This window comes from Zophobas morio, unplaced genomic scaffold (assembly GCF_036711695.1).
Source record: "Zophobas morio isolate AGI-343-1 ecotype UQ-CSIRO unplaced genomic scaffold, CSIRO_AGI_Zmor_V1 ptg000012l, whole genome shotgun sequence".
Taxonomy (NCBI): Eukaryota; Metazoa; Arthropoda; class Insecta; order Coleoptera; family Tenebrionidae; genus Zophobas; species Zophobas morio.
This window is the reverse complement of record NW_026972117.1, coordinates 2,613,026-2,685,114: the sequence shown is the minus strand read 5'-3', so window position 1 is coordinate 2,685,114 and position 72,089 is coordinate 2,613,026. Positions and strand designations below refer to the sequence as shown.

The window sequence follows — 72,089 nt, the reverse complement described above, 5'->3', positions numbered from 1 at the left end:
TTTGGATAAATCGCGAAAATAACAAAATAGTCGGTACTTACGCTAAATCCTCTGAAATTTCCATAGTTGTGGGCGACCTATAACAGATAAATTAAAATATTTCAGCAAAACGAAAACTACAAGTTGTTTTAAAAAACTAGACAAATCATCGCCGCCACTGTCCTTGACAATTTCGCCAAAAAAAAGAACAACACAGCAGAAATAAATGGGAATGAATTGGAATAATCTCGCCGTGATTATGTTATTATTTCCATTAGCGGGTCCGAATGCACCATGTTTCGGTAAAAGTGAAACATAAACCGAAAGAAACTAATAAAATTTAATCGCGTCGGCACGTCATCGCGGTTATTAAATGGCTACAACTTAAACAAAAATCGTACAAATCATGCTAATTGACGGGTTTTATGTGAGCGGTGACGCAGGGGTTGTGCGAGATTTATTACCACAACAACAGTATATTTTTACTTCTCGAGCGTAAGCTAGGGAAGTATTGTAATCGGGTCCAGTGGGCTACTGCGTCTGTTATGTTTTCTAGACGTTTCGTGGCCCCTAGAGTTCGAAATTTTTCCTGGTTATCTACTCCAACAATGAAATGGCGTCATCTCCAAATTTTACAATAGTAAATATTGTTTAAATGTTATAAAATAACTTAACGGATTCATAAACCTCTTGTGTTGTTTTTACGATCCAGATTTTTGGAATAAATCAAAATTGTATAACAGTTCACTTTTTCGGTTTCTAAAATGTTTGGATTTTTCGATTTCTCTATTTTTTAGTTTTCCGATATTTCACCTTGTTGGTTTCGAGATTTTTCAACTTCGATTTCTCAATCTTTCGATATTCCTGTTTTAGAATTTTTCAGTTTTTTTCACTTTTCAATTTCTCAATTTTCAATTTTTCGATATTTTATTCTTGAATTTTTCGATTTTTTCGGTTTTAGATTTTTCAATTTTTCGATTCTCCATTTTTTTTTTATTTTCTCTCTCTCTCGATTTATCGATTTATTATAAATTTTCAATTCTTCCATTATTCGGTTTTAGATTTTTCAGTTTTTCGATTTCTCAGTTTTGGAAATTTTCGGTTTTTTGATTCTTTAATTTTTCATTTTTTCGTATTATTAATTTTGCAATATCCCAGTTTAGGGGTTTTTCAATATTTCGATTCTCCAATTTTTCGATTGTCCATTTTCGATTTATTTATTTTCTCTCTCTCGATTTATCGATTTCTTATAAATTTTCAATTCTTCAGTTTTTCGGTTTTTGATTTATCAGTTTTTCGATTTCTGAGTTCTTTTTGATTTCTCAGTTTAGAAAATTTTCGGATTTTTGATTCTTCAATTTTTCTTTAATTTTTCATTTTTTCGTTTTATTAATTTTGCAATATCCTAGTTTAGGGATTTTTCAATATTTCGATTCTTCAATTTTTCGATTTTTTTATTTTCTCTCTCTCGATTTATCGATTTCTTATAAATTTTCAATTCTTCAGTTTTTCGGTTTTTGATTTTTCAGTTTTTCGATTTCTGAGTTCTTTTTGATTTCTCAGTTTTGGAATTTTTCGGTTTTTTGATTCTTCAAATTTTCTTTAATTTTTCATTTTTTCGTATTATTAATTTTGCAATATCTCAGTTTAGGAGTTTTTCATTCTTCAACTTTTCGATTATTCAGTTTTCCGACATTTTAAATTTTAGGTTTTTAATTTTTTTGATATTTCGATTTAATATTTCGTTTTTTCGATTTATGGACTTTTCAGTTTTTCAATTTTTCGATAATTAAAAGTTTTTATTTCCCAATTTTTCGTTTTGTCGTTTTTAAAATTTTCTGGTTTTTCAATTTTTCGATTTCTCGATTTTTATTTTCGATTTTTTAACTTTCCGCTGTTTCGGTTTAGGGATTTTCCATATTTCGATTTTTCCACTTTTCAATTTTTCGATTGCTCGATATTTTACTTTTTCAAATTTTCGACATTTCAATTTTTAGGTTTTTCGGTTTTTTGATTCACTTCAATTTCTCGATTTTCAATTTTTTGATATTTCACTTTTGGGATTTTTCAATTTTTTGGATTCTTCAATTTCTCGAATTTTCAAATTTCGATTCTCCAATTTTTTTGTACAATTTTTCGATTTTTCAGCTTTTTGGTTTTTCAATTTCTGGATTTTTCGATGGTTTGAGATGTCTTCATTATTTCTTTGATTTTTCAATTTTCGGATTTATTAATTTTTCAAAATTTCAGTTTGGGGATTTTTCAAAATTTCGATTCCTCAACTTTTCGATTATTCGCTTTGATTTCTCGATTTTTTAAATAATCAATTTTGCGATATTTTAAATTTTCGAATTTTTAAATTTTTGATTTCTCGATTTTTCAGTATTTCGATTTATCTATTAAAGTTCTCAATCTTTCAATTTTTAATTTTTCCGCTTTTCGGTGTTTCAATTTTTCGCTTTTTCAATGTCTCGTTTTTTTTTTAATTTTGCAGTTTTCCAATTTTTAAATTCTTATTAATTATTGATTTTTTAAATTTTCGATTTCTCAACACTCCAGTTTTTCGATTTTTTAAAATGTTCAACTTTTCGTTTTTTCGATTTCTCAAGTTTTTGGGTTCTCAATTTTTCAATATTTCAATTTTGAGAATTTTCAAGTTTTTGTTATTTAACTTTTTCGATTTTTTAATTTTTAGAATTTTCGGTTTGTCGATTTCTTAATTTATCGATTTTCAATTTTTTTAATTTTTAAATTTTAGATTTTATTAATTTTTGATATTTCGATTTAATGTTTCGTTTTTTCGATTTATCGATTTTTCGGTTTTTCAATAATTAAAATTTTTTATTTCCCAATTTTTCACTTTCTCGATTTTAAAATTATCCAGTTTTTCGATTTTTCGATTTCTTGATCTTTATTTTTTCAATTTTGTAACTTTCCGCTGTTTCGGTTTAAGGATTTTTCCATATTTCGATTTTTCCACTTTTCAATTTTTCATTTCGATTTTTCGTCTTCTCAATGTTTTACTTTTTCGAATTTTCGATATTTCAATTTTGAAGTTTTTCGGTTTTTTGATGCACTTCAATTTCTCGATTTTCAATTTTTTGATAATTCAGTTTTGGGATTTTTCAATTTCTCGCATTTTCAAAATTTTGATTCCCCAATTTTTTTATTCAATTTTTCGATTTTTCAGGTTTTTGATTTTTCAATTTCTCAAATTGTCGATGTTTCAGGTTTAAGATGTTTCAGTATTTTGATTCTACATTATTTCTTTTCGATGTTTCAATTTTCCAATTTTCAGATGTGTCGATTTTGGAAATTTTTAATTTTTCGGTTTTTTAGTTTTTCACTTTCCCCATTTTTAAATTTTAATTATGTAGTTAAAGCTTGATTTTTCATTTTTCGACTTGTCGATTTTTAAATTTTTTATAAGTTCAATTTTTCGATTTTTCAAATTTTCGATTTCTCGACACCTCAGTTTTTCGATATTCAAAATTTTCAACTTTTCGTTTTTTCGATTTCGTAGGTTTTTGGTTTCTCAAGTTTTCAAAATTTCAATTTTGAGAATTTTCGGTTTGTCGATTTCTTAATTTTGATTTTTCAATTTTTTAAATTTATAAATTTTAGATTTCGCTATTTTTTGATGTTTCGATTAATAGATGAATAGATCCTTCGTTTTTCTAATTTTTTGATAATTAAATTGTTTTATTTTCCAATTTTTCAATTTCTCGGTTATAAAATTTTCCGGTTTTTCGATTTTTCGCTTTTTTTTTAACTTTCTGATATGTCGGTTTAGGGATTTTTGCATATTTTCAATTTTTCGCTTCGATTTTTCGACTGCTCAGTATCTTACTTTTTTGAATTTTCGATTTTTCGGCTTTTCAATTTGTCGATTTTTCAATTTTTTGGATTCTTCAATTTCTGGGATTCCCAAAATTTCGATTTCTCGATTTTTTATTTGTCAATTTCTCACATTTCCGATACATAATCCAATTTCTCGATTCTTCAGTTTTTCGATTCCCCGATTTTTCAATTTTTCAGGTGTTTGGTTTTTCAATGCTTGGACTTCTCAATTTTTCGAAGTTTAAGGTTTGAGAAGTTTGAGTATTTTGATTCTTCAATATTTTTTTTTTGATTTTTCAATTTTTGGATTTATTAATTTTTCAATACATATTTCACTTTACGATTTTTCAATATTTCGATTCTTCAATTTTTCGATTGTTCACTTTGATTTCTCGATTTTAAAAATGTCCAATTTTTAGATGTTTTGATTTTGGAATTTTTCTGTTCTTCAGCTATTCGAATTTTTTGAATTTTCGATTTTCCGGTTTCCCGTTTTTTTTTATTTTTCACTTTTCCGATTTTTTAATTTTAATTAATTAAATCTTGATTCTTGATTTTTCGATTTTTACATTTTTTATAATTTCGATTTCTCGATTATTCAAGTTTTTGGTTTCTGAATTTTTCAATATTTCAAGAGAATTTCGATATTCGAGTTTTTCGATTTTTACTTCCCGACGTGTCATGACCTCTAAAGTACGAAAAAGTGGCTTCCCGTTTCCGTTTGTCTGTCTGTCTGGTGTCTGTATCAATTTTTATTAGATCTCCGAAACCACTGGACCGATTGTTGTCATATTTTGCATGTATATTAGGAATATCATATACATGGTTAAACGCTAACTAAAATTTGGCTAATTATCCCCACCACCAAGTGGATGACGTCATCTCCAAAATTTATAATAAAAATTTTTTTAAATTTTATAAAATAAGATACTCCTGCATTTGTAGTGTGCGAATCCGTGTCGAATTTTCACCATAGACATCCACAATTTTTGGAAAAAATTCAAAACTGAATAACAATATTTTGCAATATAACTTTGAAATGAAGTCCAATTTATTTCATCGATTAAAACTGAAAAACTGTATAATTTTTCAAAGAACCGAGATTTGATGGGCGGCACTTCAGGAGCGCGAGAAGTTCTCTCAAAATAACCTCCGACAATTTTTTAGTGTACTTACTGCGAAGGAAATAAATCCAGAAGTTCTTCTGGTTGTTGGAGCACAAGAATTCTCCGAAATTTTGAAAACACCACAGCGAAATCCGCCAATTAAATGTAATAGCTGTAAGGGAACGAACTTTGTCGTTAATTAAATTATTAAAATGTACTTCAACTCGTGACCTTATTTGGACGAAATAATTGGCAAAAACAAGAAATCTGTTCACCAAAATAAATAAATAAACAATTGCGTCAATTAAGAAGGAAGACAGTTTCAAGCAATGTCAGCTCGTGTAGTACTTTTTGTCTTTCCACTCCATAAAATCAGTGACCTTTCTGACATGTGGTGATTGATAAGTTTATAATTTGGTGTTACTTTAATTTAAGAGATAATAACAAAGTACGACAAGAATTTAGCTCTGTTTCGTGGACTAATAACCGGATTAAAGTTTATTGTTTATTATTTTCAGCACTAATAAATTTCTCGTGTTTTTTGCATTTTTTGCGCTATTACAATTTATTAGTGTTTACAAAATTTCAAATTAATAATACTAATCAATAATTATAGGAAAAAAACTAATGTTTCTCGTAGCGTATAGTAAAATGGATCAGCTCCCATTACACTAGTAGTGAATTCTTTTGATGAAACCGACTCTCTATTGCTACATAAAAACTGCTCCCACTATTTATAATTACGTTATAAATTATTAATTTTATCCATATCAACATCCATAATTTTAAGCTAAATTATTACCTCCGATGTAGTTAATATTAACCAGAAAAAACGATAGTTCAGTGACCGTCAATCAAGTGGTCCTTAATTATCTCACCTATAGCATAATCTTAATCTCCAACAATACCCACTTGACCTAGTTTTTTTTTTTCTTTGGATAGCAACAGGAGCAAAAATTAGGTGGTTTCTGATTGGTGGAAATATTTTGGGTAGACGCATAATCGTTACTTTCGACTTAACTAAATCACCGATTTGACTTTTAAGTCAGAACTAATGGCTTAAACACACAAATTAATCCTTATTTGCATAGCCGTAGGGATTATTACCTCTGTGAACCTTCAGGAATTTAATTAACTGCGTTTGGAAGTCGTTGGGTTAACTACCCTGCGGAGAGGATAATGGCAAAGCAAATATGAGTCATATAGGGGCATAAAAGCAAGAAACAAGGCAGTTATGGTTGAATAAATATTTTAATGTTTTTGTTTACGTTCGCAAGGGTTACAAAAACGAGATAAAAATCGGGAGGTTTCCATAAAATGTTTGTTTTCTTGATAATGGTCAAGTTATGCTCATTACAGAAGTCGAGTGTATGAATTTAAATTTTGTTCGCTTATTTTTACAGTGGAAGGTAGAAGATTTTAGAAAATTGCAAAGGATAATAATTTAAAATGGCTATTGGAAGCCACCTGCTAAGGATTACAAGGGTACATATCTGATTTATGGTACCTTTTGTTCTTTTCAATGAAGCATTGGGAGAGAAAGTCGGGGCTGTAAATTATCTGTACCATAATCCCAAGTGGTATGTTTATTGGTGATTTTCAATATTATAAAGCAATGGTCATTGGCGGACTCTACTTTACCTCCAAGAAGTGAAGTTTTATGTGATTAATTTTTAGAAATAGAGGACCCTTTAAGTGGGAACTTTCTGATTGAAAGAAACAAACACAAATGTTAACAATTTAAGGATCTAGGAAATGTAACAAAATTTTTAAAATCAAACTGCAAAAAATAAAGAAAATTCAAACGAAACGAAAATAACAACTGTAACAAACTTGATAAATCGAAAAACCAACAAATTGAAACATCAAAAAAACTGAAAAATGGAAATATCAAAAATCGAAAACTCAAAAAATCAGAAATTTTTTAAACTCGGAAATTGATAAAAACGGGTAATCGAAATCCGAAAAGTCGAAAAAACGAAAGATCGAGCAGTCGAAACATCGAAAAATTGAAAAATCTTGAAATTGAAAAATTCCACTGAAAAATCGAAAACTTGAAAAATTGAAATGATAAAAAAATTAAAAATTTGCAATCGAAACATCAAACTATTAAAAAATTTAATAATCCCGAAAAAGAAATGTCGCAAAATTGAAAAATCGACGCAATCTACTCCCCTGTAATATTGTAATTCAAGTGGTTTGAATGTGATGAATAACATGTTTTTTTTTCATGGATTTTTTGATTTTCCCATTTCTCGATTTTTCAATTCGTTAAATTCTCTATTTTCCAATTTTTCAATTCATTAGGTTTTCGATTTTTCAATTTTTCGATTTACAGATTAATTTAAATTTTAATTATTTCAGTTTTTGAATTATTAAGTTTTCGATTTTGGGCTTTTTCTATTTCTCGATTTTCACCTTTTCGATTTCTCAATCTTTTCATGTTTCGATTACTCGATGTCTCAATTTCGGAAATGTTAAAATTATGAATTGAAATTTGAAAAATTGAAAACTTGAAAGATCGAGAAATTGAACAATAGAAACATTAAAAATTTTAAAACTCGGGAAATCGAAACAGCGCAAAATCGAAAAATTGAAAAAACTGATAATCGAAATCCGAAAAATCGAAAAAACGAAAGATCGAGCAATCGAAACATCAAATCATAATAAAAAATTGAAAAATTGAAAAAAACTTGAATAATCGAGAAATCAAGGTGTTGAGAAATTGAAAAATTAAAATATGTGTTAAAAAATGTAAAAATCGGCAATCGAAACATCAAAAAATTGAAAAATTGAACAATCCCAAAAATGAAATGTCGCAAAATTGAAAAATCGAAGCACCAAAAAAAATTGGAAAATTTAAAAACGGATAAACCGAGAAATCGAAAAATTGAAAAGTCAAAAAATAAAAAAAAAAATAAAAATTCGAGTAATTTAAAAACCGAAAAGTTAAAAAGTCGAAAATTTAGGAACCAATATATTAAAACATGAAGAAATTAAAGTGTAAAAATTCTAAAATATTAAAATATGGAAAAATTTTAAAATCCAGAAACTGAAAATTTTCCAGAATTGAAATGTTGAAAAATTAAAAAATCGAAGAATTCAACAATAGAAATATTAAAAAAATTAAAACTTGGAAAATCGAAAAAGCCCAAAATGAAAAATTAAATCCACTAATATATTATAATACTGTATTTCAAGTGGTTTGAATGTGATGTATAACATAATTTTTTTTTCATCGATTTTTTTATTTTCCCATTTCTCGATTCATTAGGTTTTCGGGAATTTTTCAATTTTTTGGATTCCTCAATTTCTCGATTTTTCAACTTTTCGACTTCTCGATCTTTTCATGTTTCGATTTCTCGATGTCTCAATTTCGGAAATATTAAAATATGGAAAAATATGAAACTCGAGAAACCGAAAATTTTCCAAAATTGAAATTTGAAAAATTAAAAAATCGAGAACGTGAAAGATCGAGAAACTGAACAATAGAAACATTCGGGAAATCGAAACAGCCCAAAATCGAAAAATTGAAAACTCCATAAATCAAAAATTTTAAAAATTCTGAAACTGAAAAAACTGATAATCGAAATCTAAAAAGTCGAAAAAATGAAAGATCGAGTAATCGAAACATCAAAAAATCGGAAAATCTGAAATTTACATAATCAAAAAATTGAAAAATTCCGTTGAGAAATCGAAAACTTGAAAAATGTGGAAATCGAAAAATTGAATAATTCCAAACATGAAATATCGCAAAATTGAAAAGTCAAAGCATGAAAAAATCGAAATGTCGAAAAATTGGAGAAATCGGAAAGCCCAAAATCGAAAAATTGAGAACTCGGAAAATAAAAAAATTTAAAATTCGAGAAATTTAAAAACCGAAAGATTGAGGAATCGAAACATTATAACATCAAGAAATTTAAAATTGAAAAAATGAAAAAATTAAAATATGGAAAAAATTTAAAATTCAGGAACTGAAAATTTTCCAAAATTGAAATGTTGAAAAATTGAGAAATCGAAAACTGAAATATGTACGAGAAAAACTAAAAAATCGGCAATCGAAACATCGAAAAATTGAATATACCCAAAAATGAAATGTCGCAAAATTGAAAAATCGAAGCATCAAAAGATCGAAATGTCGAAAAGTCGAGAAGTTGAAAAATCGAGAAATCGAAAAAGCCCAAAATTGAAAAATCGAAGAATTAAAAATTGGACAATTTTTAAAAAATCGATAAACCGAGAAATGGAAAAATTGAAAACTAAAATTTGAGAAATTTAGAAGCCTAAAAGTTGAAAAATCGAAAAATTAAACTATAAAAATTTTAAAATCCAGAGACTAAAAATTTTACAAAATAAAAATGATGAAACATTGAAAAATCAAAAACTTGAAAGATCGAGAAATCGAATAGAAATATTAAAAAAATTAAAACTCGGGAAATCAAACCAAAAAATCTTTAAACTGGAAAATCGAAAAACTGAAAAGTCGAAAAATCGAAAAACCGAGAAAAAAAGTTCGATAATCCGAAAAATTGAAAAATCGGGAAAATGGACAACCGAAAAATCGAAACATCTAAATCTTGATAAATCTGAAAATCGCAAAATGAAAAATCGAAAAATTTGAAAACCCAAAAATCGATAAATCAAAAATTTTAAAAATTGAAAAACTACAAAAATTCAAAAATCGCAAATTCTATAAAACGGCAAAATATGAAAACCCAAAAATCGGTAAATCAAAAATTCGAAAAATCTCAAATTTAAAAAAACGAAAAATTGAAACATCGAGAATACGAGAAATCGGAAAACCGAAAAATTGAATTGAACTAAGTATTGCAAAATCTCAAAACAGATTTCGAAAAACTGAGAAATCGGAAGTTGAAAAATCGAAAAGCCGAAAAATTGATAAATTGTCTGTCTAATAAAAATTGACACAGACGACGAGCAAATGGACAGACAGACGGAAATGGGTGATCAATTTTTTCGTACTCTAGAGGTCATGAAACGTTGAGAAAACATGAAAGTATATAGACTCGAATACTATACCTCTTTAGCTTACGTCCGGAAAGTAAAAATAAAAAAAAACATTTAAAAGTCAAAATTTACGAAATCCATAAACACATTAGTGTGATGTGAAACAATGTTTTCGAAATCTGTTTGCCTTCTACAGTCTTATATTCTTCATTGATTGTATTTTTGGAATTCTTAAATTCCTTGATTAATTTTACCGTATTGAAATGTTATTATTTTTGAGTTACATTATATGTGTTAGAATGGAAATATTGGGAGAAGAATATTCCAAGGGAACGTCTTAATAAACCCACTTGACTTGTACCTAATAAAACTTTACAGCCCCTTTAACGGGCAGTTGGGGCTGTAAAGTTTTACAAGGTACAAGTCAAGTGTCCGGACGAGTCTACTTGCGAATTTAGGGGGAAGAAACCGTACAGGTTTTATCGTCAGTGGCTTTCGTCATTCTTCCTATAGTGTTTTCACTCTAGAACGAATCGTAGTCTAGTTTTTTTTGCACTCATATTGCACTACATTCGACGAAAATTTTAATAAAAAATTAAATTAAAAAAATATGTATTTTAAGCTTCAACACTAACATTCTTGGCATGACCTGGATTTAAATTTTTTATTAATTTATTTTTGCATAATTGTTATTTAATTTTTCTAAATAATTTTAATGTTGATCTGTCCTGACCGAAGCTGGATTTTAAGTTTTTATCTACTGGATTCTGACATGAATTGGGAAATAATCTAAATGGGACGAAAAAATTCCAAAATCTCCAAATAAATAAATCCGCTTCCGGCGCCAATTCCTGAATGTAAATAAGCAATCCACTAAACAAAGTTCATTATGTATCCATCGATAAAATCGCGCAAAACTCCAAGTTTAATAACCACTTAATACATCCGCTTATCGTCAAAATCAACTGCTCTAATACAGTACATGGCGTGATACTAAATCAACTCTACATTACAGACACCTTTCTAATTAAATATAATGACTGATACGCTGGTATGTGACACGATCAAGATACTAATCAAATTATACCGCACGAGATGTAAACCGTCGATTAAGATCGAGCACACAGCAATATCCATCTTGAATTATTGTCGGATATAAAAAGTTCTAACGCAAAAACTTGGTTCATTGATACCGGCTTTATTTTGGACAGCATCGAGTGATCTTGCTCAAGGTCAGTAACCAAACATAAATTATATTTTCAAATGAAAACGTAAAATTAGATTAGTGCCAACTGCCAAAAAGCAAATTCTGTCGAATCACTTTCTTGTGAAAAAAATCAAATCGGTGCATCGGAAATGCCAAAAATAAACTGACGCCGATTACCACACAGTGACTCAATCGGCGTGGAAAAATTTCATAAAATGCATCTATTTATTTGGGGAAATTTACGTCGAGCCTTACTACCGGAATCCGATAAGAAACTACTTTGACTATCAGCGTTACAATATTTATCTTCGTTGACCCGAACCATCTCCGTCCGATAAACGAGATCTAATATCCTCCGATTACGACGATTGCGGTAATATTTACTCGTAAGTATAGTAAGAGTAGTAAGCAAACTTACTTTTTTTTAATATTGGCACTACTAGGGCTCGCGAAAACACCAAGTACTGGACTAAAATTATCCGAGCTTGCACTTTCTGCACTGTATGGCAAAACTGCACTGAGCATTGACGCTGGTCAAGAGAAGAGATATTACCTGATGGATGTCCAAAGGGCACTTTTCGGGGGTTTGGTGGCGGGGGGAGGGTTGCCGACTGTGTCGGGTTGTTTGTACCCAAAATATATTTACAGTTAAGTGTTTGAAAAAGGTCAGGTACAGACTTCTCGCTTGGTTGATTATAAGGGTCGGATTTTCCGAGAAATGGTAAAATCGCTGAAACAGGACATTGATTGTTTGGGTCGTGCCCAGAAATATGCTAATTGGGTTTTAAGCCTTTTAGCTGGAACCGTTCAGGGAATAAGCTTAATGTTTAGAAATTTTGGTTCGGAGAAAAATATGTTGTTTTGTTTATTTAACTGCGGAAAATGTAATTCCAGTGGTGGTTGGTGAGATGAAAATTTAAATCCACTAATTCAAGTGGTTTGAATGTGATGAACAACACAAGTTTTTTTAGATTTTGTATTTTAAAAAATTTATATTGGTTTGGCTTTAAGAGTGTGTTTTTATTAGACAGATAATATCTGAAATTACCGGACCGATTGTTGCCAATTTTGTATGTACATATGTAATATTGTAATAATTTACAATAGTAAATGTTATTTAAATTTTATAAAATCACGTACTTGTGGTTTTTGAATTCGTGTTATGAGTACGAAAAACTAGGTCTCCCGTTTCTCCCTTTTTGTCTATCGGCTGTCGATTTTTATTAGACAGATAATCTTTAAAATATAATAATCGAAATCATCAAATTTTGTATGTATATATGTTGGGAATATCATGTAAATGGTAAAACACTAACCAAAATTTGTCTGATCATACTCACCAACAATGGAATGACGGCATCTCCAAGTTTTATGAAAGCGTGTTGTATCTAGGCATCCCTATTTTTGGAAAAAAATCAAACAATTTTTCGAATTTTTTCGATCTTTCGGCTTTTTGATTTTTCGGTTTCTCGATTTTTCAAGTGTCGATTTCTCAATTTTTCGGTATTTCAATTTTGAGATTTTTCAATTTTTTTATTAAATTTTTTGATTTTGTAATTTTCAGTTTTCGGGTGCCTAAGTTGTCGAATTTTTTATTTTTCGATATCTCGAGTTCTCGATTTTTCGACGTTCGATTTTTCGATTTATCAATTGTTTAATTTTGCTATTTTCCAATTTTTCGATTCATCAGGTTTTTGAATTTCGAATTTTTCGCATTCTCAAATTTTCGAATTTTCAACTTTTGCATTCATTGATTATCTGATTTCCCCATTTCTCCATTTCTCGATTTATCAAGGTTCGATTTCTCGATTTTTCAGTTTTTCAATTCGTTAATTTTTCTGTTTTCCAATTTTCCAATTTTTCGATTCATGAGATTTTTGATTTTTTATTTTTTTTCTTGCCTAAAGGTTTTGAATTTTCGAGTTTTCGATATCTCGATTTTTCGACTTTTCCGATTCAGTTTTTTTTTGATTTTTCCATTTCTTGATTTCTCGACTTTTCGATGTTCGATTTCTTGACTCTCCGATTTCTCGATTTCTAAAGTATTTTAAATTTTTCTAATTTTTAAATTTTCGATTTTCCAACTTTCGATTTCTCAATTTTTCCACCTTTCGATTTCTCAATTTTTTCACATTTCAATTTTGTGGTTGTTCAATTTTTCGATTATTTCAATTTCTCATTTTTTGGGTTCCTAGGTTTTCGAATTTTCGATTTTTCGATATCTCGATTTTTCAGTTTTGCTATTTTTCGATTTTTCAATTCATCAGGTTTTGGATTTTTTTTCTCGATGTCTAAGTTTTTCGATTTCTCGGTTTCTGATTTTTAGTTTTTTCGGCGTTTCGAGTTTCGATTTTTCAATTTTTCGATTTCCCAATTTTCTATAATCAGTTTAGGGATTTTTCAATTTCTTGACTTTTCCTTTTTTTTATTTCAGTTTTTCAGTTATTCAGTTTTTGATTTCTTAAATTAAAACTTTCGTTTCCAAATTTTTCGATATTTAAGTTTTAGGATTTTTTAGTTATTTTATTTTTCAATTTTTCGATATTTAAATTTTTTTATTTTTCCATTTTACAATTGTTGGCGTTTCTAAGTTTTCGATTTTTAGATTTCTGGATCACTTAATTTTTAGACTTTTGGATTTATCGTTTTTTTGATTTTTCGGTGTTCGATTTCCCGACTTCTCGTTTTCTCTATTTTTCAGTACATTTTTCAATTCTTCAATTTTTAAATTTTAGAATTTTCAATTTTTTGATGTTTTAATGTCTCGATCGTTTGATTCTTCGACTTCTCGGTTTTAGATAATTCACTTTTTTAATTTTTGAAATTTTTGATTTTTCAGTTTTCCGGCTTTTAAATTTTGAAAATTTTCAGTTTTTTAAGTTCCCAATCGGTGTTTCGAATTTTCGATTGTTCAATTATCCAATTTTTCGTTTTATAGATTATTTCTTATTATTTTTTAATAATTATGTACTAATTTTTCGTTTTTTGTCTATTTTAATTTATTGATTTTTCGATTACTCGATTACTCGATTTCTCCATGTTCCAATTTCTCAATTTCTCATTGTTTCAATTTTTCGATTTCTCTGTTTTTCGCTTTTTCGGTGTTTCGAGTTTCAATTTTTCAGTTTCCCAATTTTTAGCGAATCAGTTTAGAGATTTTTCAGTTTCTTGAATTTTTTGTTTTGATTTTTTTTCGATTACTCGATTTCAAGATGTTTCATTTTTTCTATTTCTCAATGTTTCAATTTGTCGGTTTTTCGATTTTCCAATTTTTTGATCTTTCGATTTTTCGACTTTTCTTTTCATGGATTTTTTTTATTTTTCCATTTCTTGATTTCTCGACTTTTCCATGTTCGATTTTTTGACTCCCGATTTCTCGATTTTTAAATTTTTCAGTCCTTCAAGTTTTCGATTTCTAAGGTATTTAAGATTTTTCTATTTTTAAATTTTCGATTTTTCAATTTATCAGTTCTTTAATTTTGCTATTTTAGAATTTTTCGATTCATCAGGTTTTTGAGTTTTCAATTTTTCGCGTTTCTAAGTTTTCGAATGTTCGACTTTTCGATTCATCCATTTTTTTGATTCTCTCATTTTTCGATTTCCCGATTTTTCGACGTTCAATTTCTCGAATTTTCAGTTTTTCAATTCGTTAATTTTTCTTTTTCGATTTTTCAATTTTTCGATTCATCAGATTTTTGATTTTTCGATTTTCGCGTTCCTAAGTTATGGAATTTTCGAATTTTCTACATAGCGATTTTTTCACTTTTCGATTAATCGATTTTTTGATTTTTCGGTTTCTCGATTTCTCGATCTTTTCATGTTTGGATTTCTCGATGTCTCAATTTTTCGATTTTTCGCTTTTTCAGCGTTTTGAGTTTTGATTTTTCAATTTTTTGATTTCCCAATTTTTGGCGAATTAGTTAGGGATTTTTCAATTTCTTGTATTTTCGTTTTTTTCAGTTTTTCGGTTTTTCAATTTTTTTATTTCTTAAATTTTACATTTTTCGACTTCGTTTTTTCGATTTCTCGATTTTTCAACTTTTGGATATTTAAGTTTTAGGATTTTTCAGTTATTTTATTCTTCAATTTTTCAATATTTAAATTTCTAAAGTTTTCCATTTTCCAGTTGTTGGCGTTTCTAAGTTTTCGATTTTTCGATTTCTGAATCAATTGGTTTTTAGACTTTTCGATTTATCGTTTTTTTGATTTCTCGGTGTTCGATTTCCCGACTTCTCGTTTTCTCAATTTTTTAGTACATTTTTCAATTCTTCAATTTTTCGATTTTTCAGATTTCAATTTTTTCAGATTTCAATTTTTTTATATTTTAATGTCATGATCTTTTGATTTTTCGACTTCTCGGTTTTAAATAATTCACGTTTTTAATTTTTGGAATTTTTGATTTTTCAGATTTCCGGCTTTTAAATTTTGAAAGTTTTCAGTTTTTCGATTTATTCAAGTTTTCAGTTTTTCAAGTTCCCAATCGCTGTTTCGATTTTTCGATTGTTCGCTTATCTAATTTTTCGTTTTATAGATTATTTCTTAATAATTATTAATTTTTCGTTTTTTGTCTATTTTAATTTATTGATTTTTCGATTACTCGATTTCTCCATGTTCCAATTTCTCAATTTCCCTTTTTTTTCAATTTTTCGATTTCTCTTTTTTCGATTTTTCATTTTCTCAATTCTTCAATTTTTCAATTTCCAAGGTTCGATTTTCCAATTTTTCAATTTCTAAGGTTAGATTTTTAAATTTCTCAATTTTTCAAATTTTCAATTTCTGGATTTTTCAGTTTTTCAATGTTTTTGTTTTTGGATTTTTCTATTTTTCAATTTATCGATTTATCTACTCTTTGGACTTTAGTTTTAGGATTTATCAATATTTCGTTTTTTTAAATTTTAGATTTTTGATTTCCCGATTTTTCAGTTCTTCGATTTTTCTATTTGTCAGTTTTAGAATTTTTAAATTTTAGATTTTTCAGTTTTTTGATGTTTCGTTTTCTAATTTTTAAAATTTAATGTTGGGTTATTTCAATTTTCCGATTTCTCGGTATTTTCATGTTTCTATTTCCTGTTCAAATTTTCAATTTTTCGTTTTTTTGATTTTCAAGTTTTTCGGTTTTTTAAATTTTACGTTTTTTGACATTTAGATTTTTTGAATTTTTACTTTACAGAGGTTGTCAGAAAACAAAAATAACAAAAAAAATATTTTTTTTTTAAAGCGGGATATGTTGGGTTGCGCTTCAGAGGCGAGGGAAGTTCGGTCGAAATAACCTTTGATCATTTTTTTAAGCAGATAAAGCTTACTTAATAGTGAATGATAGTCGAAAAAGTGAAGTTAAATGAACGAAATTTCAGGTTTTACATTTATTCCATAAATGGTAACAATGTGATAATAATTTTGTGTTTTTGAAATTTTTCTATTTCCTATAATCACGTAGTTCTTCAAAGATTTAATAAGATTCCAAAAGTATTTCTACTTTAATCTTTCGGCTTTTGCCCTAAATCAAAATCCTTTATCTTAGTTCTTTCTCTCTCAACTATCACAACCGTTCGTTTCTTATCTGACTTCCCTCTCAGCCTGAATCAACAATCCCGTTCCTCGAAAATCGCCCAGATAACGACCATCTTCAGAACTCAGAGAGGATGTTCGACATTATCTCATTTCCAACGTCGAGAGGTGAACGGCGTCAATTGAATAACTTCTCGCCAAAAAACGAATCAATAATCTGTAACAACATTATATAGTACAATCAATTTTTTTTACCAAAGCCGTGACTCGCACAGACGACGCTCAGATGATATTGCACTCTTGACCTTGCTTTTCAATGTAGACGAGGTTTTTGCTAAAATCCAGCGATTAGACTTGAATGTCTTTGTAGCCGAGCTAAATTTAGCGCACGCCGAAAAAGTGAAATTCGACGCGATTCGTCGATTTTTCGATTTTCGATTTTACGCCGCTCGATAAATTCTGAAACAACAAACGCCGAGTTCTGGCTACAATAAAAGTTATTTAGAACCGATCATAACAATAATAGGTACGTTTTCCTGGGAAGTGGGTGACGTAAGGAGAATTTTGCAAACTGTTTGAGTAAACAGAAGAGGTCGCGAAATTGGTATTTGCTGGCGTTCCGAGAGGTTCGAATCCGTAGATGCGGATTATGTAAAGATAGAGAAGTGTACTGGAACCAGTTGGAAATTACCATGTGTGAGTAATTGTTGTTGCAAAATTGAATTGTTGGATGCAGGCGACTCGATGTGCTCATACTTGGGACACGTGTTGCTTGTTCGTATCGCAGAAAAATGTTTTTGAGATGTTTGTTGTTGCAAATGCAATCGAATTTATCGGTATCTAAAAATACTCGACGCGAGAAACTGTAAAAAATAAGGAAATGTTAACCTGAGTGGGAATATAGTTTTTATTTTTTTAATATTTGTTTTTTTTCTGTTTTAAAATTTGCGCCAATTTGTATTTCAATTCTGCTGCAGTCTTTTCTCCGTAGACATTATTTTAGTTCACGCCAGAGAACTTTGACATTTTAATTTAGTTAGTTTTTTAATCGTTTTAATTTTATCACAATTCCTTAATCTTGTTTTTAATTATCCATATATTTTCTATATATATTCATGACGTTATACTAAATATTACTTACTACATTTTAAGCTAATAATAATAAATTAATAATAATAAAAATAAAACCCAGAGATTTTTAAAATTGGGCCTATTTTAGGAATGTCAAGGATTTAAAATTTCAGAGAAATTTAAACCTTCCAGAATGCAAATTGTCATAGATTATGAACTGTTATAATACAAATTATGACAAAATGTTAAACTTATCTATGGAAAGTATGAAAATTTCGACGTGATACAATTATTCAAGAAATTTGAATAATCTGGAAAACAGAAGCGTACTTAAAATGCAATGACGTAGAATACTTTAGAAATTCATACCAGGGTATATAATGGAAATACAATGATAATAATAAGTTAAAAAATAGAAGGCCACGGTGTGTTCGTCTCAAAGTGTTTCCACTCTACTACCAGTATATATTTTTAATAATTTGGCTTTTGATTTTTTAGATTATTATTGATTCATAATTTATTCTATTCCACAAAATGTAAATAATTCAAAATACCGAACTGTTCGAGGTCCATCCAGATCCTTTCAGATTATTTCAGGTCCTTTAAGATCGTTTCAGAACCTTTTAGAATATCTCAGATCCTTTCAGAAGCTTTTAGAACCTGCCAGATTTTTTTAATTTATCCTGATCCCTTCAGATCCGTCCAGGCCCTTTCAGATTCTTCAAAACCCTTGCAGATTCCCAGATTCTCTCAAATTTTCTCAAATTCTTTTCTATATTCCCAGATTTAGTCAGATTCTTTCAATTATTTTATATTATTTCGATTCGCCTAGATTCTTATACATTGTTGCAAATTCACTCGGTTTCTTTCAGATTTTCTCACATTTTTTCAAAAGCTTCCCGATTCTTTTCCATTCCCTCAGATTTTTTCAGATTCGTTCAAGTTTTTTCAAATCTTTTCAAATCCCTACTTCTCCAGACTCTTAAGATTTTCTCCGATACTATCATATTCAGCCAGATTGTTTCAAATAATTATAGATAGATTCGTTCAGATTTTTTTAGGTTCTTACACATTTTTTCAGAATCTCTCAGATACTCTTCAGATTCTTACCGATTCGCTTAGATTCTCTCCAATTCTTTCACTTCACAGATTAACTTAGATTCTTTCAGATTCTCTATATTCTCTCAGATTCTCTGAAGTCTGAAATTCTATCAAATTCTGTCAGATTTTTTCCGATACTCTCACATTCACTCAGATTGTTTCAAATTATTTTAGATTCTTTCAGATTTTCTTAGGTTGTTACACATTCTTTCAGAATCTTTCAGATCTTCACATATTCTTTCAGAATGTGTCAGATCTTCTCAAATGATCTCAGATCCCATCAGATCCTCTCAGATTCTTTCAAATAGTCTCAGTTCTCAACAGATCTTCTCAGAATCTCTCAGATCTTCTTAAATTTTCTCAGATTTTTCCGATAGTCGTAGATTCCGGCAGATTACTTCAGATTATTTTAGATTCGCTCAGAGTATTTACGTTGCTACACATTCTTTCAGATTCTCTCAGACTCACTTAAATTCTCTATGACTCTCTTAGGTACTCTCCAATTCTGTTAGATTCTTCCTGATTTTTCAGATTTTTTTTATATTGTTTTAGATTCTTTCAGATTCTTTCAGATTCTTTCACATTATTTCAGATCCTCTCTATTCTCTCAGATCCTCCCAGTGTGTCTGAAATTCTCTCAAATTCTGTCAGATTCTCTCCGGTACTCTCAGATTTAGTCACATTCTTGTCATATTTTTTCAGCTTATTTTAGATTCGTTCAGATTGTCACAGATTCACTCAGATTTTTTCAGTCCCTCAGATTTTTTTCGAATTCTCTCAGATTCTCTCAGATTTTTTCAGATTTTTTTATATTATTCCACATTCTTTCAGATTATTTTAGATTATTTCAGATTCTTTCAGATCCTTTCAGATTCATTTAGATTTTCTCAATTCTCTCAGATTCTGTCAAATTCTTCTCATATTTTTTCAGGTTATTTTAGATTCGCTCAGATTGTCCCAGTTTCACTCAGATTCTCTCAGTCTGTCAGATTTTTTTTTAATTCTCTTAGATTCTTTTAGGTGCTTTAAGATTCGTTTAGATTCCCTCAGATTTTTTCAGATTTCTTCAAGCTTTTAAAATTTTTCTAAATCCCTTCAGATCCTTGCAGGCTCCTCCGGACTCTTCCAGATTTTCTTGGATACTCTCACATTCAGTCAGATTGTTTAAAAATATTTTAAATTCGTTCAGATCTCCTTAAGTTCTAACACATACTTTCGGAATCTCTCAGATAATCTCCGATTCTCTTAGATTCTCTCCGATGCTTTCAGATATTCTCAAATTCCCTCATAATCTTTCAGATCTTCTCAGATTCTCTCAGATTGTCTCATATGATCTCAGATCTCCTCAGATCTTCTCAGATTCTTTCAAATCGTCTCAGATTCCCTCAGAACTTCTCATATTCTCTCAGGTCTTCTCAGATCTTCTCAAATTTTCTCAATTTTTCTCAGATTTTCCCCGTTAGTCGCAGATTCAGGCAGATTGCTTCAGATTATTTTAAATTCACTCAGATTCTCTGAGGTTGCTCATTATTCTTTCAGATTCTCTCAGACTTACTCAAATTCTCTATGATTATCTTAGGTACTCTCGGATTAGATTCTTCCTGATTTTTCAGATTTTTTTGATATTATTGCAGATTCTTTCAGATTATTTTAAATTATTTCAGATTCTTTCAGATCCTTCCAGATTCTCTCAGATTCTATCTATTCTCTTAGATCCTTTCAGATTCTGTCAAATTCTTCTCATATTTTTTCAGATTATTTTAGACTGGTTCAGATTGTCACAGTTTCGCTCAGATTCTCTCAGTCTCTCACATTTTTTTGAATTCTCTCAGATTCTTTTAGGTCCTTTAAGATTCGTTCAGAATCCCTCAGATTTCTTCAGATTCGTTCAGGTTTTTTCAAATTTTTCAAAATCCTTTCAGATCCTTGCAAACTACTCCAGAGTCTTTCAGATTTTCTCTGATACTCTCACATTCAGTCAGATTGTTTCAAATTATTTTACATTCGTTCCGGTTCTCTTAGGTTCTCACACATTCTTTCAGAATCACTCAGATACTCCTACATTCTCTTAGATTCTCTACGGTGCTTTCAGATCGTCTCAAATTATCTCATATAATCTTAGATTCCCCCAGATTCTTTCAGATCTTTTCAGATTCTTTCAGATCTTCTCAAATTGTTTTAGATCTTCTCAGATCCTTTCAGATTTTCTCAGATTCCCTCAGATCTTCTTAGATTCCCTCAGATCTTCTCAAATTCCCTCAGATCTTTTCAGATTTACTCAGATCTTCTCAAATTCCCTCAGATCTTTTCAGATTTACTCAGATCTTCTCGGATCTTCACAGATCTTCCCGGATCGTCTCAAATCTTCCCAAATTTTCTCAGATTTTCTCAGATAGTCACAGATTCAGCCAAATTGCTTCAGATTACTTTAGATTCGCTCAGATTCTCTCAGGTTGCTACACATTCTTTCAGATTCTCTATGATTCTCTCAGGTGCTCTCGGATTCTATTAGATTCTTTCAGATTTTTCAGATTCTTTTATATTATTCCAGATTAATTTAGATTCTTTCATATTCTCTCAGATTCTATTAAATTCTCTTGGATCCTTTCAGATTCTCTCCGATACTTTAAGATCCTTTCAGATTTTTTCAGGTTTCGTCCGATTCTTTCAGAATCTTTAGATCCTTTCCGATCCTTTCAGATTTTTCCAGATCTGTCCAGACCCTTGCAGACTTTTTAAGGCTCTTTCAGACTCGCCCAGCTTTTCACCTATTCTCTCCGATATTTTTTGCTTCAGTCAAATTATTTTCATAATATTTCAGATTATTTAAGATTCGTTCAGATTTTCAAAGATTTTCTTTGATACTTTCAGATTATTTGATATTCGCTCATATTTTCTCAGATTCACCCCAATTCTCTCATTTTTTTAGTTGTTCATATTGGTTTTGTGTATTTTTTATTTCCATTATTTTTTAAATTAATATTGATTAAAATAATTTATTCCATTCCACAAAAATTTTGTAAATATCTATAGTGCGAACACAGAAAACTAAATTGGGAAAAATTTAATTGTTATTCCAAATTAAATAATAATTGAAAATTGACAATTCAAGTAAAGCCGGGAGCGTTAAAATTTTAAATAAAAAAAAAAATACAGAAAAGTCAAAAAAATTAGAACTTAAAAAATTACTAGGTTATAGTTCGCTTTAATAACAAATCCAAAAAATAAGAATAATAAGGAGCGCAAATGTTTGTCCTATTTTGGATTTTGATCGTTTTATTGGTGTGGTCTTCTCAAAGTATTTCCACTTTCCCAGACCAGTACATTTTTCTAACATTTTAATTTTTTGTATATTCTTTATTTTTTATTAAATTATTATTGATTGATAATTTCGTTGTTTTTTAGATTTTTCTCTACTTTTCTAAAATTGAATTTTTTTCTAGATTCGAGTTTTTATATTTTTCCCATATTTTAATTATGTTCTACATTAAAAAAAAAACCCAAAACAAGTCACTTTATACAACAAAAGTTATTATTGGAAACTCTGTTGCAATATAATTTGATTATTGCTGAATGAAGAAGCCATATGTAATTTCTAATTTACTCCAAAAATGTTGTCGAAAATCAGTGAAACCTGGAAACCATAACGTTTCGGAAAAGATCTAGAACATCCTGTACATTCGGATTGAAAAAGAAAAAAATATTAATAATTGGAGAATTCCCGGTGACAGATGTTCTGCAAGCCAAATGATGTCGGTCGAGTCAATTACCCTTAAGGAGGCTCATTAAAGAACTAAACCTGAATCTCTTGAGAAGACTCGAGACATAAAATTCCAGGGTTTAACAGTAGATGGATATTTACCCACAACTCAAACCATTTTGACTAAGATCTACAAAATTAGATATAATATTAGTTTAAAGTTTTAACAATTTTATTATCGGTGTTTGTTTCCGTTATTACCCTTGTGAAACGACTGTTTACCTACAACAATAATTCGGCGCCAATCAGCAAAACAAACACATCGAACTCCTCCTATCTTATCAGTTTCCAAAAACGAGGTGCGCTCAAGCTACACTTGCTTTTTCTACAAACCAGTGGCAAACATTACCCAAGCAAATAGGCACGATTTTTAATTTCGCTTTCCTGCTAAAATCCAGATAACCCTTATCTAAACACCGGCAATGTTTATATAATTATTAGAGCGCGGTCTAGAACCTCCTCCAAAAATACCCGCCGTGTATTATTTAAATGGAGCAAGCAAGGTGTCATACCTGCCGTATTCGTGCCACCGGACTCGGGCTTCAAAAATAACAACTTTCATTAATACAATTTGGCAAGTTTTCGAAGAAAGTAGTTGTTTACCGCCGCTATCGGCAAAAAACAAACAAAACGAACGCCGAGGCGGTTTATTAAAAGACGCGTCGTTTAATGCACGGCTGCATTTGTCGCATCTTCGCTGCAGTTGCCCTCGTTACGGCATGTCTCAATCAAAAATAGCATCGACATCCGCATCGGATCGCATAATAAAAGGAAGCGGTAATAAACTGGTCACACTCGGGGAAATTAGTCGACGGATATCTTATCTCGGAGACTGCCTCGAGAATGACAGCGAGGAGGTTGCGAACTTTGGACGGACGCGTTTGCATTTTTAGCGGCTTCCGAGAAAGAAGGCTTATCTGGGCCCGGTTTTTAAATAGAGCAAATCTGCGTCGTGGAGATGCTGGGCTTTTGGGAGCGGTTTGGAATTTTAACAGTCTTCTAGAACCCGGAAAAGTAGGTCCCGTTTCCTGTTCGAATTTCGTTTTCTCTTCATCCCATCAGAATTTTGCTAAATAAGTGTACTAAAATGTGCGGAATTGCTTTGCTTTCATGAAAAACGTGGCAACGTCGCATTGGAATTTTAAATATAAACTGTGGTTGTAAACTATGCAGGGTGGTCTATTTAGAAAAACCAATTCTCTCAGATATTAACAGATTTTCTGTCTCTCAGATTTTTTCAGATTCTCTCAGAGTGTTTTTGATCCTTTCAGACTCTTCCAGATTCCTTCAATTTCTTTCACAGTCGTTCAGGTTTTTCCAGATTTTTCTAAATCGCTTCAGATCTTTTCAGATCCTTGTAGACGCTTCAGGATTCTCTCACATCGTCTTATATTTATTTTTTATTTCCCCGATATTCTGTCATTTTTGTTTCAAATTATTTGAAATTCGCTCAGATTCTTTCAGGTTCTTCCAAATTCTTCCAAAGTTTCCCAGATTCACTCAAATTTTCTTAAATATTCTCGAATTCTGTTAGACTGTTCCAGATTTTTCAGATTTGGTCGGATACTTTTCAAATTCTTTCAAATTCTTTTAAGTTCTTTCAGATTGTTTTCAGATTGTTTCAGATTATTTCAGATTCCTTCAGATTCTCTCAGATTCTCTTAGATTTTTTCAGATTCTCTCAAATTCTCTGTGATTCTTTCAGATTCTTTCAGATTATTTCAAATTTTTTCAGATTCTTTCAGATTTTTTTCAGATTCTTTCAGATTCTTTCAGATTCTTTCAGATCCTTTCAGATTCCTTCAGATTCTCTCAGATTCTCTCAGATTCTCTTAGATCTTTTCAGATTCTCTCAAATTCTCTGTGATTCTGTCAGATTATGTCGGATACTTTTTCAAGTTCTTTCAGATTCCTTCAGATTCTATCAAATTATTTCAGATTCATTAACTTTCTTTCACATTCCTTTAGATGGTTTTAGATTCTTTCAGATTGCTTCATATTGCTTCAGATTCTCCCATATACAGTCAGATTCTATTAGATACTCTCAGATTCACTAGGATACTTTTCAAATTCGTTCAGATTTTTTTAGATTCTTTCAGATTCTTTCAAATTCTTTCAAATTCTTTCAGATTCTTTCAGATTCTTTCAGATTGCTTCGGATTCTTTGAGATTCTTTCACATTCTTTCATATTCTCTCAGATTCTCTCATATACTATCAGATTCTCTCCAACTGTCTGGGATTCTGTAAGATTCTGTCAGATTCTCTTAGATACTCTCAGATTCAGTCGGATACTTTTCAAGTTCGTTCAGATTTTTTTAGATTTTTTCAGATTCTTCCAAATTCTTTCAGATTCTTTCAGATTCTCTCAGATTCTTTCAGATTCTCTCAAATTCTCCCAGGTTCTCTCATATTCTCCCACATTCTCTCACCTTTTCTCATATTCTCTCAGATTCTCTTAGATTCTCTTAGATACTTTCAGATTCTGTCGGATATTTTTCAAATTCTTTCAGATTCATTAACATTTTTTCACATTCCTTCAGATTCTTTCAGATTTCTTCAGATTCTTTCAGATTTTTTCAGATTATTTCACTCTTTCATATTCTTTCAGATTCTTTCAGATTCTCTCAGATTCTCTGAAATTCTCTGTGATTCTGTCAGATTCTCTTTGATACTTTCAGATTCAGTCAGATCGTTTTCAGATTCTTTCAGATTTCTTCAGATTCTATCAAATTCTTTCAGATTCATTAACATGTTTTCATATTCCTTCAGATTCTTTAAGATTTCTTCAGATTCTTTCAGATTTGTTCAGGTTCTTTCAGATTCTTTCAGATTTTTTCACTCTTTCATATTCTTTCAGATTCTTTCAGATTCTCTCTATTCTCTTAGATTCCCTGAAATTCTCTCATATACTATCAGATTCTCTCAAATACTTTCGAATTCTGTAAGATTCTGTCAGATTCTTTCCAATTCTTTCAAATTCTTTCAGATTCTTTCATATTCTCTCACATTCTCTCACATTCCTCTCATATTCTCTCAAATTCTCTTAGATCTTTTCAGATTCTCTCAAATTCTCTGTAATTCTGTCAGATTCTCTTTGATACTTTCAGATTCAGTCAGATAGTTTCCAGATTCTTTCAGATTTCTTCAGATTCTATCAAATTCTTTCAGATTCATTAACATGTTTTCACATTCCTTTAGATTCTTTCAGATTTCTTCAGATTCTTTCAGATTTGTTCAAGTTCTTTCAGATTCTTTCAGATTCTTTCAGATTTTTTCAGATTCTTTCACTCGTTCATATCCTTTCAGATTCTTTCAGATTCTCTCTATTCTCTCAGATTCTCTGAAATTCTTTCATATACTGTCAGATTCTCTCAAATACTTTCGAATTCTGTAAGATTCTGTCAGATTCTTTCAAATTCTTTCAAATTCTTTCAGATTCTTTCATATTCTTTCAGATTCTCTCAGATTCTTTCATATTCTCTCACATTCTCTCACATTCTCTCACATTCCTCTCATATTTTCTCAAATTCTCTTAGATCTTTTCAGATTCTCTGAAATTCTCTGTGATTCTGTCAGATTCTCTTTGATACTTTCAGATTCAGTCAGATAACTTTTAGATTCTTTCAGATTTCTTCAGATTCTATCAAATTCTTTCAGATTCATTAACATGTTTTCACATTCCTTCAGATTCTTTAAGATTTCTTCAGATTCTTTCAGGTTCTTTCAGATTCTTTCAGATTCTTTCAGATTCTTTCAGATTCTTTCAGATTTTTTCAGATTCTTTCACTCTTTCATATTCTTTTAGATTCTTACAGATTCTCTCTATTCTCTCAGATTCTCTGAAATTCTCTCATTTACTGTCAGATTCTCTCAAATACTTTCGAATTCTGTAAGATTCTGTCAGATTCTTTCAAATTCTTTCAGATTCTTTCATATTCTCTCACATTGTCTCACATTCCTCTCATATTCTCTCAAATTCTCTTAGATCTTTTCAGATTCTCTCAAATTCTATGTGATTCTGTCAGATTCTCTTTAATACTTTCAGATTCAGTCAGATAGTTTTCAGATTCTTTCAGATTTCTTCAGATTCTATCAGATTCTTTCAGATTCATTAATTCTTTCACATTCTTTCGCATTCCTTCAGATTGTTTCAGATTGCTTCAGATTTTTTCATATACTACCAGATTCTCTCATATACTACCAGATTCTCTCATATACTACCAGATTCTCTCAAATTCTCTGGGATTTTGTCAGATTCTCTTAGATACTCTCAGATTCATTCAGATTTCTTCAGATTCTATCAGATTCCTTCAGATTCATTAATTCCTTCACATTTTTTTCAGATTGTTTCAGATTGCTTCAGATTCCCTCATATACTGTCAGATTCTCTTAGATACTCTTAGATTCAGTCTGATACTTTACAAATTCTTTCAAATTCTTTTACATTTTTTCAGATTATTTTCAGATTCTTTCAGATTGCTTCAGATTCTTTTAGATTTTTTGAGATTCTCTCAGATTCTCTCAATTCTTTCAGATTCTCTCATATACTATCAAGTTCTCTCAGATCTTTTGCAGATTCTCTCAAATTCTCTGTGATTCTGTTAGATTCTCTTAGATACTTTCAGATTTAGTCAGATAGTTTTCAGATTCTTTCAGATTTCTTCAGATTGTATCAGATTTTTTCAGATTCATTAATTCTTTCACATTCTTTCGCATTCCTTCAGATTGTTTCAGATTGCTTCAGATTCTCTCATATACTGTCAGATTCTCTAAAATTCTCTGGAATTTTGTCAGATTTTCTTAGATACTCTTAGATTCAGTCGCATACTTTTCAAGTTCGTTCAGATTTTTTTAGATTCTTTCAGATTCTCTCACATTCTTTCACATTCCTTCAGATTGCTTCAGATTCTCTCAGATTCCCTCATATTCTCTCAATTCGCTCATATTTCGTCAGAATCTCTCAGATCTTTTCAGATTCTCTCAAATTCTCTGGGATTATGGCAGATTCTGTCAGATTCTCTTAGATACTCTCAGATTCAATCGGATACTTTTCATATCATTTCAGGTTATTTTAGATTCGCTCAAATTATTTCAGATTGTTACCGATTCACTCACATTCTCCTAGTCTCTTCGATTTTTTCGGATTCTCTCAGATTCTTTCCGACCCTTTCAGATTCCGTCAGATTCGTTCATACTCGTCCAGGTTTTTCCAGATTTTTCCAAATTTCCTCAGATTCTTTCAGATCTTTACAGATTTTCCCAGATGGTCTCAGATTTTCTCCGATACTCTCAGAGTCAGTCACATTTTTTCAAATTATTTTACATTCGCTCTAATTCTTTCAGGTTTGTACACACTCTTTCAAACTCTCTAGATTTTTCAGATTTTTTTCTATTCGTTCCGATTATTTCAGATCCTCTCAGATTATCCCCGATACACTCAGATTCAGCCAGACAGTTTTAGATCCTTTCGGATTCTTTTAAATTTTTTCCGATTTTTTCAGAAACTTTTAGATCCTTTTCGATCGTTTCAGATATTTCAGATTCTTTCACAACATTTCAGATTCTCTCAAATCCTTTCAGATTCTTTGAGATTTTTCCAGATTTGTTCAGATCCCATCAGATCCGTTCAGACTCTTTCAGTTTCTCCCAGATTTTCACAGATTCTCTCCGATGTTCTCAGATCCAGTCAGATTATTTTCATATTATTTTAGACTCGTTCAGATTCTCTCTCTTGCGGTGTATTATATCGAAGTTTACAAAGAATCGGCATTTCTGTTTGCAGTTCATTTAAAATTCAAAATTAATTTAAATGATAATTTTTCCCATTTTAAAATGTTACCATATTTATGACAAAACTGTTGAATTTACTTCAGTCTATTGTTACGGAGCGGCACACTAATTTCTACGTTCAAGTTACACACAACTTACTGCGGCTACCGAAAATAATGAAACGCACTATTTGCCTTATTTGTAGTTATAAACCTAACGACCTCCGGTTAGCTAAAAATAAAAAGTGTAACAACTGATAACATTTAAACTAACGTCAAATATTCGGTCGTAGGCAGCTTTTAAATTTAGTTCAGTTTTCCGAATTTAATTTGGAGGTTTAATTAATAAAATACGATTCTCAGATCGACTGAATTATTTAACATTTAACCGTCGTTTTCACTTTTCGTTAATGAAGCCAAACTGTGTACTCACTTTCGTCCTCACTCTATATATAGTCGTAAATTTCCGCCCAACGTACGCACACAATACTTTGGCACTTGTTTTAATCAAGACAGATTTTTATGCGCTTCATTTTGACCTTTGCAAATATTTAGAATCTTCTCTAAAAATATACTAGTACGAAATACAAGGCCAAAGTCAGTTCTGTTGCTCTTCTGATTGATAAAGCGTACTTAATTTGCCTAATTAGCGTAAGAGCTTATCTCCGCCAACAAAAAATATTATACAAATTCTCTTCCTATTATATAACCCCGTTATCTTAATAGAGTCTTCACGCAGATAATAAAAACGCAATTTTTATTGATCGGAGACATTTTTGGGGATTACGAGATAGCAAATTCCGCAAAAAATGATCACGATCCGTTCTTAATTTATTAACCGAAATGAAACTTGTCGTGAGCAAAAATTAATTACGTTTCCGATTTCTCTCTTATTAAAGTCGGATTGAAACACTTGTCGAACTTTTGTTAAGTCAGTGCGTAATTAAATTCGTTCTCGCTAATCTAAACCCACCAACTTACATGGTTTACTCCTGATTAAAAATCCACCCATAATCGATAACTAGTTTAGAAAGTTCGAGCGGTTCGACCGATATTAATAGAATTAATTACCGCTTCTCTAATTTATAAAGCTCGTGTTTTCTTTTTCCCCCGTCTCACAGGCAAGACTGTCAGCCGACTTTATGTGGATTGTCTCCCATTCCACATTTAAAAGCGTAAAGAGCGTTTATACATCACCATGCCTTCTATTAATACAAAACTTTTTTTGACTGCTTAGAGAAGTGTTTCTAAATTTACCCGCCTCTTTTCGACCAGCATTTGTCTGACCTAGTCGCTACAAACGCGTATTTACTCCCTAAACACGGCTAAAAATACCCCCGGCGATGGTCACGTTTTGGTCACTGCGTGACGTCACCAGGTTGCCGCAGCGACATTTAAAGCGGGCGTGCGCGACGCAGATCCGACTGTTCCAGAGTTCGTTTTTTAAATAAAAATAAAAATGCAAAAAACTCACGTGTGTGACAAATAACGGAGGTCGCTAAAATGTCAGGGTTGTGGCAGCGGTTCGCATTTTCCATTTCTTGTATATCACGTACGTTAATTTATATTTTTGCTTTTTATTTGACTTCGCGAATATAAACATTTTGGAATGGGAGAGTATTTTTAGGAGCGGATATTTTTTTTTATCGGTGGACTATTTTCAAAAATAACTTTCGAAATCGTGGATCGAGAACGATTCGGTTTTTATTAATTAACGTGGCAGGTTAATATGTCATGTAAATTCATTCATAAAAGCGGATAGACGGGATAAATGCGCTTAATTGCGCGATTACTTTCATTTATCGCTGAAATGAACTTGAGTGGTACTTATATTAATGGGCAGTTATTAATTTTTGTATGTTACTTATTAATGGAATCGGTGTGAGGATTTTCCAATTTGTCTTCCATGCCCCGAGATTTTTTTTTCTCACTGATATTAAATTTGTCAATCATTCAATAATAATTTTTCGATTTTTCATTTTGGGAATTTTCAGTTTTTCGATTCTTCAATTCCTCAAATTTTTTAAATTATAGTTTTCTTAATTTTTTATTTTCCGATTTCCCAATTTTCCGATATTTCAGTTTAAGGATTTTTTAATTTTTCAACTTTCAGCGTTTCTAAATTTTCGATTTCTCGAATTTTCATTGTTTAGATTTCTGGATGTTTCAGTTTTTGGATTTCTCAATTTTTCGATTTTTCAGTTTTGGGATTTTTCAATGCTTCTTCAATTTTACAATGTTTCGATTTTCCTCTGTAGAGTGGGAATGGCATGGAAACTAATATAATCTAGGCTGTAAAAATGTAAAAAAACTCAAATTGTAACTTTTTTGTTGTAGTATTTGCTTTAAGATTTATTTCAGAAGGAAAAAAAAATTAGAGAACGGGTGGGTGGGCGGGGCTAAGCTAATCTTTTTTCTACAGAGTTTCTAAGCAAGCAACCATTTTAAAGTTTAATGTTGTGGAAAGAAGTGTACACATATTAAAAAAATAATAATAAAATATAAGCCCCGCCCACCCGCCCTATCTCCATTGTAATGATTTTTTTATTCGCCGTGAACAAAGGGGGTGGAGCTTAACTGCAAAACACTTATTTCTTTACAAGAAATTAAAAACATGTATTGTGTTGTTCAAAGAATACTATGTATTTTAAGAATAAAAGGCAAATATAAACCCCGCCCACCCACCCCATCTCATTTGTAATGATTTTTTTTTATTCACCGTGAACCAAGAGGGTGGAGCTTAACTGCAAAATACTTATTTCTTTTAAAAAATTAAAAACATGTTTTTGAGTATCGTGTTGTTCAAAGAATTGTATGTATATTAAGGAAAAAAGACACAATATATCATCTGGATTTTGCAATTAAGCTCCGCCCCTAGGTCTGCCAACGATTGGTTGGGTTTAATTTTTTCTTAATATACATAATATTCTTTAAACAACACGATACTCAAAAACAAGTTTTTTATTTTTATTAGGGAAATAAGATTTTTGCAATTAACCTTCGCCCCCTTGGCTCACGACGAATAAAAAAATCATCACAATTGAGATAGGGCGGGTGGGCGGGGCTTATATTTTGCCTTTTTAGCTAATATGTGTAGTCGTCTTTTCATAACAAGAAACTTAAAACATGTTTAAAATGGTAAATTTGTATAAGGAGATATCTATTTTGCAATTAAACTCCGCCCCTGGGTCTGACAACGAATGAAAAATTCATCACGACTGAGATCAAGATGAAAGGGTGGGGCTTCTCTTTTGGTTTTCTTTTTTAAATAATACATTTAGTTTTCTTTGTATAACACGATTACTTGAGAACATATTTCACATGGTAATTTGTCATAGAAAAATAAGGATGTCACAATTAAGCTCCGCCCCTCGGCTTACGACGAATAAAAAAATCATCAGAATAGATACGGCGGGTGAGCGGGGCTTATATTTTGCCTTTTTTTTTTCTTAATATACATAGCCATCTTTTGACAATAAGAAATTTAGGGCATGGTTAAAATGTTTACATTTTTGCAAAGAAATATGGATTTTGCAATTATGGCGCGGAGCCTGATTGCGAAATCGAAATTTCCTTATACAAATTTACCATTTTAAACATATTTGAAGTTTCATGTTGCGAAAAGAAGTCTTCACATAATTATTAAAACAAAAAGCCAAAATGTAAGCCCGCCCACCCGCCCTATCTCAATTGTGATGATTTTTTTTGTTCGCCGTAAACAAAGGGGGCGGAGCTTAACTGCAAAATACTTATTTCTTTACAAGAAATTAAAAACATCTTCTTGAGTATCGTGTTGTTCAAAGAATACTATGTACATTAAGAAAAAAAAGGCAAAATCTAAGCCCCGCCCACCCACCCTGTCTCCATTGTGATAATTTTTTTATTCTTATAAACTTAAAACATGTTTAAAATGGTAAATTTTGTAAGGAAATATGGATTTTGCAATTGATTAAAACTTTATTACTATTTAAGTCAGGGCAGGTATGGATTGGATTTAATTTTTGCCCACAAAATTTGGTAGTCCTGTATCTCTTGACGACTTTTTAATTTTGTAAAGTCATGTTTTTCTGGAGTCAAAAATCACTCAGTTTCTATTTTAAATTGATTTTATCTTTTCAGAACAAGAAACTTAAAACATGGTTAAAGTGGGACATTTTTGCAAGGAAATATGGATTTTAAAGTTTGGAGAGGAGCCCAATTAAAAGATCGATATTTCCTTATACAAATCTTCCATTTTTATGTTTTAAGTTTCATGTTGTGAAAATAAGTCTACACATCTAAGAAAAAAAAGGCACAATATAAGCCCCGCCCACCCGCCCTATTTCTATTGTGATGATTTTTTTATTCGCCGTGAACCAAAGGGGTGGAACTTAACTGCAAAATACTTATTTCTTTACAAGAAATTAAAAACATGTTTTTAAGTGTCGTGTTGTTCAAAGAATACTATGTACATTAGGAAAACAAAAAGACAAAATATAAGCCCCGCCCACCCACCCCATTTCAATTGTGATGATTTTTTTTATTCTTAGAAACTTAAAACATGTTTAAAGTGGTGAATTTTTGTAAAGAAATATGGATTTTAAAGTTTGGGGCGGAGCCTAATTGAAAAATCGATATTTCCTTATACAAATTTTCCATTTTTATGTTTTAAGTTTCTTGTTGTGAAAAGAAGTCTACACATCTAAGACAAAAACGCAAAATGTAAGCCCCGCCCACCCGCCCTATCTCCATTGTGATGATTTTTTTATTCGCCGTGAACCAAGGGGGCGGAGCTTAACTGCAAAATACTTATTTCCTTACAAGAAATTAAAACATGTTTTTGAATATCGTGTTGTTCAAAGAATATTATGTACATTAAGAAAAAAAAGGCAAAATATAAAATTCAAAAAGCTTGATTGTGTTTGATTTTAGAAATTCAAAAAAATCGAAAATTTCGAAGTTTAAAATAGCAACTTAAATGGGAAACTTGATATAACTTTTTTTTAGAACAACATGGTTCAAATTGTTAAGAAAAATATAAAATTTTTGTCAGGATGTGGTCGATTTTTGGAAACGCCGAAAATTAAAAAAAAACTAGATGTAAAAGGTTTTCTATTTTAAAATTACAGTTTATTAAATTGTAACTCTGGTTGGTCTAAAGAAATACTGGATGAATTTATAAACATTTTTTATTTCTAGATTTTGAAACAAAATCCCGAGTTGTGTTGTGAACAAATGGCTATGTATATTAAGAAAAAAAAGGCAAAACATAAGCCCCGCCCACCCGCCCTATCTCCATTGTGATGATTTTTTTATTCGCCGTGAACCAAAGGGGTGGAGCTTAACTGCAAAATACTTATTTTTTACAAGAAATTAAAAACATGCTTTTGAGTGTCGTGTTGTTCAAAGAATACTATGTACATTAAGAAAAAAAAAGACAAAATATAAGCCCCGCCCACCCACCCCATTTCAATTGTGATGATTTTTTTATTCTTAGAAACTTAAAACATGTTTAAAGTGGTGAATTTTTGTAAAGAAATATGGATTTTGCAATTAGGCTCCGCCCCTAGGTGTGCCAACGAATAAAAACTTTATTACTATTTAAATCAGGGCAGGTATGGGTTGGCTTTAATTTTTTCTTAATACATTATAGTCTTTGACCAACACGATACTTAAAACATGTTTTTTATTTTTTGTAGGGAAATAAAAATTTTGCAATTAACCTCCACTCCCTTGGCTCACAACGAATAAAAGAATCATCACAATCGAGATAGGGTGGGTGGGCGGGGCTTATATTTTGCTTCGTTTCTTAATATACGTAGTCGTCTTTTCAAACAAGAAACTGAAACCATGTTTAAAATGGGAAATTCTTCTGGACAAATATGGATCTTGCATTTAAGCCCCGCCCCTCGATCTGACAACGAATGAAAAATTCATCACAATTGAGATTAAGATCGGGGCGGCTCTGGGTGGGGCGTAATCTTTGGCTTTATTTTTTTCTTAATACACATACTATTCTTTGAAGAACACGATACTCAAAAACTTGTTTTTTATTTCTCGTAGAGAAATAAGGATTTTGCAGCTAAGCTCCGCCCCGTTGAGATAGGGTGGGTGGGCGGGGCTACAATTTGCCTTTTTTTTTTCTAAACATGTGTAGACTTATTTCGACAACAAGAAACTTAAAACATGTCTAAAATGGTAAATTTTCAACAACAAGTTTATAAATCTCACTTTAATCAACGTAGACAACGGGCGGAATGTTAAAAAATGTCCACAAATCTATGACATTTTCGGCGTACAGTGACATCTAAAGGATTATTATAATTAAAAACCTAAGTAGACTCATTCATTTGTAAACGTTCTTATGAGACTGCATTATTAAAAAAAAAATATGAAGAAAACGAGCGCAGCGAGCACATTTTGGTTTTATTACAACAATTGGTCTAAAGTCGTCTCTACAGTAAAGGATATTTCAACTTGGTAAAATTCTGTGCTTGTATTTGTGGTTTATGAATCCATCTTGATTTTGTTTATTGTTATTATAATTTTTCTTGTTTAATTCTTCCTCTATATTTTTAGTTATTTGTGTTATTTAAAGGGACAATAAAATTGTAGTCTGGTTGGTCTTGTATGTGTTACATTAAGCCGTATTTGTACCTCACTTGAGTCTACACCGGTCGTTTTAAATTTATTACTGGAAAGATCCAGATCAATTTCTATTTTCATCAGGTTTCCATTAGGCTGTAATGAATGAACGTCTTTAACCATCCTTGGCATTAAAGTGTTGCATTAGAAATCTAATGGTACAAGATCTAGTGTCAGCACTGGAAAAAAATATTTACGATCTTCATAAAGTTTCTATAAAACTGCTATAAAATTAAAATACAATTTAATAAACTACATTGTTCTATATACGCCGTAATTTTATTCCCACTTAATGTCAACACAATGCGTAAAATTTGAAAAATAGTTGATCAATTATAACTTTATTAGTTGACATTATTATAAAACAACGCAAAACAGCTGATAATCGGTTGTTTATTTATGATATCGGCACTCTAGTACATCACAATTACAATAACAATCACATCATTTTGGAACAGGTTCACTTCTACGTTCTAAACGTAACTAAAATATCAAGCATCAAAACAGGAAAGGTACATTTGTAATGACTTTGACAACAACTAGATTGGTCAGTATTGTATCGGCACACCCTGTATACTCCTAGCCTAAACATTTTTTTTACTGATTTATTACTATTATTATTAACTTAAGTAACCGCCAGAATCCTCTCAATATCCTCCAACGTCCTCTTCTTCGTCTCAGGAACCGCCACCTTCAAAAACCCCACCGCCCCCACCATCACCAGCGCGAAAAACCAGAACGCGTAATGCGTCCCTACCGAATCAACAAACAGCGGAAACGTCTTCGTGATCACAAACGTACACCCCCAGTTGAACGCCGCCGCCATGGAGGCGGCAGAGCCTCGAATCGCCGCCGGCAACACCTCCCCCATCATCAACCACGGAATGGGCCCCAACCCGAACGAAAACCCCAGCACGTAGACAATAAAACACGACAGTGGCAGCCACTCCACCGCCCGGAGGTCGCTCCCCCTCACCTTCAAGAGGTAGAAGTACAACCCCAGCACCCCCAGCATGGTCGCCATGGTCACGCAGGACGCGTACATCAGGATTTTGCGACCGAGACGGTCCACCAGGACCGCGGCTATAAAAGTCGAGACGAAGTTGACAATTCCGATGATGGCCGTGCAGAAGGAGGCGTCCATGGACGACCCCGACTCCTCGAAGATCTGGGTGGTGTAGAAGAGCACGGCGTTGATGCCGCTGAACTGCTGGAAGAACATCAAGCCGAGCACGATGGAGAAGGCGCGGAAGTGGGGTCTGGTGCACTTGACGGTGTTGCGGGGGTTTTGGACGCGTTGGAGGTCCTCGAGCTCTTTGGAGATGTTGCAGGATTTGGAGCGCAGCCACTGGAGGGAGGTTCGGGCGTGGCGGACTTTGCCTTTGGAGAGGTACCATCTGGGGGTTTCGGGGATGAGCCAGACTACTGTGAGGAAGGGGAGTGTGAAGAGGATGCCGATGGCGGCGAGCTGGCGCCACTCGAAGATGTTCCCCGAGACGAAGCAGATGAGGATGCCGAAGTTGCCGAAAGTCGTGGGGAAGAGCCCCAGGCGACCGCGGATTGAGGGTTGGAGGGTTTCGGCTAGGTACACCGGGAGGGCGAAGCTGGTGATGCCGACGCTGTAACCGTTGAGGATGCGGCTGAGGTACATGGTCCAGTAATTATGGGCGAGGTAGTTGATGGACCATGCGACGACGAAGATGATGTCGGTTAGAATGAGGGTTTTCTTGCGACCGAAGAACTCGACGAAGGGTCCTCCGGAGAGGCTGCCAACGAGAGCTCCGACTGGTAGCAAACTGAAGATCCAGCTGGTTTCGCTTTTGGTAATATTTAATTCTTGCACCATGGTGGATTCGGCGGGGGAGGAATAGGCAGAGGCGTAGCCCACCACGATGGACAACCATGAAACGATGGTAGTAGCGAGGAGCTGCGGGAGGACATGGGAGTGTCTTTTATCACGCACTGGGAAGTTTTCTTCCAGAAGCTTACTCATCCTAGAGTCGTGTACTCATTTCTGGGCTTGGAGGGTGTACGACCATGGTTGCCCATTGCGCTAAAACAGAACCCACAATCAGTTTCATGGTAGAACCAGAATGATTAATTCATGACCTTTTTAATAACACCATCAACTGTCAACTAGCTCCGTGTTTGCCCTTCAGATACGTTAAATTCCCCCGACAAGTGTTTCTATTCCCTAGACCGGTTTTTTGTTTCTTTTACTTTTCCCTAATTGCTACACCTGGGGAGCAACTGGCGTTAAAATGTCATTGTGTGCGAAGACGCGATGTCAAAGCAAACTGTCGTCCGGTTGATGGATTATCAAAAAAAAATTGCGTTGTGGTTAAAATGTGGTGTTGTTTAAATGGGGGTCGTTGAACTGTTTAGCGAGCATCAATGGGCGAATTGGTGGTTTTACGTGTTGGCTGTATTGATTGGGCGTAATTTTGTTGATAAAGATGGTGTGACATGACAGGGCTTATGTTTATCGAGTTTGCTGTGTAATTTTTACTTTCTGAGCAACACAGTAAATTTCTTTGTTTTTTTTTTAATAAAATAAAATATCCCTGCAGTTGAGGTGTTTAGTTTTCACCCTAGTCATTATTCGTTTATCCCCTACCAAAAAATTGATGACGTCATCTCAAAATTTTGCCTATAAATCCTCTCCGAAATATTATGACTTTATACTTGTGGTATATTAATGCACACGTAATTTTTAGAATTACTTATACAGGGTGATTAAAAAAAATTAATGAATGCGGCAGTTTATTTTATAAATTAAATCAAAAACGACTCAGTACATTTTCCCGAAAATTTGGAATTCATTTATAGTTTTTCGAAAAATCTGGACCAATTTTTTGATATCACAATTTTTCGCTTTTTTAGTTTCTTTCTTTTCTCAATTTTTCCGTTTTTCAATGTTTGAGTTTCATAATTTTTCCTTTTTTCAACTTTAATTTTTTCAATTTTTCGTTTCTTCAGGTTATCCAGTTCTTGATTTTTAATTTTCATTTTTACAATTTTTTAATTTTCATCTTTTCGATTTTATAATTTTTCGTTTAATCGTTTTCAGTTTTTCAATCTTTGATATTTCAATTCCTAGCTTTCCTAAATTTTAAATTTTCCAATTTCGCAATTTTTGAATTTCTCGATTTTCTGATTTCTTTAATTTTCAATATTTCGATTTTATAATATTGCTATTTTCGATTTTGCACTTCTTCGATGTCTAAGTTTCTCAATTTTTGATTTTTTGATTATTCAATTTTTCGTTTTTTTAATTTTTCGAATTTTTGATTTCCCATTTTAGGATGTTCAAAGTTTTCATTTTATATTTTTGGGATTTTTCCCTTTTGGTTTTAAATCAAAAGTTTAAAATTCGAATAATTGAAAAAAAGAAAAACTTAAAAATTGGAAACATTGAAAAATCGAAAACGTGAAAAATGAAAAATTTCAAAATCGAAAAAGTGAAAAATCGAAAAACTGAAGAAACGAAAAATTGAAACACTGAAAAACTAAAATCAAGAAACTTGGATTTTATAATTTTTTGTTTAATCGATTTTTTCAATTATCAATCTTTGATATTTCAATCCTAGTTTTCCAATTTTGCAATTTTTGAATTTCTCGATTTTCCGATTTCTTTAGTTTTCAATAATTGGATTTTATAATATTTCTATTTTCGATTTTGCACTTCTTGGATGTTTAAGTTTCTCAATTTTGATTATTCGATTGATCAATTTTTCAAGTTTTTGATTTCCCATTTTTAGATTTTCAAAGTTTTCACTTTATATTTTTCTTTTTTTCAATTTTAAAAAAGTTTAAAATTAGAAACATTGAAAAATCGAAAACATGAAAAAATAAAAAATTTCAAAATCGAAAAATTAAAATCGAAGGACTGAAGAAACGAAAAATTGAAACACAAAAAGAAACTTAGAAATCAAAAAAATTAATGAATGGAAAAATTGAAAAATCCAAATATTAAAATATTTCATAATGAAAAATAACAAAATTATGAAAACAGAATACTGAAAATCTGAAAAATCGAGAAAATAACGAAAATAAAAGGGGAATCGAAAATTTTCAAATTGAAAAACTAAAGAAATTGAGAAATTGAAAAATTAAAGATTGAAAACTCATGAAACTGCAAACCGAAAAGTCGAAAAATCTAAAAACTGAAACATCCAAATATTGAAAGATGGAAAAACTGAAAAATTTTCGGAATGAAAACTCGAAAAGTCACATGTCGTAAAATTGAAGAAACAAAAAAAAGATAAACAGAAATTGAAAAATTGAAGAAACTAAAAACTGAAAAAAATAAAATTAAATATACAAATAGTTATAACATCGAAATCCTGAAAAATTGAATAACTCGAAAAATAAGGAAAATAAAAAACCGAAACGAAAAATTGCAAATGGAAAATTTGAAGAAATGAAAAATTTAAGAAGTACAAACATATCGCAATTTTTCGTTGTTTCATTTTCCTTATTTTTTCGGTTTTTCTCTCAATTTTATAATTTTTCCTTTAATCGTTTTTAATTCTTCCATCTTTGATATTTGAATTCCTAGCTTTCCCAAATTTTAAATTTTCCAATTTCACAATTTTTGAATTTCTCGATTTTCTGATTTCTTTAATTTTCAATATTTCGATTTTATAATACATATTGCGTTTTTCGATCTTGCACTTCTTCGATTTTCAGTTTCTCAATTTTTGATTTTTCGATTGTTCAGTTTTTCGTTTTTTCAATTTTTTGATTTCCCATTTTAAGATTTTCAAAGTTTTCATTTTATATTTTTGGTTTTTTCATTTTTCCCTTTTTGTTTTAAATCAAAAGTTTAAAATTCGAATAATTGAAAAAAAGAAAAACTAAAAAATTGGAAACATTGAAAAATCGAAAACGTGAAAAATGAAAAATTTCAAAATCGAAAAAGTGAAAAATCGAAAAATTGAAAATCGAAAAACTGAAGAAACGAAAAATCGAAACATTGAAAAACTAAAATCAAGAAACTTGGATTTTATAATTTTTTGTTTAATCGATTTTTTAAGTCATCAATCTTTGATATTTCAATTTCTAGTTTTCCTAAATTTTAAATTTTCCAATTTTGCAATTTTTTAATTTCTCGATTTTCCGATTTCTTTGATTTTCAATGGTTGGATTTTATAATATTTCTATTTTTGATTTTGCACTTCTTGGATGGTTTCGTTTCTTCAATTTTTCAAGTTTTTGATTTCCCATTTTTAGATTTTCAAAGTTTTCATTTAATTTTTTCTTTTTTTCATTTTTTATTTTTCACTTTTACAGTTTTTCCTTTTTTTTTTATTCAAAAGTTTAAAATTTGAAACATTGAAAAATCGAAAACGTGAGAAAATGAAAAATTTCAAAATCGAGAAAATGAAAAATCGAAAAATTAAAACTGAAGAACTGAAGAAACGAAAAATTGAAACACAAAAATTAAAATTCAAGAAACTTAAAAATCAAAAAAATTAATGCATGGAAAATTTGAAAAATCCAAATATTGAAAAATAAGAAAATTATAAAAACAGAATACTGAAAATTTGAAAAATTGAGAAAATAACGAAATTAAAAAACGAAAACGAAAATTTTCAAATTGAAAAACTAAAGAACTGAAAATTGAGAAATTGAAAAATTAAAGATTTTTTCGATTAAAGATCCAAATATTGAAAGATCGAAAAACTGAAAAATTTTAGAATGAAAACTTGAAAAGTTGCATGTCGTAAAATTGAAGAAACAAAAAAAAGATAAACTGAAATTGAAAAATTGAACAAACTAAAAACTGAAAAAATTAAAATTAAATATACAAATACATAATTACAACATCGAAATTATGAAAAATTGAATAACTCGAAAAATAAGAAAAGTAAAAAACAGAAACGAAAAATTGCAAATGGAAAATTTGAAGAAATGAAAAATTTAAGAAGTACATGTGGTTTATCAATTTACTCACTGTTTTTAGAATTACTTATACAGGGTGACTCAAAAAAATGATACATTTTAAGTTTTAGTTCAAGTTTTTTTTTTATTTTTTCTTTTTTTGATTTTTCAGTTCCTCGAATTTTGATAGTCCATTTTTCAAATTTTTGTTTCTTCTATTTTTGGAGTTTTCTATTTTATATTGTCAATTTTTTGTTTTCCAACTTAATAATTTTTGAATTTTTGATATTTTTGATTTTTCGTTTTTTAGTTTTCCATTTTTCAGTGTTTCGGTTTCATAAGTTTTTCTTTTACGTTCATTTTCTAATTTTTTCAAGTTCTCAATTTCAACATTTTAAAATTTTCGTTTATTCAGTTTTTCAAATTTTCCAGTTTTACAATTTTTCGATGTTACAATTTTTTGATTCAGTTTCCCTATTTTTAATGTTTCGATTTTTCAATTCGTTCCTCAATTTTTTAAGTTCTTAGTTTTTATTTTTCATTTTCTCGATTTTTTAATTTTTTTTTCTTTATTTTGTATCACAATTTTTCGTTTTTCAATTTTTTTATTTTTTTATATCTTTCGATTTTTCGTTTATTTTGTTCTTTAAATTTTCGATGTTCGATTTTTTAGTTTCTCGGTTTTCCAATTTTTAAATTTTTTCGATTTTACAATATTTCGTTTGTTTAATTTTTTAGTTTCTCAATTGCTCGATTTTCAATTCTTCGTTTTCTCAATTTTTCAAGTTCTTGATTTTTATTTTTTATTTTCCCGATTTTTTCATTTTCACTCGATTTTATATCACAATTTTTCATTTTTTTATTTCCTTTATTTTTTCAGTGTTTCTTTCGATTTCATAATCAAAAAATGGTCAATTTTGCAATTTTTCGATTTCTCGAGTTTTCGATTTCCTTAATTTTCAATATTTCGCATTTACAATATTTCGTTTTATCGATTTTGCATTTTTCGATTCTTCAATTTTTCAAGTTCCTGATTCCAAATTTTTTCGTTTCTTCATTTCTGATTTTTGAATTTTATAATGTAGCAATTTTCCCATTTTCTCGAATCGAAAACTTGAACAATCGAAAAATTATACAATCAAAATATGGAAAAATCACAAAAATCGAGAAATCAAAAAATTAATAGATATATCAAAAAATAGAATGACCTAAATTTTATCAATTTATAAACTTGAAAAAACCGAAAAATAGCAAAATATTAAAACTGAAGAAACGAAAAATTAAAAAAATCAAAAATTCAAAAACTGAAAAGTTGGAAAACAAAAATTTGAAAAATGGACAATCAAAATTCGAGGAACTAAAAAATCGCGAAATTCAGAAAAGTTAAAATTAATAATAATAATAAAATTGGAAAATTGGAAATTCAAAAAACTGAGAAATCGAAAAATTGCAAAACGCGAAATTGAAAGAAACGACAAAATAAAATTCATAAGATTCAAAAAATAAAAAAAATCTCGAAAAGACCGCAGTTAAATCTCAAAGCCGTACATTCTAACCACGCCTTCTTACAATCGTTCTTTAATTGTTCCAATAACATAATCATTAGCAACCTATTACAATCGAGCCACAAAAATTCCAAAAATTCCAAATACGCCAAAACCAGTTTATCAAAGAACACGTAAATACCTTTTACCGTCTACAAAGTAACAATTCTCACGTAAGAATGAACTTGCACAACGAAAGTTCATTGAGCAAACATTGCCAGACCGCGTCTACGCCTTATGTGTCACGGACGTTCCCCATAATTGTTATTAACATTGTAAATAGACTACCTATTTGGTAATTTTAATAGCGTATTAATTTAATAGGCCGACACCTGCACCGTAAAAAATTCGACAATAAAAACATAATTAAAGTGGACACAGTTTCGAATGTCGTAAATTCTTAAATGTCATTCAGAAACAATTTGTGATTGCCGGTATTCAGCCGGCATTTAAAACTTAATCTACTAATGACTCTTTCTTCATTTCCATCATTATTATCAATTTACATATTTTCATTATAATGGTAATTATTTCATCGAGTGAGCAATTATACTAATTCAGGCGGACCTTGTTTTCGTTTTAATTGATTCAGAGGTGAGTTTTTGCCGAGCTTTAAGGCACTCATTAACGTTCGAGTGCATCGTTTTTTGACAGAACCGGAGTGACGATGAAATTTGGGTCGTTTCCGGATGGAAAAAGCGGAGTTCGGTAATCCGGCGAATTTCGTGAACAAAAAAAATTTAAGACGTTTTGTGAATTCACACTAAAAAAAACACTAAAACTCAAGAATTTGAAAGTATTTAAATTTGTATTCTGGTTTTTAAACTTTAACAGCGTAGTGGCGAATTTGGAATTCTTAGAAGGTTAAAATTCTTGCATTCATATATTGGCACCTTGAGTTCAAGTATACAGTTGCATTTTTTTTTTGAATTTAGATTTTTTATAAAACTAAACGAAAGTTTTGAAGTTAGGAATTAGAGAAGTCTAGAATTCTTGGACACCTCAGAAACCTTCAAAATTTTGGAATATGTTGTAATCTTACTGAAAACTTCAAAAGTTGATGAAAACACGTAAAGCTTTCAGAAACCATAAGAACTTTTACGAATGGTGAAATGGAATTGTGAATATTAACAACATAACAACGACAATATTGTGGTTGAACGTTTCCGAAAAATTAGATAAGATTCGAGATGACGTCATTCTTAAATTATTACTATTATTATTAATAAAAAAAAAAGTCTACAAAGAATGGTTTCATCGTCAGTATCAATCAACAAGAAATCTGTGTGGATTCAGATCCATCCCACCTCCTCTGTGGTAATTAGGCGTGAATTGAACAAATATTTACCCGTTTCCATTGTCACCAATATCTAAACATTAATGAACAACAACAACAAAATTGCATTCGTTTATCGTTGCATAACGTTTCGACAACCGCCGTAAATACTTCACCGTAATTAAAAAAGCAATAAAGATAAGAAAAGTATTCTTTAGCAATTTGCCACTTATTGCCTTATTTACGCTATCGTTATTTAATTTGTATCTTCCTATTCGCAATCGACTTCCGCAGCCGACCGCACAATTTTTCCTAGCTTTTAGCCGACGATCGAACCTCGCTAAATCCGGCATGGAAGAAATCGGTTTACGGTCGTTACAAAACGCGAAAAGAAAGTGGAGTAATGCGGCCGGAGGCTAAATAAAATTAACTTGCGGGAGGTACACTAAATTTATAAACAAAAAATTACTGGTTGGACGCGTTTGATAAAGCGATAACACATGCATTAGGAACTTAATTCTGACCACGGCTTTTTAAGAACGACATGTGTTCCGAAAGTGGGGTCCTCAGCGGGTGTTAATTAAGAGATATTTGTGGTAACGAGATGTTAAAAAAAGTTGATGTGAAATTTGAGATTTAAGGAGGAGGACTAAGACACTTTAGATATTCATTATTTTATTTCTGACCGAATTAAAATTTTCAAGTCCGAAGGTAGTAACGAAGTTCTTTAGTCTTACGAGAATAGACTTTCGGGATGGTAAACCAACTGGAAATAATAGAATTCTTAGAAGTTTTACAAACACACGATAGTTGTAGATGTTAAAAAATTTTGAATTGAGTTATTAACCTTTTCCAAAAATTCCAGAATATCTTTAGGGAACAACGACATAAACGCAGGCAACATTTCTTCTATTGCTTTTAGTAGTTCTGAACCTGGACTGGCCACTTCTGTCGTCGAATTCGGCATTTTTTCCTAAAAGTTCGTTAAATGTGCCTTTTATTTGAAAGAAACTTACCTTTTTAACGAGACTTTTGGCTGTAAAGCTTGTAAAGAAATATTATTTGTTAAATGAATGTCGGTTGTCTTTATGCGTCTAAATCCAGCTGTACGTGAGTTTTTATTTTTGTTATCACTTGGAACGAATAATTAAAACATGGCTTAGGCACGAAAAATTGGAAATTTAATTTACGTTTGAAAGCGTGAATAATAAAATTTTATGAAGCAGATAATAATAAATTTCTTTTTTCAAAACATCCAAATTTTTCAATTTTTTGTTTCCTCAATTTTTCGATTGCTTGATTTTTATTTTTCATTTTCTCAATTCTAATGTTCATTTTATCAATTTTATATCGCAATTTTTCGTTTTTCGATTATTTTTATTGTATCAATTTCTGGATTTCTCGAGTTCCGATTTCTTTCATTTTCAATATTTCAATTTTAATATTTTATTTTTTCGATTTTGCACTTTTTGGTTCTTAACTCTTCCGATTTTTCAATTTTTTGTTTCTGCAGTTGTTCAAGTCGATTTCCAATTTTTAGATTTTTCAAAGTTTTCATTTTATACTTTTTCATTTTTTGATTTTTGCAATTTCTTCTTTTTTTTTCAAAAAATTGAGAAACTGAAAAGTTAAAAAACTGAAAAAACAAAAAATTCAAAATCGAAAGAGTGGAAAATCAAAAATTGCAAATCGAAGAATTGAAAATACGAAAAACTGCAAATTGAAGAACCGAAGAAACGAAAAATTGAAAAACTTAAAAATCAATAAACATAAAAATCGAAAAATTGGAAAACTCTGAAACTGTAAAATCGAAAAGTTAGATAATCAACAAAGTTGTAAATTCGAAAACTTGTAACACTGAAAAATTTGAAAAATTGATGGAAAAGTTGAAAAATTAAATTTCGAGAAACCGAAAAACTAAGAAGCGAAATATTATAAAATCAGAAATTTTAATTTTAACTTATAAAGGTTATTACATATAAAAAATAAATTTTTGGAAAATTTTGAATTTATTTGTCTCCGTAGAATTTTTCGATATCACAATTTTTCGTTTTTTCAACTTTAATTTTTTAATATTTCGATTTGTAATTTTTCAATTTTGCAATTTTTGATTTTTCAGTTTCTCAGTTCTGAATTTTTTGATTTTTAATTTTTCGTTTCCTCAATTTTTCAAGTTCTTGATTTCTATTTTTCATTTTACCGATTTTCTAATTTTCATTTTCTCGATTTTATATCGCAGGTTTTCGTTTTTCACTTTCTTTATTTTAACAATGTTTCTTTCGGTTTTATAATTATTGTAAAAATTTTTTCGATTTCTGGATTCCTCGATTTCAATTTTAATATTTCGTTTTTTCGATTTTAAAGTTTTTCCATTTTTAACTCTCAAATTTTGATCTTTCGATTTTTCAATTTTTCAAGTTCTTAATTTCCAGTTTTTAGATTTTTCAGTTTTCATTTTTTCATTTCTGATTGTTCAATTTTATAATTTCTCCATTTTTCATTCAAAATGTTGAAAAATGAAAAAATCGCAAAAAATTCAAAAAACGAAAACTGCAAATCGAAGAACTCAGGAAACGAAAAATTGAAAAATTGAAATACGAAAAATCAAGAAACTTAAAAATCGATAAAATTCATGAATCGATAAATTGGAAAGAAGAAAAAAAAATCGAATCAAAAATTGGAAAACTCTGTAACTATAAAGTCGAAAAATTATAAAACATAAAATTGACAAATTCAAATTTTATAAGTTTTCGAAAAATTTGAATGTATTCACCTTCGACCAATTTTTTGATATCAAAATTTTTCGTTTTTTCAACTTTAACTTTTTCAATATTTCAATTTCTCGACTTCCAAATTTTTCAATTTTTCGATTTGTAATTTTTCAATTTTGCAAGTTTTCGATATTACAATTTTTCAATTTTTCAGTTTCCCAATTCTTGATTTTTGATTTTCAATTTTTCAAGTTCTTGATTCCTATTTGTCATTTTACTGAATTTTCTAATTTTCATTTTCTCGATTTTATATCGCAGTTTTTCGTTTTTCGTTTCCTTTATTTAATCAATGATATTCAACTCTCTCAATTTTTGATCTTTCGATTTTTCAATTTTTCAACTTCTTAATTTCCAGTTTTTACATTTTTCAAAGTTTTCATTTTATACTTTTTCATTTTTTCATTTCTGATTTTTCAATTTTATAATGTTCTAATTTCTCCATTTTTTTATTCAAAATGTTGGAATATTTAAAAATCGCAAAAAAATTGAAAAACTAAAAATCGAGAAACTTAAAAATCGATAAAATTCATGAATCGAAAAGTTGGATAGAAGAAAAAAAGAATCGAATCAAAAATTGGAAAACTCTGTAACTATAAAGTCGAAAAATTATAAAAATATAAAATTGACAAATTCAAATTTTATAAGTTTTCGAAAAATTAGAATTTATTCACCTTCGACCAATTTTTTGATATACGAAATATTTTCGATTTTGCACTTTTTTGATTTTTAACTTCCTCAATCTTTGATCTTTCCATTTTTTTAATTTTTCAAGCTCTTAATTTCCCGTTTTTCAATTTTACAATTTTGTAATTTCTTCATCATTTTAAACTTGAAAAATTGAAAAACCGAAAATTTAAAAAAATTGAAAAATTAAAAAACTGAAAACCAATACAAAAAATTCAAGATCGAAAGAGTGGAAAATCGAAAAATTGCAAATCAAAGGACTGAAGAAAAATAAAAAAATTGAAAAATATCACATTGAAATAGGAAAATGTGTTAAATCAGAACATTGAAAAACCGAAAAATTGAAAAAAAAAATAAATAAAAACGGAAACGAAAAATTGCAAATCGAAAAACTGAAGAAACGAAAAACATCCAAAAAGTGGAAAATGGAAAAATTGAAAAAATTTAAAAGTCATAAAATTGAAAAAACGAAGAAAAACTGAGGAAGCGAAAAATTGAAAAATTTTAAATTATAAAAACAAAAAATTATAAAATCTGAACATTGAAAAATCTAAAAATTGTAAAAATAACGAAAATATAAAACCGAAACAAAAAATTGCAATCGAAAATTTGAAAAAATGGAGAATTTAAGAATCGAAAAACTGAAAAATGAAAAATTGAAAATTCGAGCAATTTTAAATCGAAAAAGTTAAAATTTAAAAATAGAAGAAGCAAAACAATGAAAAACTGACAAAACACAAATCGAAAAATGGAAGAAACGAAAAATAAAAAAAAATAAAATTGAAAAATAAAACATTAGAAAATCGAAACACTGAAAAATCGAATAATTGAAAAAATAAAGATAATAAAAAACCGAGACGAATAATTGCAAATCGAAAAATTGAATGTGCAAACACGAGAAACTCAAATTGAAAGATTCCAAAACCTAAAAATTAAAAATTTCAAAAGTTTGAAAATTGAAAAATTGAAGAACTGTCAAAAAAGCTGCAGAAGTGTTATTCACGCCACGGTTTTTCACTTTATAGACGTTTTCGTGAATCAAAACAAAAAAGAAATCATTTTTCAATACCCTTCGACTAGTTTTTTTTGCAATTAACTAAAATTTTGTAAACATTTTGCAACTTCTGTAAGTATCTATATCCCGATAATACACTTTTATTTGGTTATTTAGTTATTTTAGAACTTAAAAACAATGGCTGAAATTGGCCAATTGAAATAGACAATCAATGACTTATTCTGGAAAATTTTAAGAAGCGCACTTCAAGTGCAGCCGTATTTTTGACAACTTGGCCTACTTAAATTCTTGCCGTTATCACTTATTGATCCATTTATTTTAATTGCCGTAATAATTTTTATTACGCTAGATTACGCTTTTAGATTATGTAATGTAAGTTGGTAACGTTATATAAATAAAAATAGATTTTTCCGAACTCACAATCCACAACACAACCAAGATGTGTCAGTTTTTGACAGAAGAGAATTAGGGTATTATTTTACCACCAACCTAAGTCTCGTTACCATTTCGACCAGCATATCATTACACGCGTGTTTAACTTGGATAATAAAACGCACAAGAGCTATTTAATCCGGAAAAAAGAAAGTTATCCGAATTTGGACAAAATGGGTAATTTACCAACATCATTATTTTCTCATTACGCCTCTATTACTCGTTGACGTAACATTTCCACTAGTTGCCCATTTACCGATCCCACATGTCCCATATTTTTTGTAAATTTGGACCTAATGTCTAACTAATCGTTCTCCCATGAATTTTTTTCCCAATAATAAAAAAAATCGTTGCACAAGTAACTCAAGGCGCAGTGATCTAATCTGTAACCTCCACATAGCGCCAAAACGTTTTTCCTCGGGTGAAATTCAATACCACCTTTTAATTAAACTACCTGGAGCTGGGGGTCTCCGTGTTGGCGTTAACGCCCGAGGTAGCTACGTACAGATTTTACAGTTTCGATAAGACACGTCAAAATAAAACACCTGCCCAAAACGACGTTGGCTTGTCTAGTAATTACTTTAATTAATGCAGTTTCGTCATAAAAAGTCGAAGGCACGCTCCGACCAAGTATCAAAGAGAAACGACGAACATCTGCCGAAGTTGGGGATTTTAATCACGAGATTCCCCGTCATTACCAAGGTTTTTGGATATTTTCCGACTCGATTACACTAATCACATTGTCACATTTATGAAACAAAAAATAGACTTGAAAATACCTGTGATCCCTCCTCAGAGACAGCACGAAATTAACTACCGAAGACAAAGCAGAAATTGTTTTTTGTTATCTCTTCGTTCGTGGACAATTCGTGGTAAAATATTTACTTTTTAGCAAAAATATAATCAGTTGATTGTCAAAATACAACAACTAAATCAGTTTCCTTTTTAAACACGCCGGGAAAATATTTACTCTAATAAAAGTACCTTAAATAAATCAAAATCGCCATTGTTTAATCGTAGTGTAAATTTTGCCATCTGCGTGATTACTTAGTACGGATTGTGATAACAGGAGCGGCACGTTGTTTGAGTGGTTTGTTTGTGTGCCGCTTCGTAGCAAAGCGGGGCGGTTTTATGCATCATGATTACGTTTTGTTGTGGCGACTAAATTTTATGCTCTAATAATTCAGATGTGTTAATAAAGTAATCTCAGATTAAAGATCTATAATCTCGGCGCGGATCTACGCAGGAAATTTATTATGTAAAGCTAATTCGAGTAGGATATAGAAGTGGGTAAAAATGAGATGTTTATTAATGTAATTATTTTAGACGTAAATTTGATTTAGAATTGGTCTGCACATCCGATCGGTGCTACCGGTTTTTTATTTATTAGTGGGTTTTTTATTTTTGGTTGGGTGGTCTTTCAGTTCCTTTGAACTCAATTTATACTGAGATGGTTGTAGCTAAAACTTAATATTAAAAAACTGTAAAATTTCTGAAATTTTAGGAATCTCAAAAGTTTTGAAAACTGAATTTAAAAATTTTGGAATTTTGCCTTGAATGTCTTCAACATTTTTACAAACGTAGAAGAAAGAAAAAGGCGTTTGAAAAAATCTTGGAAACATTCTTTAGAGTAGAACTTCTAGAATTTAGAAATCGTAGAAATTTAATTAGCAGCACTAGCATCTGGTCATTTTCTACTTATTTTATTTCCTGTTCTTATTTTCGTGGTCCTCTTTTTTATAATTTTTAGTTTCAACTGCACGTATTATATTTTTTTTTGTTATTAGGACACATATATTTTTATATATTCCCATTGGTCTATACCTACGCTTTAAAACCTTAGTTTATTTTTGAATTTCTGATGCGATGTTGCCACGTTATTCTAATTTTTTGAAATTTTTTTGCACAAATTATTTTAAAAATCTGTGTTACAATAATTTTGTGGAAAGATAAACAAAGGTACGCGGTTTGTCGTGGTCTAAATTAAATTGTATCTTAATATACAGAGTGTTTATAAAATATTTTTTTACAATTTTCGGAAATCGATATTTCAGTTTTTTCTAATAGAACACCTGCATTTGATTATTGCATCTTATTCTGTTACACACCAGTAATAAAACGCAAGATGCTTGACTTGAAAAGTAAAAATGTTTTAAATTTTTTATCAACGCTCGGTATATTAAAATTTTATTTTATTAATACCAGGACCTTTGCCTTTCTTTACGTCTCCACAAAATATTGTATTACAAATTTTTAAAATAATTCATCCGTGATTTTTTGTGAACTCCGACATTACTAATAATATTTAAGAAAATTGGAACAACGTGACAACATCACATTAAAATTTCAAAATTAAACTGTGGTTGTAAAACCTACAACGAGGCCAATCAGAACATGTAAAAATGGCATGTTCTATTTAAAAAAGTACACCTCAAAAACAGAACATTCTGTATAGTAAAAAATAGTTTTAGTTTATGATACTGAAAAAAGACCTATATACTTTTGGTTATTAACATTTTTCTGTCTCTCATATGTGATAACTTGGTAAGATATCAAGAACCGAGTGCTTAGTGGCTCATCCTGTATATATTTTTGTACTGTTTAGAATAATAACTATAACATCAAAATACCTAAATGCTTAAAACTTAATAGAGATATTAATTTATAATTTAATTGTTAAAAACTTGATAAAACTTGAGAAAATTTTAACATTTTGTCTAAAAATTTCGTCAAAAGTTTGAAATTTTCAAAAACTCATTTAGGAGTACAATTTAAAATTATCTTCAAATATACAAAGTGTTTCGAACAAAAATTACACCCCAAAGTTCTAGTTTTAAATGTAAAATGACATCGTTTCAAGCAAGAGCAAAAAACAAATTTTAAATTAAATGTTATACTTCAAAAACAAAACACTCTGTACAGTGGAAAATCGTTTTAATTTTTGGTACTGAAAGATCCATATAACTTTGGTCCTTAACTTTTTTTCTATCTCTAATATTTAATGAGATATCGAAAACGAAATGCTTAGTTGTTCACCCTGTATATAGTTTCTCTACTGTTTAGAATAATAACTATAACATCTAAGTACTGAAATGCTTAAACATAATAGAGATATTAATTTATAATCATTTAACTCTTAAAAATGTATTAAAACTTGAGAAAATTTTAACATTTTGCCTAAAATTTTGATAATCAAGGGTCAAAAGTTTGAAATTTTCAAAAAGCTTCTGAAAAGTTTTCATAATACAAAATATACACGGTGTTCCAACGGTTTGGCGCAACAATCCCATAGAACTTATTTAGAACTACAACTTAAAATTATCTTCAAATATACAAAGTGTTTCGGACAAAAATTACACCCAAAGTTGCAGTTTTAAATGTAAAATGACATCGTTTCAAGCAAGAGCAAAAAAACAAATTTTAAATTACTTTAATTATACTTCAAAAACAAAACACTCTGTATAGTGGAAAATAGTTCTAAATGTTGGTACTGAAAGATCCATATAACTTTGTCCTTAACTTTTTTTCTATCTCTAATATTTAATGAGATATCGAAAACGAAATGCTTAGTTATTCACCCCGTATATAGTTTCTCTACTGTTTAGAATAATAACTATAACATCTAAGTACTGAAAGGCTTAAACTTAATAGAGATATTAATTTATATTTATTTAACTCTTAAAAATTTCTTAAAACTTGAGAAAATTTTAATATTTTGCCTAAAATTTTGATAAATAAGCGTCAAAAGTTTAAAATTTTCAAAAAGCTTCTGAAAAGTTTTCATAACACAAAATATATATAGACTGTGTCCCAACGGTCTGGCGCAACAATTTCATAGAACTTATTTAGGACTACAATTTAAAATTATCTTCAGATATACAAAGTGTTTCGACAAAAATTACACCCAAAGTTGCAGTTTTAAATGTAAAATGACATTGTTTCAAGCAAGAGCAAAAAACAAATTTTAAATTAAATGTTATACTTCAAAAACAAAACACTCTGTATAGTGGACAATAGTTTTAATTTTTGGTACTGAAAGATCCATATAACTTTGTCCTTAACTTTTTTTCTATCTCTAATATTTAATGAGATATCGAAATGAAATGCTTAGTTGTTCACCCTGTATATAGTTTCTCTACTGTTTAGAATAATAACTATAACATCTAAGTACTGAAAGGCTTAAACTTAATAGAGATATTAATTTATATTTATTTAACTCTTAAAAATTTCTTAAAACTTGAGAAAATTTTAACATTTTGCCTAAAATTTTGATAAATAAGCGTCAAAAGTTTGAAATTTTCAAAAAGCTTCTGAAAAGTTTTCATAACACAAAATATATATACACTGTGTCCCAACGGTCTGGCGCAACAATTTCATAGACCTTATTTAGGACTACAATTTAAAATTATCTTCAGATATACAAAGTGTTTCGACAAAAATTACACCCAAAGTTGCAGTTTTAAATGTAAAATGACATCGTTTCAAGCAAGAGCAAAAAACAAATTTTAAATTAAATGTTATACTTCAAAAACAAAACACTCTGTATAGTGGAAAATAGTTTTAATTTTTGGTACTGAAAGATCCATATAACTTTGTCCTTAACTTTTTTTCTATCTCTAATATTTAATGTGATATCGAAAATGAAATGCTTAGTTGTTCACCCTGTAGGTATATAGTTTCTCCACTGTTTAGAATAATAACTAAAACATCAAACTAGCGAAATGCTTAAACTTAATAGAGATATTAATTTATGATTATTATTTAACTATTAAAAATTTCTTAAAACTTGAGAAAATTTTAACATTTTGCATAAAATTTTGATAAATAAGTGTCAAAAGTTTTGAAATTTTCAAAAAGCTTCTGAAAAGTTTTCATAACACAAAATATATATACACGGTGTCCCAACGGTCTGGCGCAACAATTCCATAGAACTTATTTAGGACTACAATTTAAAATTATCTTCAGATATACAAAGTGTTTCGATCAAAAATAACACCCCAAAGTTGCAGTTTTAAACATAAAATGATTTCGTTTCAAGCAAGAGCAAAAAAAAACAAATTTTAAATTAAATGTTAAACCTCAAAAACAAAACACTCTGTATAGTGGAAAATAGTTTTAATTTTTGGTACTGAAAGATCCATATAACTTTGGTCCTTAACTTTTTTATATCTCTAATATTTAACGAGATATCGAAGACGAAGTGCTTAGTTGTTCACCCTGTATGTATTTTCTCTACTGTTTAGAATAATACCTATAACATCTAACTACTGAAATGTTTAAACTTAATAGAGATATTAATTTATGATTATTTAACTGTTAAAAATTTCTTAAAACTTGAGAAAATTTTAACATTTTGCTTAAAATTTTGATAAATAAGCGTCAAAAGTTTGAAATGGTCAAAAAGTTTCTGAAAATTTTTTATAATTTAATATATACACGGTGTCCAAACGATCTGGAGACACAATCCCATAGAACTCATTTAGAACTACAATTTAAAATTATCTTCAGATATACAAAGTGTTTCGACCAAAAATAACACCCCAGAGTTGCAATTTTTGAATGTAAAATGACATCGTTTCGAGCAAGAGCAAAATAAACAAATTTTAAATTAAATATTATACCTCAAAAACAGAACACTCTGTATAGTTGAAAATAGTTTTAATTCATGGTACTGAAAGATCCATATAACTTTGGTCCTTAACTTTTTTTCTATCACTAATATTTAATGAGATATTGAAGACCGAGTGCTTAGTGGTTCACACTGTACATATTTTTTCTGCTGTTTTAATAGAACTATTAGTTAATAGTTTTACTATAAAAAATTTAACAAAACTTCCCTAAAATTTTGAAAATCAAGGGTCAAAAATATTTAAAAAGCTCCCGAAAAGTTTTCAGAACTCAAAATATACACGGTGTCCAAACGATCTAGAGAAACAATCCCATAGAATTCATTTACAACTACAATTTCAAATTATCTTCAAATATACACAGTGTTCCGTTCAAAAATTATACCCCAAAAGTCCATTTTTAAACGTAAAATGATGTTGTTTTAAGTAATAGGAAAAAAACAAATTTTAAACTTGTTACGGGTACTTTTATGTTTTCTCGACGTTTCATGACACCTAGAGAACGAAAAAATAGATCCCCGTTTCCGTCTATCTGTTGGAGCGATTGTTGTCAAATTTTATATGTATCATCCCATCAACAATGTGTTGACGCGTCATTTGTATATCTGTGGTTTATGAACGCGTTCATATTTTTAGAATGACTTATACAAGGTGACTCAAAAGATTCACAGTTGCAAACTCGTACAGATTTATAATTTTTTTTATTTTTAGCTTGTAATTTATTTTATTTTTCTATCGTATTTTAGTACAACTAAGAACTGAAATTTTATTCAATAATTTATTTCTGACTTGTCTTAAATTACACGCATACAAATTTTAAAGTAAACAAAGAAATAAATAAATCTTCATTTTTTCCTCCGAAAACTCTTCGCCCGACTCTCCAGCATCCGGGTTCCCAAAAAAACCTGTAGCCATTATTTAACCAGGTCGCAAAAAAATTTTTGTCAGCGGGATACCGCTACGCTCCGACCTTTATCCCGTGATAGCATTTCCATGTGTCGGTGTTCAGATCTCTATCTCTAATGAGTTAGTTCTGAAATTCGTAGCGCACACTTTCGATTTTGTGGTCCATTTGTAAAACACGGCGGTACCGTTACGGTACTCCGCCCAAAACGAACCCCATTAAAGCAACGGGTCGGTAGCAATTAAAAACAAAAGTCATGCGTGTGCAAATTTAAATGAGATTCATTGTATATTATAACTTACAATTACTTGCAATAGTGATAATGTTGCGTAGCGGTACCACGCCCCGATTGCGAATAATCGCCTATAAATTATGTTGCCAAGAGGTCTAATAGGAACCTATGTTCCGACACTTTCTCACCGGCCACTAAATCTCGACGATTGTTAACAGAATAGGTTTTCTACTCGAATGTGGTACACATGCCGAAGGAGTGATAATCGCTGCTCGATAATGATTAATTTGAAACTTGTTCCAGAATATTTAACTTAGCAAAATTTTGAGTCGACGTCATCACCAAATCGTTGCAAGCTTTGTTCACCTTTTGATTTACACGTTCTGATCCACACATCTATCCAATTAGTACCCGATATTTTTACGGTAACTCATAATTTATAGTTCCAGCCTGAAGGCGTTGATTTTAATAAACGAAACGTCACACGCGTAATATAATATGTAAATGATGTTTTCTTTTCGGTAGTTTTCAATAACGGGCCAATTTGTGCCCATGTGTTTTTCAACCTGAAACCATTCATTTTGTCTAATGCATTATTTAGACGCGTGGATAAAAAACCAGATTCAAATTAAATTCGGACGAAACAAAAAGTGGACCTTATTTGTGTATGCGGCAGGTGTCAATTGCGACTTCGTCGGTACCACCTTTGGTACAGTTATTAGTGTCGGATTGTTCGGAGAAAATGGGTCAGACGCGTGTGTTTTCTTTACGTAATGATAGGCACGAGGGGACATCTGTTGCGGCTTTGGACGGAAAGGTACGAGACGTACCTGTGGTGGCAGAATTGGGGTTATCTGGTGCCGAACGCACTTGAGAGCGAGCCAAAATCATGCACTTATCGGTTATCTGCATGGGAATTTTGGGTTTGAGGTTGTGTGAAGTCGCATCCAGATAACAGTTATAAATAATTAGATAATACAAATCTGATGATCTAGATTATTTATTTCATTGAATTAACGAACTGAATTTTTTTTAACACTGTATAGGTTTTTTTTAGTGTTTCCGAAAATATCCAAATCAAAATTTACATTATTATAGACTTTTAAATGATTTTATTTTATTTCCTTTTAAGAAAGGTGTTTGTGAAATTGAGAATTTTGATGAAAATTTTGTAAAAAAAATAAATGCAGGGATTTTTTTAAGTGAATCTGAAAAACCGAAAAATTGCAAAATCAAAAAATGTTAAGATTAAAATATCAAAAATCTAAAATTGTGAATTTTGTAAAACTGTAAAACTGCAAGATCGAAAAATCGTGGAAAATCTTAAATTAAAGAAACTAAAATTTCAAAAATTAACGTCTAAAAATTCGAACGTTGCAAAATGAAATATTGAAAAATCTGACCTTTTAATTTTTCCAGTTTTCAAATTTAAATTCTCAGTATTTCAATTTTTCAACTTTTCAATTTTTCGATTTTTCCATTTTCAATATTCCGACCTTTAAACTATCAATTGCTCAATTCTTCATTCTTTCATTTTTTGATTTATATAATTTCTCGATTTTTCGATTTTTCAGTTTTCTAATTTCTCATTATTTCGATTTTTCAATTTTTCCAGTTGCAATTTTTGGTTCTAGTTTTACAATTTTACAATTTTTCGATTTTTCAATATTTAGAGTTTTTAGTTTTTCAGTTGTGTAATTTAAAATAAAGAAAGGAAAATTTCTAAAGTCGAAAACTGAAAAATTCGAGAGTAGTAAAATTGGAATATTGAAAATTGAATTTTGAAATTAAGATGAATTGAAAACGCGAAAAAGTTTAAAATTAGACAATTAAAATTCTAGAAACTGCAAAATCGAACTTTTAATTTTTTTAGTTTTCAAACTTAATTTTCAGTATTTCAATTTTTCTAGTTTCCAATTTTTGAATTTTTGAATTTTTGAATTTTTCGATTTTTAAGCTTCATGATTTTTCGATTTTTTCATTTTCAATATTCAAACTTTTAAACTTTCAGTTGCTCAGTTCTTCAGTTTATCAGTTTTTTATTTTTATAATTCTTCGATTTTTCAATTTTCTAATTTCTCATTATTTCGATTTTTCAATTTTTCGATTTGCAATTTTTGGTTCTTAGAATTCAGTTACTCAAAAATATCTGACTGCGATTACATTTTAGGCGTTAAAGTACCACGTGATCGACTCTACGCCAATCAGATGTCGTTAAACGCCTCGTTAATTGCGTGATTAACTTAATAAATAAAAAATATTCTATAAACCGGTCTTTAGTTTTACAATTTTACAATTTTACAATTTTTCGATTTTTCAATTTTAGAGTTTTAATTTTTTCAATTTTTCAGTTTTTCACTTGTGTAATTTTTCGATTTTTTTAATGTTCTGAAGTTTCAGTTTTTCAGTTGTGTATTTTAAATTAAAGAAAGGAAAATTTCAAAAAACGAAATTTGAAAAATTCGAGCGTTGCAAAATTGAAATGTAGAAGATTTAACTTTGAAGACAAATTGAAAACGCAAAAAATTAAAAAATCAGGCAATTAAAATTCTAGAAACTGCAAAATCATGGTTTTAATTGTTCTAGTTTTCAAATTTAAATTTTCAGTTTTTGAATTTTTCAATTTTTCAATTTTTTGATTTTTGAATTTTTCCATTTTCAAATTTTACGATTTTTCGATTTTTCCATTTTCAATATTCCGACTTTTAAACTATCAATTGCCCAATTCTTCAGTCTTCCATTTTTTGATTTATATAATTTTTTGATTTTTCGATTTTTCAGTTTTCTAGTTTCTCATTTCGATTTTTCAATTTTTTCAGTTGCAATTTTTGGTTCTTAGTTTTACAGTTTTACAATTTTTCGATTTTTCGATATTTCGAGTTTTAATGTTTCAATTTTTTAGTTTTTCAGTTGCGTAATTTAAATTAAAGAAAGGAAAATTTCTAAAGTCGAAAACTGAAAAATTCGAGAATTGCAAAATTGAAACATTGAAAATTTAATTTTGAAATTAAGATAAATTGAAAACGCGAAACATTTTAAAATTAGGCAATTCAAATTCTAGAAACTGCAAAATCGAACTTTTAATTTTTCTAGTTTTCAAACTTAAATTTTCAGTATTTCAATTTTTCAACTTTCAAATTTTTGAATTTTTCGATTTTTCCATTTTCAATATTGAAACTTTTAAACTTTCAGTTGCTCAATTCTTCAGCTTATCAGTTTTTGATTTTTATAATTTTTCGATTTTTCAATTTTCTAATCTCTCATTATTTCGATTTTTCAATTTTTCGATTAGCAAATTTTGGTTCTTAGAACTCAGCTATCCAAAAATATTTGACTACGATTAAATTTTCAATGAGGCGTTAAATTTTTCGATTTTTCAAAAAAATTAGAGTTTTAATTTTTCAATTTTTCAGTTTTCCAGTTGTGTAATTTTTCAATTTTAAGTTCTTCAATTTTCAATTTTTCAGTTTTACTAAAATTTCGATTTTACGATTTTCAATATTACGACTTTGCAACTTTTCGATTTTTTTAATGTTCCGAGGTTTCAGTTTTTCAATTGTGTAATTTAAATTAAAGAAAGGAAAATTTCAAAAAACGAAAAATTGAAAAATTCGAGCGTTGCAAAATTGAAATATTGAAAATTTAACTTTGAAGATAAATTGAAAATGCGAAAAATTTAAAAATTAGGCAGTTAAAATTCTAGAAACTGCAAAATCGTGGTTTTAATTTTTCTAGTTTTCAAATTTAATTTTTCAGTTTTTTAATTTTTCCATTTTCAATATTCAGACTTTTAAACTTTTAAAGTTTTTTAGTTTTTGACTTTTATCATTTTTCGATTTTTCAATTTTTCGATTTGCAATTTTTTGGTTCTTAGAACCAGTTTACAGGAACTCAGTTACTCGTAAATATTTGACTGCGATTAAATTTTCAATGAGGCGTTGAAGTACCACGTGATGGACTCTACGCCAATCAGACGTCGCTAAACGCGTCGTTAATTGTGGGATTAACTTAATAAATTAAAAATAAACCGACCCTTAGTTTTACAATTTTACAATATTTCGATTTTGCAATATTTAGAGTTTTAATTTTTCAATTTTTCAATTTTAAATTTTTCAGTTTTTCTAAAATTTCGATTTTACGATTTTCAGTTTTACGACTACACAATTTTTCGATTTTTTAAATGTTCCGAGGTTTCAGTTTTTCAATTGTATAATTTAAATTAAAAAAAGGAAAATTTCAAAAAACGAAAAATTGAAAAATTCGAACCTTGCAAAATTGAAATATTGAAAATTTAACTTTGAAATTCAGAAAAACTGAAAACGCGAAAAATTTAAAAATTAGGAAATTAAAATTCTAGAAACTGAAAAATCGAGCTTTTAATTTTTATAGTTTTCGAATTTAAATTTTCAGTATTTTGATTTTTCAACTTTTGAATTTTTCAGTTTTTTGATTTTTAATTTTTCGATTTTTAAGTTTCACGATTTTTCCACTTTTCCATTTTCAATATTCAGACTTTTAAACTTTTGAAGTTTATCAGTTTTTGACTTTTATCATTTTTCGATTTTTGGATTTTCTAATTTCTCATTATTTCGATTTTTCAATTTTTCGATTTGCAATTTTTTGGGTTTTTGAGCCAGTTTACAGAAACTCAGTTACTCGTAAATATTTGATTGCGATTAAATTTTCAATGAGGCATTAAAGTACCACGTGATGGACTCTACGCCAATCAGACGTCGCTAAACGCCTCGTTAATTGTGTGATTAACTTTATAAATAAAAAATATTCTATAAACCGGCCCTTAGTTTTACAATTTTACAATTTTTCGATTTTTCAATATTTAGAGTTTTAATTTTTCGATTTTTCAGTTTTTCAATTTGAAATTTTTCAGTTTTTCTAAAATTTCGATTTTACGATTTTCAGTTTTACGACTTTAGAATTTTTATATTTTTTTAATGTTCCGAGGTTTCAGTTTTTCAATTACATAATTTAAATTAAAGAAAGGGAAATTTCAAAAAACGAAAAATTTAAAAATTCGAGCGTTGCAAATTCGAAATATTGAAAATTTAATTTTGAAATTAAGAAAAATTGAAAAGGCGAAAAATTAGAAATTAGGAAATTAAAATTCTAGAAATTGAAAAATCGAGCTTTTAATTTTTATAGTTTTCAAATATAAATGTTCAATATTTTGATTTTTTAACTTTCGAATTTTTTAGTTTTTTGATTTTTGAATTTTTCGATTTTTAAGTTTCACGATTTTTCCACTTTTCCATTTTCAATATTCAGAGTTTTAAACTTTCAATTGCTCAATTCTTCAGTTTTTGATTTTTATAATTTTTCGATTTTTCGATTTTTCACTTGTGTAATTTAAATTAAAGAAACGAAAATTTTAAAAATCGAAAAATTTAAAAATTCGAGCATTACAAAAGTGAAATATTGAAAATTTATCTTTGAAATTAGGAAAAATTGAAAACGCGAAAAATTTAAAAATTAGAAAATTAAAATTCTAGAAACTGAAAAATCCAGCTTTTAGTTTTTATTGTTTTCAAATTTAAATTTTCAATATTTCGATTTTCAACGTTTAATTTTTCTATTTTTGGATTTTTGAATTTTTCGATTTTTAAGTTTCACGATTTTTCAATTCTTCCATTTTCAGTACTCATACTTTTAAGCTTTCAGTTGCTCAATTCTTCAGTTTTTCAGTTTTTGATTTTTCGATTTTTCAATTTTTCGATTTGCAATTGTCGGTTCTTAGAGCCAGTTTTGCAAAAATTCAGTTACATATTTAATTGCGATTAAATTTTTAATAAAGCGTTAAAGTACCACGTGACTCTAGGCCAATCAGACTTCCCTAAATGCCTCATTAAATACTTGATTAACTTAATATCAATTAAAATATTCTATAAACCGGCCCTCAGTTTTACAATTTGACAATTTTTCAATATTTAGAGTTTTAATTTTTCAATTTTGAGATTTTTCAATTTTAAGTTCAATTTTCAAATTTTTCAGTTTTTCTAAAATTTCGATTTTACTATTTTGCAATGTACCTACTTATTATAATATGTATTCAGATTTTTAGTTTTTAGACTTTTCAATTTTTCGATTATGATTTTTCAGTTTACGACTTTTTCAATTTTTTCAGTGTTCCGATTTTTCAGTTTACCCGAATTTTTATTTTCTTAATTTTCAGTCCTTTTCGTCCTAATTTTTTTGTGATTTCAAATTTAACTGTTCAATATTTCGATTTTCCAGCTTTTGAATTTTTCACTTGTTCAATTCTTCATTTTTTCAGTTTTTAGATTTTCTACAAAATGAATAAGAGTCCTAATTGTCAGTGTTTTCATATTTTTTAAATGTATTTTATAATATTGTCGAACATATTTCTAAATAAACTTTATTTTCAAATCAAATTTGTTGGAGTATACCTTAATTTTTTTTTAGGAATTATTATTAAGACACAATTTAGAAAAAATTTCGGTAAATCTGTTAAGATGAAACACCCTGTATATATTTTCTATTTTGTACCAGTTACTTTAGGAATAAAAATACTTCTTAATAAGTTTAGAGTAGTAATGTTAAATTTTTACATCTGGCGAGAGGCTAATTTCATGTTTTCTTGACGTTTCATGACCCACAGACTAAGAAAAAGTAGATCCCCGTTTCCGTCTGTTGTCTGCAGCTTGAAAATTAAAAAAATAAAGCAAGAAATCACGAATAAATTATTTGAATTGAAAAAAAAATGTCAAAAATTCAAACAGTAGCTAAATATACGAAAATTCTGACTTCTAAAGTAGACAATCCAATTGTGTCCCCAAAAATAAAGACGCTGCATACATCTGCCACCCCCTATATTCCATCAATAATGCACACACCTCAATCTAAACTTTTCACCCTGTATGCATCCAAACAAGCCCTCTAAAATTTAATCAACAGCGGTCTTCGCTCTTTGGCCTCTGCGGCAATCTTTTATTAAAGTCGTTATTGACTTCGAAAGTTTGTAAAACAACCAAAATAATCGTTACGTTCATCCCGGCAGGTTTTTAGCGCCTCGGAACTCGCCTTCCGGCTTTTCGAGCTTTATAATATCGCGAAAAGTATCCGAAACGAGGGGAAATAAAGCATCCGACGTCTTATTATAATGCCGTCCATGTTTTCGCACCCTCTTTCCGACTAGTCCCCGCTCGAAAAATTTAAATAGTAATCTGCACCGTGTGACATACTGACAAGTCATTGAAAAACGGTTTGAATAATTTTCCCATTACGAAAAAAATTGTCCGTTTTCCCAAAAACCAAAACTTTCGACAGTAAGTCGTCCATCACGTGGAATTTTTCCGAAAACAAAAAACGTGAAAGTCCCAGGTCGGTCGGTCAAATTCCTAAAACGAAAAGATGCAATTGACGTCATAGATCCGACGATTATCACCAAACTAAAATTTATTGGTTCAGCTCTCGTTCGATTTATTGTTATAGCCACTAGTTTGTATCGGAATAACGGATTTTGTCCACTCTTAAAAAACGATCATTACTTATTCCACCTTGTTAAAACTAATCCGATCGGTTAGGTAGATTTTTTTTGGTATGGCCTGTCACCAAATCGTAACATAGATGGCTAGTTAGATTTGCAAATGCGATAGATTTTAACAGAGGAATTTTCGCCCACTCGCCAGAAATAATGGCCGGCGACTTTCTTCTCTTTATATGCAAATGAGGAGGTTTGTTTAATGTCAAGTGCACGGTTTAACTCATTGTCAAGTCCGTTTTTGACTACGACGGTTGTTTGATTTTTGACAATCCGATTAAAAATTGCTTTCGTCAAAAAAACTCATCAGATTTCAGGTTGTTATTCACTTTTATTTTTTACAAGCGATTGGACTATTAATAAAATTCGTTTATTAATTAAAGTCGTTTGGAACAAATCTGTTTCAATAAAGGAAGATATTTCATTTAAATAATTAGTAGTTCGAAGATTAATTATCTCGCCATTTCTAATTCCAATTTGAAAAAAAATCAAATTTTATTACATAACTCCTAACATTCTAAAACACCAATCCGTGTTTAATAAAACTATCAAGATTGATTTTGGAACAAACAAGTCCTGTAATTATTGCGCTAAAAATTTTAAAGTTCAAAACAAATTGTTTTTTTGGAAACTTCAAATATATCATTATGCACAAAATAATCAAAAGTCCGAAAATACTGAACTTTCCGTAAATATTTTGAATATCTCAGCAACAAATAATTCTCGGAAAATTAATAATAAATATTACCCACAAATGTCGTAGTATTCCGACTCAAAGTGAATTAAACTCTTTAATGAGTGGCGTAAAACTTTTAATATTTTGTCGGAACTTTAAACACGTATGAAAACACTGAAACGTAATAAAACAAATAGTGTTTATAACCTTCAGTACTATTTGCGACTGTTAAGTAACGATATTTTCTTTGTGCGGCCTTTAAGTGCGTCAGTCGTAAAAACAAATCCAGAAAATTGGTCAATTCTCGAAGACAAACTTAAAACTTCGAAATATTTATCCAGAGAATCGCGATTTACAAAATCAGCGCGAAAGTCACTCAATTTTAATATAAAATTTAACCCCGACATTCTAAAATTTATTTCGGAAAAATGTTATTATTCTGTTTACATTTCCCGCCACCCGCTGAAGTAACAATAAATAAAAAAGTACGCCAAAGTAAGCAACTAATAAATCTTCCGAATAATTTATCGATCCGTTAAAAATGATTCGGAAAACCTATCCACTGTCAACGAAATCAAACCTGTTGGTCGTAACCCGAACGCAGTATCGACAGATCGCTGGCAAGTTACACTCTAAAAATACTCTAAACAGATATAAATACACCAATAACATACCCACTGCAATCGGTGTAAATTCGCAATAATAGAGTACCGCCAAGTCTGCTTTAATGTTTAAACATCGACCAGATCGACATGCCGGTCCGCCATCTTTTCAAATAAATAATTTTCTGGAAGAGGCAGGGCGCAAGTGCAAGTGGCGCAATGAAGGGCAGCAGAAATCCCTTGTTGGTGAATAAATGAGTGGAAGGCTGATTAATTCCACTCGAGGGGGCTGCTCGGGGTCGAGTTAACAAAAATTGCTTATTCATATTTACCGGAGAGGCGGCGGCGGCGGCCTTCGGGGGTTTTATTTTCGACCTTTTTATGTGTCGTTCGAAGGTTCCAGAAGTTTGGGTCGTGACGCAGAGCTATTTGTTGAGCGTTTTGGGCAGTTGAGAAGTTTGACGAGAATTTTGAAGTAAAAACACTATTCTTCAGTTTTTCAGTTTTTAATTTTTTGATTGTTTGACATTTTAATTTTTCATTTTTCAATTTGGAATTTTTCAATTTTTCGAATTTTTAAAATTGTGAAAAAATTCAGGGACGTAGATCTCAACGTGCTGATTCCAAAAATATAACCTGTTGATGGTCGCGGAGCGACATTTTCGAAAGAATCTGTACGAAATTGCGAATTTTTCAAAATTTCAAAAATTTCGATATTTCAAGCGTCGATTCTGGAGAAACGGCGGCAGCTATCAAAGAATCGAGACCGGAAGTGAGTTCTAGGGCTCGAAATATACAAGAAAATGTATTCAGTTAGGTTTCGAAAATGTCAAAATTTGGTCGATAATTGAAGAAGGGGGGACCATTGGAAAAATTTCAATTTTAAAAACACTCGTCTAAAAATTGTGAAAAAATTCAGGGACGTAGATTTCGACGTGCTGATTCCAAAAATATAACTTGTTGATGGTCGCGGAGCGACATTTTCGAAAGAATCTGTACGAAATTGCGAATTTTTCAAAATTTCAAAAATTTCGATATTTCAACCGCCGATTTTGGAGAAACGGTTGCAGCTATCAAAGAATCGAGGCCGGAAGTGAGTTCTAGGGCTCGAAACCTACCATTAAATGTTTTCAGTTAGGTTTCGAAAATGTCAAAATTTGGCCGAAAATTGAAGAAGGAAAAATTTCAATTTTAAAAAAAGTCGTCTAAAAATTATGAAAAAATTCAGGGACGTAGATCTCGACGTGCTGATTCCAAAAATATAGCCTGTTGATGGTCGCGGAGCGACATTTTCGAGCATCGATTCGAAATTGCGAATTTTTCGAAATTTCAAAAATTTCGATATTTCAACCGCCGATTCTGGAGAAACGCTTGCCGCTAACAAAAAATCGAGGCCGGAAGTGAGTTCTAGGGCTCGAAATCTACAAGGAAATGTGTTCAGTTAGGTTTCGAAAATGTCAAAATTTGGCCGAAATGTGAAGAAGGGGGGACCATTGGAAAAATTTCAATTTTAAAAAAGTCGTCTAAAAATTGTGAAAAAATTCAGGGACGTAGATCTCGACGTGCTGATTCCAAAAATGTAGCCTGTTGATGGTCGCGGAGCGACATTTTCGAAAGAATCGATACGAAATGGCGAATTTTTCGAAATTTCAAAAATGTCGATATTTCAACAGCCGATTCTGGAGAAACGGTTGCGCTATCAAAAAATCGAGGCCGGAAGTGAGTTCTAGGGCTCGAAATCTACAAGAAAATGTGCTCAGTTAGGTTTCGAAAATGTCAAAATTTGGCCGAAATTTGAAGAAGGGGGGACCATTGGAAAAATTTCAGTTTTAAAAAAGTCGTCTAAAAATTGTGAAAAAATTCAGGGACGTAGATCTCGACGTGCTGATTCCAAAAATGTAGCCTGTTGATGGTCGCGGAGCGACATTTTCGAAAGAATCGATACGAAATGGCGAATTTTTCGAAATTTCAAAAATTTCGATATTACAATCGCCGATTCTGGAGAAACGCTTGCCGCTATCAAAAAATCGAGGCCGGAAGTGAGTTCTAGGGCTCGAAATCTACAAGGAAATGTGTTCAGTTAGGTTTCGAAAATGTCAAAATTTTTCCAAAATTTGAAGAAGGGGGGACCATTGGAAAAATTTCAATTTTAAAAAAGTCGTCTAAAAATTGTGAAAAAATTCAGGGACGTAGATCTCGACGTGCTGATTCCAAAAATGTAGCCTGTTGATGGTCGCGGAGCGACATTTTCGAAAGAATCGATCCGAAATGGCGAATTTTTCGAAATTTCAAAAATTTCGATATTTCAATCGCCGATTCTGGAGAAACGCTTGCCGCTATCAAAAAATCGAGGCCGGAAGTGAGTTCTAGGGCTTGAAATCTACAAGAAAATGTGTTCAGTTAGGTTTCGAAAATGTCAAAATTTGGCCGAAATTTGAAGAAGGGGGGACCATTGGAAAAATTTCAGTTTTAAAAAAGTCGTCTAAAAATTGTGAAAAAATTCAGGGACGTAGATCTCGACGTGCTGATTCCAAAAATATATCCTGTTGATGTTCGCGCAGCGACATTTCCGAAAGAATCGATACGAAATTGCGAATTTTTCGAAATTTCAAAATTTTCGATATTTCAACCGCCGATTCTGGAGAAACGCTTGCCGCTAACAAAAAATCGAGGCCGGAAGTGAGTTCTAGGGCTCGAAATCTACAAGGAAATGTGTTCAGTTAGGTTTCGAAAATGTCAAAATTTGGCCGAAATGTGAAGAAGGGGGGACCATTGGAAAAATTTCAAATTTAAAAAAGTCGTCTAAAAATTGTGAAAAAATTCAGGGACGTAGATCTCGACGTGCTGATTCCAAAAATGTAGCCTGTTGATGGTCGCGGAGCGACATTTTCGAAAGAATCGATACGAAATGGCGAATTTTTCGAAATTTCAAAAATTTCGATATTTCAACCGCCGATTCTAGAGAAACGGTTGCCGCCATCAAAAAATCGAGGCCGGAAGTGAGATCTAGGGCTCAAAATCTACAAGAAAATGTATTCAGTTAGGTTTCGAAAATGTCAAAATTTGGCCGAAATTTGAAGAAGGGGGGACCATTGGAAAAATTTCAATTTAAAAAAAATCGTCTAAAAATTGTGAAAAAATTCAGGGACGTAGATCTCGACGTGCTGATTCTAAAAATATAGCCTGTTGATGGTCGCGGAGCGACATTTTCGAAAGAATCGATACGAAATTGCCAATTTTTCGAAATTTCAAAAATTTCGATATTTCAACCGCCGATTCTGGAGAAACGGTTGCAGCTATCAAAAAATCGAGGCCGGAAGTGAGATCTAGGGCTCGAAATCTACAAGAAAATGTATTCAGTTAGGTTTCGTAAATGTCAAAATTTGGCCGAAATTTGAAGAAGGGGGGACCATTGGAAAAATTTCAATTTAAAAAAAATCGTCTAAAAATTGTGAAAAAATTCAGGGACGTAGATCTCGACGTGCTGATTCTAAAAATATAGCCTGTTGATGGTCGCGGAGCGACATTTTCGAAAGAATCGATACGAAATTGCGAGTTTTTCGAAATTTCAAAAATTTCGATATTTCAACCGCCGATTCTGGAGAAACGGTTGCAGCTATCAAAAAATCGAGGCCGGAAGTGAGTTCTAGGGCTCGAAATCTACAAGTAAATGTGTTCAGTTAGGTTTCGAAAATGTCAAAATTTGGCCGAAATTTGAAGAAGGGGGGACCATTGGAAAAATTTCAGTTAAAAAAAAATCGTCTAAAAATTGTGAAAAAATTAAGAGACGTAGATCTCGACGTGCTGATTCCAAAAATATAACCTGTTGATGGTCGCGGAGCGACATTTTCGAAAGAATCGATATGAATTTGCGAATTTTTCGAAATTTCAAAAATTTCGATATTTCAACCGCCGATTCTGGAGAAACGGTTGCAGCTATCAAAAAATCGAGGCCGGAAGTGAGTTCTAGGGCTCGAAATCTACAAGAAAATGTGTTCAGTTAGGTTTCGAAAATGTCAAAATTTGGCCGAAATTTGAAGAAGGGGGGACCATTGGAAAAATTTCAATTTAAAAAAAATCGTCTAAAAATTGTGAAAAAATTCAGGGACGTAGATCTCGACGTGCTGATTCCAAAAATATGGCCTGTTGATGGTCGCGGAGCGACATTTTCGAAAGAATCGATACGAAATTGCGAATTTTTCGAAATTTCAAAAATTTCGATATTTCAACCGCCGATTCTGGAGAAACGGTTGCAGCTATCAAAAAATCGAGGCCGGAAGTGAGTTCTAGGGCTCGAAATCAACAAGAAAATGTCTTCAGTTAGGTTTCGAAAATGTCAAAATTTGGCCGAAATTTGAAGAAGGGGGGACCATTGGAAAATTTTCACTTTTGAAAAAGTCGTTTAAAAATTCTGAAAAAATTCAGGGACGTAGATCTCGACGTGCTGATTCCAAAAATATAGGCAGTTGGTGGTCGCGGAGCGACATTTTCGAAAGAATCGATACGAATTTGCGAATTTTTCGAAATTTCGAAAATTTCGAGATTTCAACCGCCGATTCTGGAGAAACGGTTGCAGCTATCAAAAAATCGAGGCCGGAAGTGAGATCTAGGGCTCGAAATCTACAAGAAAATGTATTCAGTTAGGTTTCGAAATGTCAAAATTTGGCCGAATTTTGAAGAAGGGGGGACCATTGGAAAAATTTCAATTAAAAAAAAAATCGTCTAAAAATTGTGAAAAAAATCAGAGACGTAGATCTCGACGTGCTGATTCCAAAAATATAACCTGTTGATGGTCGCGGAGCGATATTTTCGAAAGAATCGATACGAAATTCCGAATTTTTCGAAATATTAAAAATTTCGATATTTCAACCGCCGATTCTGGAGAAACGGTTACAGCTATCAAAAAATCGAGGCCGGAAGTGAGTTCTAGGGCTCGAAATATACAAAAAAATGTATTCAGTTAGGTTTCGAAAATGTCAAAATTTGGCCGAAATTTGAAGAAGGGGGGACCATTGGAAAAATTTCAATTTTAAAAAAATCGTCTCAAAATTGTGAAAAAATTCAGAGAGGTAGATCTCGACGTGCTGATTCCAAAAATATAACCTGTTGATGGTCGCGGAGCGACATTTTCGAAAGAATCGATACGAAATTGCGAATTTTTCAAAATTTCAAAAATTTCGATGTTTCAACCGCCGATTTTGGAGAAACGGTTGCAGCTATCAAAGAATCGAGGCCGGAAGTGAGTTCTAGGGCTCGAAACCTACCATTAAATGTTTTCAGTTAGGTTTCGAAAATGTCAAAATTTGGCCGAAAATTGAAGAAGGAAAAATTTCAATTTTTAAAAAAGTCGTCTAAAAATTATGAAAAAATTCAGGGACGTAGATCTCGACGTGCTGATTCCAAAAATATAGCCTGTTGATGGTCGCGGAGCGACATTTTCGAAAGAATCGATACGAATTTGCGAATTTTTCGAAATTTCGAAAATTTCGAGATTTCAACCGCCGATTCTGGAGAAACGGTTGCAGCTATCAAAAAATCGAGGCCGGAAGTGAGTTCTAGGGCTCGAAATCAACAAGAAAATGTCTTCAGTTAGGTTTCGAAAATGTCAAAATTTGGCCGAAATTTGAAGAAGGGGGGACCATTGGAAAAATTTCAATTTTAAAAAAATCGTCTTAAAATTGTGAAAAAATTCAGGGACGTAGATCTCGACGTGCTGATTCCAAAAATATGGCCTGTTGATGGTCGCGGAGCGACATTTTCGAAAGAATCGATACGAAATAGCGAATTTTTCGAAATTTCAAAAATTTCGATATTTCAACCGCCGATTCTGGAGAAACGGTTGCAGCTATCAAAAAATCGAGGCCGGAAGTGAGTTCTAGGGCTCGAAATCAACAAGAAAATGTCTTCAGTTAGGTTTCGAAAATGTCAAAGTTTGGCCGAAATTTGAAGAAGGGGGGACCATTGGAAAAATTTCAATTTTAAAAAAATCGTCTAAAAATTGTGAAAAAATTCAGAGAGGTAGATCTCGACGTGCTGATTCCAAAAATATAACCTGTTGATGGTCGCGGAGCGACATTTTCGAAAGAATCGATACGAATTTGCGAATTTTTCGAAATTTCAAAAATTTCGATATTTCAACCGCCGATTCTGGAGAAACGGTTGCAGCTATCAAAAAATCGAGGCCAGAAGTGAGTTCTAGGGCTCGAAATCAACAAGAAAATGTGTTCAGTTAGGTTTCGAAAATGTCAAAATTTGGCCGAAAATTGAAGAAGGAAAAATTTCAATTTTAAAAAAAGTCGTCTAAAAATTATGAAAAAATTCAGGGACGTAGATCTCGACGTGCTGATTCCAAAAATATAGCCTGTTGATGGTCGCAGAGCGACATTTTCGAAAGAATCGATACGAATTTGCGAATTTTTCGAAATTTCAAAAATTTCGATATTTCAACCGCCGATTCTGGAGAAATGGTTGCAGCTATCAAAAAATCGAAGCCGGAAGTGAGTTCTAGGGCTCGAAATCTACAAGAAAATGTGTTCAGTTAGGTTTCGAAAATGTCAAAATTTGGCCGAAATTTGAAGAAGGGGGGACCATTGGAAAAATTTCAATTAAGAAAAAATCGTCTAAAAATTGTGCAAAAATTCAGGGACGTAGATCTTGACGTGCTGATTCCAAAAATATAACCTGTTGATGGTCGCGGAGCGACATTTTCGTAAGAATCGATACGAAATTGCGAACTTTTGGAAATTTCAAAAATTTCGATATTTCAACCGTCGATTCTGGAGAAACGGTTGCAGCTATCAAAAATCGAGGCCGGAAGTGAGTTCTAGGGCTCGAAATCTACAAGAAAATGTGTTCAGTTAGGTTTCGAAAATGTCAAAATTTGGCCGAAATTTGAAGAAGGGGGGACCATTGGAAAAATTTCAATAAAAAAAAATCGTCTAAAAATTGTGAAAAAATTCAGGGACGTTGATCTCGACGTGCTTATCCCAAAAATGTAGCGTGTTGATGCTAACGGTGCAGTATTTTCGGAAAATTCGATGTGAAATTCGGATTTGTCGAAATTTTTGCAAAATTGCGATATTTCAACTTACGATTCTGGAAAAACAGTTTAAGTTATCGAAGAAATGAAGGCAGAAGTGAGTTCTGCAGCCAAAAATCTACAAGCAAAAGTGTTTAGTTAAATTTCGAAAATCGTCGAGAATGTGTCCAAATTAGCATAAGGGATACTTTATACGGATACGTACCTAATGGAAAATTTCATTTTTGAATAAGTCATCTAAAAATTCTGAAAAAATTTAGGGATATAGATCTCGACATGTTGGCTTCAAAAAACTAGCGTGTTTAGGTTCAGGGAATAATATTTTTTTCGAATGTATCCATTGTTGCTTGAGAATACTTTATTTCTCTTAATAAAATTAAGGTTTATTTCTCGAAGTTTGTTTTCAGTAGTGAATGACGTTATTATTCAATTCCTTTTCATATTTTTGGGAAATGCGCTGATGCGAACAAATCTCTGATCCGAACACACCTTTTCCCCAATTAATTCGGATTATCGAGGTTCTACTTTATTTAGTTTTTTTGTTTTTCGATTTTTCTTTTCAGTTTTGCGTTCCTTATGTAGATTTTTATTTTTTCAATTTATCAGTTTTTCGATCTTCCCGTTAACATAGTGTTTCTTGAAAAAATCTAAAAATGAAATTATTGAAAAATCGTAATCATCGATAAGCTGTGAAATCGAAAATTTTGTAATTACACAAAATAATATATTAAATAAATCGAAAATGGTTATTTAATTTTTTATGTGAAATTTTTGGCGGTTTATATAATTGTGTTCGTAATTGCATGAAGCGAGCGGGCTCATTCGAGCCCGAGCCGGCCCTGCCTCTCCACTCACTACGCACATTTTCCGGTTCTGCGGCAATTAATATCCACCTAAAATCCTAAATTTCGCAATTCCAAGCATCCGCGTCTCGGAATTTGTCTGCATTTAA

General features: G+C 30.6%; 1 protein-coding gene across 4 annotated transcripts; it reads right to left on the bottom strand.

Annotated features, from left to right (window-relative positions):
* Positions 1-35,306: 35,306 nt before the first annotated feature.
* Positions 35,307-64,261, bottom strand: LOC135127603 (facilitated trehalose transporter Tret1-like). 4 transcript variants are annotated; one of them, XM_064054098.1, is made up of 2 exons: positions 64,171-64,261; positions 35,307-36,986 (listed from the first exon to the last, which is right to left on the bottom strand). In XM_064054098.1, exon 2 carries the CDS (start codon positions 36,924-36,926, stop codon positions 35,559-35,561), a length of 1,368 nt encoding a protein of 455 aa, XP_063910168.1. In that variant the 5' UTR covers positions 36,927-36,986; positions 64,171-64,261; the 3' UTR covers positions 35,307-35,558. The 4 variants fall into 4 exon arrangements, with proteins under 4 accessions (XP_063910168.1, XP_063910170.1, XP_063910169.1 ...); XM_064054100.1 differs by having other exon boundaries at positions 35,307-36,947; positions 64,171-64,255; XM_064054099.1 differs by lacking the exon at positions 64,171-64,261 and adding an exon at positions 49,321-49,388.
* Positions 64,262-72,089: the final 7,828 nt, after the last annotated feature.

What these genes read in the sequence shown, in the direction of transcription:
- LOC135127603 (XM_064054098.1), bottom strand. Translation starts at nt 36,926, where the DNA reads ATGAGTAAGCTTCTGGAAGAAAACTTCCCAGTGCGTGATAAAAGACAC.